The sequence below is a fragment of the Arachis hypogaea genome, chromosome 14 (assembly GCF_003086295.3).
Source record: "Arachis hypogaea cultivar Tifrunner chromosome 14, arahy.Tifrunner.gnm2.J5K5, whole genome shotgun sequence".
Lineage (NCBI taxonomy): Eukaryota > Viridiplantae > Streptophyta > Magnoliopsida > Fabales > Fabaceae > Arachis > Arachis hypogaea.
The window spans coordinates 7,474,419-7,546,507 of NC_092049.1; the positions used below are offsets into that span (position 1 = coordinate 7,474,419).

General features: G+C 34.0%; 2 protein-coding genes and 1 long non-coding RNA gene across 23 annotated transcripts; all 3 read right to left on the minus strand.

Annotated features, from left to right (window-relative positions):
• Window positions 1-15,167: 15,167 nt before the first annotated feature.
• LOC112741300 (ribonuclease 3-like protein 1) lies at window positions 15,168-16,458 on the minus strand. The gene is made up of 3 exons (XM_025790215.2): window positions 16,305-16,458; window positions 16,037-16,148; window positions 15,168-15,637 (listed from the first exon to the last, which is right to left on the minus strand). The coding sequence occupies exons 1-3, from the start codon at window positions 16,402-16,404 to the stop codon at window positions 15,478-15,480; spliced, it is 372 nt and encodes a 123-aa protein (XP_025646000.1). The 5' UTR covers window positions 16,405-16,458; the 3' UTR covers window positions 15,168-15,477.
• A 24,802-nt stretch (window positions 16,459-41,260) lies between these two features.
• LOC112741301 (replication protein A 70 kDa DNA-binding subunit B) lies at window positions 41,261-53,143 on the minus strand. 21 transcript variants are annotated; one of them, XM_072215448.1, is made up of 14 exons: window positions 53,125-53,143; window positions 52,016-52,084; window positions 51,638-51,785; window positions 50,706-50,847; window positions 50,456-50,591; window positions 49,354-49,437; window positions 47,830-48,011; window positions 44,021-44,140; window positions 43,145-43,266; window positions 42,953-43,037; window positions 42,643-42,775; window positions 42,373-42,525; window positions 42,074-42,203; window positions 41,261-41,600 (listed from the first exon to the last, which is right to left on the minus strand). In XM_072215448.1, the coding sequence occupies exons 10-14, from the start codon at window positions 43,017-43,019 to the stop codon at window positions 41,484-41,486; spliced, it is 600 nt and encodes a 199-aa protein (XP_072071549.1). In that variant the 5' UTR covers window positions 43,020-43,037; window positions 43,145-43,266; window positions 44,021-44,140; window positions 47,830-48,011; window positions 49,354-49,437; window positions 50,456-50,591; window positions 50,706-50,847; window positions 51,638-51,785; window positions 52,016-52,084; window positions 53,125-53,143; the 3' UTR covers window positions 41,261-41,483. The 21 variants fall into 21 exon arrangements, 17 of the variants coding, with proteins under 17 accessions (XP_072071549.1, XP_072071550.1, XP_072071543.1 ...); XM_072215449.1 differs by lacking the exon at window positions 53,125-53,143 and having other exon boundaries at window positions 47,947-48,011; window positions 52,016-52,975; XM_072215442.1 differs by lacking the exon at window positions 53,125-53,143 and having other exon boundaries at window positions 52,016-52,975.
• A 2,208-nt stretch (window positions 53,144-55,351) lies between these two features.
• LOC112741302 (uncharacterized) lies at window positions 55,352-57,863 on the minus strand. The gene is made up of 4 exons (XR_003171439.3): window positions 57,700-57,863; window positions 57,547-57,600; window positions 57,321-57,458; window positions 55,352-55,630 (listed from the first exon to the last, which is right to left on the minus strand). It is a non-coding gene; the product is annotated as an uncharacterized lncRNA (long non-coding RNA).
• Window positions 57,864-72,089: the final 14,226 nt, after the last annotated feature.

Consider the following 72,089-nt stretch of genomic DNA (forward strand, 5'->3'; position numbering starts at 1 on the left):
ATACTTGATTAATTTTACTACATTAATTGTAATTCTTTATATTAGTCAATTGGTTTATTCATTTATAAAGTTTGAAATAAAATAAATAATTTATTATTTATTCTAATTGAATTTATTAAATTTAATTATATTATATATAAATTAAAGATAATTTATAAATCACATTATTTCCTTAGCCTTTTATATTCCGTGAATTGTTAAGTTTTAAGTTTTATATTTCGTTAAGCAAAAGTAATATATGGTAAAACTTTTTTCATTCTAAACGAAATTATTCTATGTATTATTAACTAATATCATTAGATTTGATTTATTAAAAATATGAATTAATTTTATATAACAAAGTCTATTCTATTATATAAAAATCAAATTTCTGCACTTAATGATGGAACTGACGTGGCATGCTCCAAAGAGCGTTTCCCGATTTAATTATTTTAACTCATTCAATAATATAATTTATTGTAATGACTTAATTATTTCAACTAATTGATTTGATTAAATATTTAAATATCAATATAATTTATATTACTTAATTAATTATACTACATTAATTGTAATTCGTTATATTAGGGAATTGATTTTTTATTTATGAAGTCTAAAATAAAATAAATAATTTATTATTTATTCTAATTAAATTCATTAAATTTAATCATATATTATATATGAATTAAAGTTAATTTATAAATTATTTTATATTATAATATTCAATCAAATAAATTGTAAATTACTTTAAATTATATACGCACGGAAAAATGGATTTAAATGTGGTTTATATAGTATAGAAAGTATTTAATTAAGAATGGTGCATTTTTAAGTGTTTTGATATGATTTAATTATATCAGCTAATTGATTTGATTAGATATTTAAATATCAATGTAATTTACTACATTAATTGTAATTCCTTATATTAGTTAATTGGTTTATTCATTTATAACGTCTGGAACAAAATAAATAATTTATTGTTTATTCTAATTGAATTTATTAAATTTAATTATATTATATATAAATTAAAGATAATTTATAAATCACCTTATTTTCTTAGCCTTTTATATTCTGTGGATTGTTAAATTTTAAGTTTTATATTTCGTTAACCAAAAGTAATATATGGCAAAACTTTCTTCATTCTAAACGGAATTATTCTATGTATTATTAACTAATATCATTAGATTTGATTTATTAAAAATATGAATTAATTTTATATAACAAATTATTAATTAAACTCATTCTAAAATATAAGCAAAATAAATTAATTTCTTAGGCGGCCCAATGTAGATTTAAGATTTATACAACAATCAAACAAAGCATAGAACTTGTGAATTATGATCAAAAGGGAATAAAAAAGTAGGGCCCACATCATGTTCGCTTGCTTGTCTCCATTGCATCTTAACAAAATATGGGCCTACGGAGACTAATCCTAATTCCAAGTTGGGCAGATAGAAACCCTATCCGGATCTCATACAATTAATTTCAACCCGCACTTAAAGTCCTCTTTTAGTCTTTTTGGGTCTTCTCTCTCTTAGCAAGCAAATATATACGCCAGCAATGGAGAACAGCGTCTTGGCACTGGCAACTTCAGAATGGCAAAAATGAGAAGACTGGTTGCTCATACGACAACGGGATGATGATGGGGTTGTGCCGGCGAGGAAGTCGACGACGATCGGAGATGTTCATGTGACCAGAGAAGTTAGATAGCGGATCGACAAGAGGAGACTTTTACTGATGTTGTTGTTGTCCAGATCGCCGTCGCACTGAGACGCTCCCTATTTGTAACTGATGGAGATGAGTTGCTGTAAGGAAGGCATGGATTCGGATCTTATTTTTATACCCCTTTTTTTACTCAGTACATTTTGATTTTTCAGTATTTATGATGTAGAATAAGTATTTTATTTTCAATTCAAATCTTTTTTTTTGTTTTTAAAATCATCAAGACAAATTTTTTCTTTTTTGGATTATGGAGGATATGTGATTTTGGATGCACTCCAATTTTAAAATGATTTACTCGAAAATATACCTCTTCTTAGTTGCTATAAAAGTCTAAGAGGTGTGGTCCTACAATCTTACCATACGTACTTGCTAGAATTTACGTTTGCTCTTATTTTTTTTCACTAGAGAAAAAATGGTTAGGCGATATGATTTGTTGGAGATGATTGCATCGCCAAAAGAATGTTGGAAGATTCATGTCAGAGTAATCAGACTTTGGTCTTTACCGAGATTCAAAGACCCCAAATCCATTAGCTCCATTCAAATGGTATTGATGGATGAGCAGGTACTTCTAATTTTATTCATACACACAATTGTTTCTCTGTTTTCATACACTTAGTCCCATATTTGTATGATCCTCACCTCATAATTGTCATAATTTCAACCTCAGCATTTTCTGCTTTTGTTGGGACTATTCATTCAAAAATAGAACAAGAACAAAATCCAATTTTGTGTTTTCCTGCAAGAAAACATAAGCTTTTCATAAAAAAAAAAAGATTCTATAGTCAAAAACAGATTTAATATATAGCTCATGTTGTATTCGGCCAATAAAAAAAGGGATTGGGGGACTTTTAGCAAGATTTTCATAGACAGTTATATAAAATTATAAATTTTAGCTTGCAAAGACATGCACCAATGCCAAGATACATAATTACTAAATAATGCAGATTGGATATAAGAGTTTATGCCGACCAAAAATAATAAAATTTGAGTCACTCTTGCTTTTATATCCTAAAAAAGCATCATGTATATCTTTGATAAGAAATAATAAGCACATCACAACAAAATTGAGAGTTAGATTATTCCTTACTTCTTTATTTATTATTCTCATCTTAAAGACTTAAATTTCCTCTTCCCGTATGGGTGACAGCTAACAAAAGAGATTTATATTAGAAAAGTTTGTGCCAAGCATCTTCAGGTAGTGTTGACTGTTGGGAAGCAAGAAGTATAACCTCCACTGATTTAACATTCAAAATTTTAAACTAAATCAATCACATTAAACAAAGATGTATATGGAGGGGAAAAAAGAGAGAAAAATAATAAGAGCATGACTAACGCATATGATTGTTGTTAATCTTAACCCTCTTCTACATAACACTTAATTCTCATGCATGATTGTCATCACAAATTTTTTCTTTTTAATATCTATGGTTAAAAAAAATAAATCAAAAGTTTTCTCAACCTGTTTTTCATGAGTTGTGTAAAAAAAAGTCAAATACAAAAATTTTATACTCAAGTGAAAGTTACAAAACAATAAAATTAGTCGTTTTAAATTAAATATTTTTATTATTGTGTTAATATATAATTAATTTTTTGTGTAAAATATAATGATAGTATACATTAAAGTATTAAATATTTGAATCCATTATATGTATATTCTTCCTTTTGGGTGAATATAAATCTGTTAGTTAATACTTAATATTTAATACTTAATATTTGGAATTAAATCATATTTTAATTTATTCAATTATTTTTGTTGAAAAAAATATTTTATATAAATTTTGTTTGTTTATTTAGTTGGACCTTATTGGTACTGTGTGTAGAAAGTGAATAATAAAATATTTTACTTTGTGAGAAAATAGGGAACAACTATGTATACTTCTGTAGGTAAGGATCTGATATCTGTGTTCGAATCATTGATATCGGAAGGAGCTGTGTATGTTTTTACATACTTTGGAGTTAGCAACAACTGTGGGTTGTACCACACAACATCGCATCATTTTCGATTATTTTTTCAAAAAAGAACTACTATCTTATCCTCTTTTTGTGATCCAATACCGTTATATGGTATTAAGTTGGTCCCCTTTAGAAAAATTATGGGATACTCTCCTCAACATCCTTTTTTGGTTGGTAAGTGTATGATTTATGCTAAGTACATAAGTTAATTTTTCTTTTGTTTTTATGACAAAATATCACTAAGACGGGTGATTTGTGCACAATCTTCTGTTTGATATTTATTTTAGACGTTGCTGGAGTTATGACCGGTGTAAAAGATGAGAGGAAATATGTGAAGGATGGTAAACTTATTGACATGTTAGTCATTCATATTGAGAATGACGGGTGCATTTTTCGATGCCCTTACTCAGCACTTAATATGTTTATATAAACAATTTTTTTATTTCTAAATAATTTACATTTTCTCTGCAGTTTAAAGCTTAATATTACTGTTCTTGGAGAGATGGTGGACCGGATCAAAGGTCTTGTGGCAGCGGGTGAATAACAGCTACCGGTAGTTATTTTTCAATTTGCAAGAGTAAAGAATTTTTTAGGTATGTGAGGATTTGACCACTATCGAATGATTATATTTTATTGTAGCTATTTCTACTAATTATTGGGATGCGATTCAATAGGTATTTTTAGTTTTAAAATTTTATGGTGTGATGTTATATATAATAGTAATTTTTTTTGTTTTTAAATTTTAGAGTGTGATACTACATATCGTAGAAGCAAAATTATAAGTATTGTATTTTGTGTTTTAATACTTTTGATCAGGTGGAATTACAAGTGAAATTATAGAAAACAATAATAACAATTCCGGTAAATGGCTGCCATTCTAGAAATTAAAATTTGAAGTGATAAAAAATATTATTATATACACGTGGATAAATTGTATCACCAGTTTTTTATTTTTTTTATTGTAAATTCTATGTTGAATTACTCAACAATTAATTAATCAATATATAATTTCAAGCTATATTTTTGTTATTATATAATACTTTTTATTATTTTATATTTGCAATAAATATTTTTTGTATAGCTCATTGCTAAAATAAAAAATTTTACTAATTAATTAGGTTCACAGTAGATTATAGTTATTTTTTAAATCTAAGGACACTTTTGGTTACTTTTCATTCAATAACTTTTCTGTCATGTATAATTGTACAACTCATTTAAGCAATGATTATTGTATATAGGTACCAATATTTTACAGAACATTATGTATAGTACCAGGCTCTTGATAAATCCAGATGTTCCTGAGGCTGTGATGCTTCGAAAAAGGTATTGTACCAATATTGTGAATTATTTATAGTTGTGCATATTGACTGTATTTTTATGGCGTTGTGATTGATAAGTAGCGCGTACTATAGAGAGATCTCGCAGTACCTGTCTGTACTTTCTGGCAAACTGGTGTATGTTAATGAAGATGAAGTTTTATATTCCACTGAGAGGAAGACAATAAAGGAGTTACAGGCGACTGCGGATGTGAGTGTCTTATAGAAAACTACTTTTTTATGTTTGGTCCATTGTTTATTTTTTTTTACTTTCAAACTGTTCTTATGTAGGTTGGATTCTATGTTGTTCTGGCCACTGTTCTTAATGTTGAACCCGTTCTAAGTTGGTGGTATAAATCGTGTGTTTGCAGCGTGAAGGCAGAAGCTAATACGGATACATACTTCTGCTATGACTGTAATAAGGACGTGTATAATGTGGTTGATAGGTACGACTCTAATTGGACTTATTTGTGCAATCTTTTCATAAAAAAGCAATATAGTTATGTAATTGATTATGTCTTTTTTTAATTTATTTAGCAATATCTAGCTTAATACTAACAATTAGTAGACAATAAGAGAATAATTTATTAAAAACAAAAACTGCTTTGATTGATGGAAATATCGTCTATCCACAAAAAAAAAATTGGCAAAATGAGATAGAGTGCATAGAAAAAATTCATATACCTACAACAATTTTATACTAAAGTCTCTTTTACTAGACTAAAATCTAGAAAACTGATAAACCTAAAAAAATTGTGTTTGAGCATTTAAATTGCGTTGAATATAATTTTTATGATTTTATTGTAACTAAAGGGTGACAGACCAAGTGTTAATTGATGTTTTTGAATAAAAAAAGCAAGTATAAGTTGAATTTGTTAGTTTTTTATGGTACTGCTACAACAACTTTTGTTGTGTTCGATAAGGAGACCACATCTCTATTCGGACGGACCTGTACTGAGATGGTAAAAGAGTTTAATGTATGTGGTTTCTGCTGTTGAAACCATTTGAATGGTTATGATGATTCAATGTTGGATGTGAATATAGACGATAATTTTATACCATTCTCAGAAACTTTAGACGGTATATAAAAATTTTATCTGTATGTTTATTTGCATTTTTGTGCACATTATGGACTAAATTGCATCGGTATGACAACTGAGTATCTAAAGAGAGTTCATTCAACAGATGTGTGGGATATAGAAAATCCTATTTATCAATGTCAACACTGTAAAGCATGGATGTGGTTTGAAGAAAGGCTTGCTAAATTCAAATAGTCGCCCCAACCAAAGTTTTCATTATGTTGTATGGAAGGAAAGATCGATCTTTCTCTACACACATGTCTCCTGATGAGCTCATTCAGCTTCATACTGGAGAAGATCAAAGAAGTATTCATTTCCTAAAAAATATAAGGGCATTTAATTCAATATTTTGTTTTACATCAATGGTCGGAAAAATTAACCGTGGGTGAACAATGGGATTGCTCCTCCAATTTTTAAGCATGGGGCTTAAAACTACCATAGCATTGGTAGCTTACTTCCTCCGGATAGTCTGCGACCAACATTTGCCCAGTTATATATCTATGACACAGAAAATGAGATTGATAATCGGATACGGACACTTTGATAATTTTCATGCAACCAATCAAATATTTTAGTTATTTTTTATTTGTGAGAGAAAATAACATAAAATTTATTCTGTTTTTTTTTTGTGCAGTTCCAATGAAACTATAAATGAGCGGGATAAGAAAATTGTGACAATATTAAGAAATATGCTAGACAAATATAATAGTTTGGCAAAGAATTTTTGCTATGCAAGAGATAGGTATCAACAGGGAAAATGCACAAACATAAAGTTTAAGTTGATTAGTAAAAGGACTATAGATGATAGGACATACAACTTGCCATTTGCATCTGAAGTCGCTGCATTGATTGTTGGCGATGTCGAACAACTAAGCAAAGATAGAGATATTATTATAGAGAATCAAATGTTGGCTGCATTACCTGTGTATTATGATGAAGGGGTTTTTTCTTTGTGTATGGTCATGGGGTACTGGAAAAATATTTCTTTGGAACCTTATGTCTGCTGAGATTCGCTCAAGGGTGATATTGTGTTAAACATTGCTTCAAGTGGTATTGCATATTTACTTCTTCCCAATGGAAGAACGACACACTCAAGGTTCAAAATACCGATAAATATAATTGAGGATTCTGTATGTAACATCAAACCTGGTTCCCCTCAAGCAATGCTGCTGTTGAAAGCCAAACTTATAATTTGAGATAAGGCTCTAATGGTTAGTAGGTACTACTATGAAGTCCTTGATAAATGCTTAGGTGATATCATGAGGTTTTTTCCAACATATAATAAAGATTTCTCCTTTGGAGGAAAAGTGGTTGTACTAGATGGAGACTTTAGACAAATTCTTTCTGTCATTTTAGGAGGATCGAGACAAGATATCGTTCATTCAACCGTAAATTCGTCTTACCTTTGGAAGTTTTGTCAGGTGCTCAAACTAACAAAAAATATGAGACTCTCTTAGGGACGACTGCTTCAGATCAAGATGAGACAAAGCAATTTGGTGAGTGGTTATTGAAAGTTTGTGACGGTCTAATATGTGACAATATGGATGGTGAATCTGAGATATGTCTTCCAGGAGATATTGTTATTCCTTCTTCAGACCAGGCATTTGATGAGTTGGTTCATTTTTCTTATCCAAATATTTTGGATAACATGTCCTCAAAGGATTTTTCAAAGCAAGAACTATACTGGCTTCCACGCTGGACATCGTTGAAGAGGTCAACAACCATCTGATGGCTATCATTCCTGGAGGGAAAAAATTATATCTTAGTTCGGATTCGATTTGTATGGATGAAGGGAATATAAATATGGTCAACTAGATCTCTATGGTCCTGAATTACTGAATAGCATAAATTGCTCTGGTTTGCCTCCACATAAATTAATACTCAAGGTTGGTGTTTCAGTGATGTTACTGAGGAATACTGACCAATCCAATGGTCTTTGTAATGGTACAAGGCTACAAGTTAGGAAGCTTAGAAATCATGTCAAAGAATGTGAAGTCTTAACAGGTAACAATGTTGATCATATTACTTTAATTCCAAGAATGAATATGGTACCAACAAATGAAACCATCCTAGTTAGATTCCAACGAAGACAATTTCCCATAGTAGTATCGTTTGCCATGACAATTAATAAGTCTCAGGGACAAACTTTATCTCATGTTGGATTGTACTTGCCCAAACCAATTTTTACACATGGCCAACTATATGTGGCACTTTCAAGAATTAAGAGTAAGAGAGGTTTAAAAGTTTTATTTATGAATCACGTAGGAATGTCTGCAAATTCAACTATCAATGTTGTTTACAAAAAAGTCTTTGAAAAAATAGGATTCTAATATAAATATTTTAATTTTATTTTAAATTCTGTATCGATGTATAATTATTTCACTTAAAAAAGTGTAAAATAATTATTACTCACTATTTTTAAGTTCAATTTTAATTTTAATAATAATTTTATAAATTTCTTAACATAATAATTATTTTTTGTTTTTTTTTAAATATCCAAACATATAAATCTTTTTTTTTTACTTTTATAAATTTTTTCGTGCTGAGCACGGGTTCATACACTAGTATCAATATAATTAGGTCTACATGTCTCATTTTTTTTTTCATATCAAAATATTTTTTAATTCTCTTTTAAATTAGAGTAGTAATTTAAATATATAATATATATTAATCATAATAATCATCAGTATTATATTTTAGAAAAACTTTTTACAACCAAACAAAATAACTAGCTAAAAGTCCAATCAAAATGAAAAAACACATTTCTTCAATGTGGAAAGGCACTCTCCTTCGTGAAACCTCCAGGAGAAGGTGGAAAGACACTCTCCTTTGTTAAAGTTTCTCCTGGAGATGCGCAACCTAGAGACAAATGTCTGGGTTAACTACCAGATATGTCAGGTTCTGACAAAGTAACTGACACGTGATCTCACGGCCACTATGATAGACATGCATAATGTGCATTTGTATATTTTGTTTGAGTGTGCATTATCTTGGCTTGCTTAATTATTTATTCATATTAATTGTTAATTGTCTACTTGTTATATATACTTTTTATATGTGCTTGACTTGTTTGTTTTGTTTATCTTTGTGGATCTACTGATGTTTTAGAGGATGATGGAGGAAGAAAAATAGTTAAAGATTTTGATCAAGTTTAGAACCTTAGAGAACTACCCCTATTTATGGTTTCTGTTTTAGTTTCTTAAGTTTTATAAGTTGAGTATCGGCGTTCTAGGATTGTCTCTGGCTTTTCCGAGACCTTATTTATTATATATGTGGGCACCTTGACCATACTGAGAACCCCTCGATTCTCATTCCATACGATATATTGTTGTTTTTCAGATGCAGGTCGAGAGACACCTCGCTAAGCGTCTGGACTTACTCTGCAACGAAGATGGGACTTTGGGTTTTTGTGCTTTGTTATGTATATGTATATATATGCTTAGATCTCTCCTTTTATATGCTTCAAGCTTGTGCCTCATAGAGGCTTGACGGAGAACTAAGGTTGTTTTGAGTAATTTAGATCTTGGGACTTGTATATACTTATGTAAATATTCTGTGGCCAACCTTAGCTTCGCAGATTGAACCTAGAGTTTGAATATTTTGTATCTTTTGACACTTTCTTAACCAAATTTTTTCAAGGTAGAGACTTGATGCAACAATTTCTTAAGAATAATTTATTTGCCTTTTTCTTATAATTATTTTTTTTTCTTGTTGTTCTTACTTTTTTATATATTTTTTTATTTGTTTTCTCTTCTTGTTCTTTTTTTTTTTTGGATGCATGAGAGAGAGAAAGAAATAAAAAACAACCAGAAGAAAGATGATAATGATGATAATGACAATGACGATGACAATTGTAAGACTCAAAATTTTTGAAAAGTTCTATTTTAAACTAATTTTAAATTATATTATTATTTATATTTTTAATTTTAGAAATTATTTTATTAAAAATAATTAAAGACAATTTTGATTAATTAAATTTAAAATAAATTATGATTTTTATCCAAACTCTATAATTATGGATTATTTTCTTATTTACAATTTAAGGTTTTAGAAATCCAAAAATAATGAGGTTTGGCTATTTAAATTAGAATTTTATCTAATTTTATAATTTTTGAGTTATTTTCTATATTTAAATTATAAAGTTAGGAGTTGTCAAATGATAAGAATTTTATATGGTTTAATTTAAATAATTGATATTTTCATAATTTAATACCTTAAGTTTTAGGAATAAAGAAAATTAGTCTTATTATCTTATAATTTTAATTAGAGTATTTGATTTCAAATTATTCAGTATCTTGGTACAACAAATAATATTTTAAAGCAATTTCAAGAATTTAATTAGATTTCTAGTTACCCTAAAATCCCCAATTCCATATACAAATCCTAATTCTATTAGGTAGCGTTTGTTTTGAGGTACTGAGACAGAGACTGAGAAACTGAGACTCAGTATCATGTTTGTTGGTTCAGAGATTGGTACTAAAATTTCTGTCTCTGTCTTCAAAATTTTAGTATTTCAGTACCTCCAAAAAATAGGGACACAGGGGACTAAAATTTATAGAGATAGAGACTGAAACTTTAATAACATTTTATACCTAAAATACTTTCATTTCAATTAATTAATTCTAATTTTATCCTTTGTACAAATTAAATTAGAATTTTATTCTTGTTTTCATTTTTGTCTTCCACTTTGCACCAAACAGAATACTGAAATTTATTTCAATCTCTGTCTCTTAGTCTCTGTTTCTCAGTCTTAGTCTTTCTGTCTCTGTCTCTCCACCAAACGCTACCTTAACGCACACTTTTTCCCCTCACGTAAATGCGAACAAAAAACAACACACACACCAACATACGCAGCTTCGGCTGAAACAGAAAGGGAAGAGAGGAAAGGGATCTGCGGGAAGTAGGGAAGGGGAGAGTGAGGGCGGCACCGGCGGGCGTCACTGCTGCCGCGCCGTCATGTCGCACAGAGAAGAAAGAGGGAGAGACGAGGAAGTAGAAGAGAGAGAAGACCGCGCTGCTGCCGCCGTCCCTGCGCCGTCACCATTGTGCCGTCGTGTCGCCACCAGGAGGAGGAGAAGAGGACGCTGTTGTCGTCAAGCTCGCTGTCGTCCATAGCCGCCGTCGTTCGTGCTCCAGCTCGTCGCCACCATCGTTGACCGCCGTTGCGACCGCGCCACTCCTCGCCGTCGCGAGGAAGACCAGGACCGAGAGAGAGAGACGCGTTGCGCGGAAGTTGCCGCTGTGGAGTGTGTCGCCGTTGAGAAGCCGTCGCCGCCAGATCCACTGCTGCCGAAGCTTCTGGCCAAGCCTTTGCTGCCGGGAACGCCTCTGTTGCCGCTGAGATCCACTAACGGTAAGGGTTTTAAGTTGGTTTTCCTTTCCGTTGAGTTTTTGGGAACTTCATTGCCACTGCATGTTGTTCAGGTTGTCACTGCCGCTTGGGGTGACTGTCGGGGCTGCCGCGAGATCAGTTTAGAGATCATTACTGCTTCGTTTTTCTTATTTTGGTAAGTGTTCATGTTTCGGAAACCCCTGCATTAGTATTCTGTTATGTTCGGTTATAGACTCGAGGTTCTGGTAACGTAGGGTCGTGTTCTGAGCGTTGCATGTCGCTTTTAAGTTGCTAGTAGTGCTGCAAAAGTGGTCAGGGACTGAGTTTGCGGTTACTGTTGGTTTCAGGTTGAGAGAAAAGATTTCGTTGACGCGTTTTGGGTTATGGTTTCGACTTGTCGAGGTAGGGGCTTTTTATACAAACTAATTTCTTTTAAATTAAAATTGTTTTAAATAGATATGATGTGCGAAATGCATTTCTAGTAATTATGTGAGTCTTATGAATTGTCTAATTTGTATTGGATGAATAGGGTTGCCTGTTTGATTGAAATAATGTCTGATTTTGTCCAAAATAGAGGTTTCTGATTGTTTTGAATTGAAAGGATTTTAGTATTTAAAGTCTGAATTTTTCTTACTGGAAACTTATTTAGTCTTGAATCCATTGGAAAAAGAGTTGAGGATTGGTTTGGTTGGGACCCGAAAAGGGTGACAAAGTCCAAGTTTTAGGGAAGATGCTGCCGAAATTTTTATAAAATCCGAGATTTTGATTGAAACGTTATTTTGAAAATAATGAATTATGCTTTGAATTAAATGTTTGATAAATAAATTATGTTTGAACTTACCTTATTAAGAAAATTATTATATTTTGGATGTAATTTATTTAAGAAAGGAACTATGTTTTAAAGTCGATTTAAATATGAAAATTCTTATGTTTTGGAATGTGATTTAAGTAAACAGATTTGGAGTAGTTTTAGTGGATTTAAAAGAAACTGAATTTCGATTGTCTGATTTCACTTTACGACGTTTTAGGAAAAGTCTAAAGTACTCTTTGAAATCTTGATTTAGAAAAACTAAAACAATTTCCAAACTCTTTGGAAACACTTCAGATTTTGGAATGAAACTGAAATTGGTTTTTGGATTCAAATGACTTGGTTTTGGGTGTAACTTCTACTTTATTTATTCAAATTAAGAAGCTAAAGTTTTAGAGGTTTTTGATGAACTTAAGAAAATGAGTTAGGTTATTCTTTCCTAAAGTCTTGAGATTTTGTTGAGAAATTTTATCACCAAATTCTTATTTAAAATGAATGATTTTAGGTCTTTCAATAGAGATTTTGAATTGGGCATGGTTTTGAAATTGTTTGGAAGTTTTGGAAAGATGTGGAAAGTAGCTCTGTTTTGAAAAGTGATTCTTGGTAAGATGTGAATTGAATACGTTTGTTATTTAAAAGTAAATAAGCCAAGAATGATTTTGAAATAAGATATTGAGCCTGATTGATTGTAGATATTATCGAGATTGATGAGATATTGTTGGTAGGCGTAAGGGTCGGGTACGTCTTGCTTATGCAGAGACATGTGAGGTCGGAGACAGAGTATCCTGCTCACATCCTTTCGGATCATAGGAGTGTGCAGGCACTGACATCCTGGACCATGTGGTGGGCACGTTATCTGAGAGGGTTCCCATTTATACGTGAGTGAAAGGCAACATTTCCATGGGAATGTGTCGGGTTGGCAATTGAACCGACAATGTGATATCACAGCTAGTAGGACAGACATTCATCATTTGCATCTATGTGACATTGTTTGGGTGTGCATATTGTAATTGGTTTGCCTATGTGAATACTTATGTTAACTGTTAACTGCTATATTTGTTGTAATTGCTATTGATTGTGCTTGAACTACATCAATTGTGATTGTGTTTGATTGGTTGGTTTGTGAATTGTGATGAATTGGTTGATGATTGAGTTGTTTGGGCCGGGGGCCGTGTTGGATTGGATGGGCCTGAGGCCGTGGTTGGTATGTTTGAGTTCTAGTTCTGTATAAAGTATCTGACCGGTTCAGCATAGACTTAATGAACCTATGCTTAGAACAGGATGATCATTTATACCGTGTAGGTAATTGCTTTCATAATTGTGGTCTAGAAAAGTATGAAAAATTAAACTCTTACAGCATAGACTTAATTGAACCTATACTTGGGACATGTTGGTCATTCATACTGTCTAAGAAAAACTTTTAAGATTTTACAAGAAAGAAAAAAGGTTTTGTTTTAAAATATTTGAGAAATTTACCAAGTCTTTAAAAAGGATTTCTGGATTTCGAATGTGAACCCATGGTTTTTGGAAAGACTCATAAGACGAGCAATGATCACTGTACTCTGTATATATATAAGTATAAAGTGTTGTATCTGGTCTGTATGTATATGCATGTTTTTGCTCTCAACGAAAAAGTGCTTTTGGAAGGTTATGCGGTTTTAAGTTTAAACAGACTCCTATTTTAGTAATTAAATATGTTAGAGTCATATTAATATCTAATCTATCAGAGTGGCACAGTCAAAAACGTGACATTCTGATAGTGAGGGTATTACAACAATGCTAAAGAAGAGTTAGAAAGAAGAGAAAAATAAGTAAAAGAAAGAGATAAAAGAAGAAAAAAAATAACACAAAATATGTACATAAAATTTAATTATTTACGTTTTTGTTTTGACTGAAATAAAAGTGGTGTATAAATCTGAGATGTATTATTTCAATTTAGTTAAACTTGGTTAAATAAAAAATTTAGATGCATAATTTTTCTATAATTAAAATATAATATATTTACGATATTAATTTACCATACATTTGTAAAAAAAAAATCATAAAAAAAGTGTAAAATGAGAACAAAAATCATGTAACCTTTTCTTTTTCTATTCTTCCAGAAATGACATTATTTTCAACCAGGAAGGTTTTTTCGGTGGAGAAAGAATAATCTAGACCTTGAAGGACCAGGTTATAATTCAAATAATAAAAAATGCATGGATTGGTTCACAAATAAAGCAGAATAGCAATTGAGAGGAATTTGAAAAAAGTTTAGAATTTTTTATTACAAGAAAGCACCAATGGCGCGTCATGGTGGAGGAGATCCGCTCGGTGTCATCGCTGCGTTGTCTTCTCCGGCAAGTTGGGCGTGGACTCAGTGCCGCTGACTGAGGAGATCTGAAAGAAGAGCGAAACAGAGAAAGAGAGAGTTCTCAACAGAGAGAGAGAGAGAGGGGATGTAATCGAGCTTGTTTTGCGTCTCGTCGAGGAGGTCGTAATGGAACATCCTCAGAGGCTTGGGCATTGCAACCAGATCTGGAGAGGCGATAAACTGCGGTGGTGACGGCAACGACGACGGTGAGGCGAGCTCTCTCTCTTTCTCTGAGGATGTTCCATTACGACCTCCTCGACGAGACGCAAAACAAGCTCTCTCTCTCTCTCTCTCTCTCTCTCTCTCTCTCTCTCTCTCTCTCTCTCCTCTCTCTCTCTCTCTCTCTCTCTCTCTCCTCTCTCTCTCTCTCTCTCTCTCTCTCTCTCTCTCTCTCTCCTCTCTCTCTCTCTCTCTCTCTCTAGCGATGCCTCCATATTCTCGTCTTTAAGTCCGGCATGGCCAAGTTCATCCATCAGTGCATATTAAGAGTATGCATTTGTATTGCATTATTTTAAGTCCATGTTACAAAAAAATTTAGTTGTTAAAAAAAATCAATTTTTTCAATGTTAAAAAAAATCAATTTTTTCAGAAAAACCGATTCTTTAAATAGCTGGTCCAACCAAAATCATACTAAATCGGTCTACAAATTCATTAAACTTTAGGTCAAACATAGAATTTCTAACACTTTGTACTGATACAATCTTAGCCATTGAACTAACATCTTTCCACTTGGTCTATCAAAGTCTGAAAAATACTTTCTCCACCAAAGACAAAGGCCTTCAATCAGATATACTAGCAGAAGGATGCAAGATTCGACAGGAAATGACTGTAGGGGTTCTCCTAAGAAAGCATGGTCTTATGAGATTTGGCAACCGAGTCTAGAGAGCATCACCGAAGAAGCCATAAGTGATGATGATATCCAATAATATATTGTTTTATTGATTCTTCATCCCATAGCCTATATTCTTTAGGTACCACAAAGCTCCCTCAGCTGCATGGTCTGCGGCTGTTTTCTTTTTTCGTTGAGGGGCACCATAGCACTCTATAATGTTCTCCGATGCATCTTCTATCTCAATAGTAACCTTGAAGGTAAACCTGTAAAAGATATCATAGTCAATGAAAATAACAAAAATATTGTTATGATGCACTTTCTTCTGTTTCCTTGCATTTGTCTCTGACAAACAGAGGCAATAAAATAGAATAAGTTGAATATTAGAATATCATGATAAAGCCACAAGGCACGAGTTATTAAAATCTTGGATGATGCATGATCAAGCAATCATCAAACAACTTGCCCAACAAAGACTAATGAAGGCAAATTTTGTTACAACTGCTTGGAAGTTGAATGTACATATCAGCTGGATAACTACATGAAAGAGAATAAATCTTGTAAACAAAAATGAAAAGTAATAAATCTAGCGAGTATCGTTAAACACTAAAATACATAATTATTGTGTGAGAGTACGTGTACTATATCATAGCTGGAAGAATTACATTTTCTGATGGCATGGACCATCCTGTTTGTAACATTCAAATACAGGGGGCTTCCAATGGTTTGCAGCACAGATCTCGTACAAATCTGATCTGGCAGGTCTTTTCTTCGTACCTTGAACCACAGCAGTTCCATTTTTGATTCAATAAATAATGAACTGAGTTAGTAATTCAAAGGTTAGCAATTTGGAGTAACCCAAAAGAAGTCCACATAAGCACAAAGATGGAGAGAACCTACTTCAAATTCAAAGTTCTAAAAGAGAATGTGTACCTTGTTCATGTGGAGACTGTGAGGACGCGTTGTTCTCACAGTCACAGGCGTCGCCCTTTTGCAAGGGAGTGTGTTCCAAGATGCCCTTGTCAGAATCCATCTTTACCACTTTAGCAGCAGTCTAAAACCAGAATCCTTCAAATTACCCTGCAAGCTAAGAAGTTGAGAATTTGTATTATATCATCGCAAATCGGTTGAGCTGAGTAAGCAGCTTCAGCGTTCTGCTGCAGACACGTGTATGACCGCGTGGCAAGTAATAAGCATGTGTAGTATGTATTTCTAAATTTTTTTAAACTTAATTTCTCATTGGTAGCTGGTTGGCTAAAAAAATTTAGTTATGAAAATAAGATGAGTAATATATCTTAACATTATTATTTTTAGTGTTTTTTAAAATGGTAGGAGGTATAAATTAGAGGATCTGATTTGTATTTAAAAAATTAAAAAAATTTAGAGTACACAAATTAAAGGATTCGATTTATATGTACTCCAAAATTTTTTAATTTTTTAAACACAAATCAAAAGTTTTGATTTTTGCTCTAACACCAGCTTAAAGTATCTATACACTCCATAACAGCACCTTACATCATTCTTTATTTCATATTTAAATTAAAAAATACTGGTAGGTCATCTACTCATCCCACCATCTATTTATAACATAACAAAAAGAGACCAAGATAAATTGATAATTATTTTTGAACATTTAAAACTTTTTTATTATACTACTCCATATATTTTTTAAAGATGGCATAATTTAGTTTTATTCTTTATATCATAACTTATGATTTTCTCATGATTGATTTTTTTTTTTTGTTTCTATAATACTTATCTTTTAGATATTTTATATTTTTTATATTTATATTTTTTATTTTTATATATATTATTTTATATTTCTAATGTTAATATTATTTTTTTAATAAATATAAGTTAAATAATAAAATTTAATTTAGTATCTCCTTTTGTATTAGTTCTTATATTTATTATATAAATTAATATTTATTTATACTTTTTTATTATTTTTATTTTATATAATCTTGTGCTTCTTATTCTATTACTTAATTCTTGCGCATCTTTTCAACAAGTATTTTAAGATTTTAGTCAATGACTATAGTTCTTTTAAGTTTACTAAACATGTATATTATTAGGTGGTCTCTAAACACTGGAATACATGATATCGGTCATATTTTTTCCCCTTTCATTCTTACTAGCGTGAAAGTCACGAGATTTTATTTTGGTCAACATATTAAAAAAATCAAATGATTCAATATTTTAAAGTTATTTAAAAAAAATTTATATCTGACATTAATATTATAGTTAAAAATAAAATATCATAGTAATTTAATTTTTAATATAAAAGAAGAAAAAAGATAACTTAATAGTTCACATTTATTATCATAAAGCAAAAAATAACATAGACTAACTAACAAGTTTATATACTATATATATTATGTGTTTTAGAGGATAGAAAACCAAGATTCCAAAATATAATACATATCCCAAAAGTAACACTAGAAAGTTTAGAACTACCTAAATAATTATTTTTTAATTACAGAAATTTGAATTAGATGATTGATAAATCTATATTTTATGATATATATTGTACTCAATTTAAGTGATTTATTCAACCCTTCACCCACTTATTCATGTAAATTGCATGGTTTTACTTTCCCTTCCTTATTATGTGATATATGTGAAAAACATGTTTCCTATGCTTTAAAAATAATTATTTTAATTACCCTTTATTACCATTCGATGCCGTGATTTGTGTGTTGAGTAGTTTCAGATCTTTTAAGGCAGCAATGACTTAAAGGATGGAAAGGAAACATACAAAAATGGAAGAAAAGCACAAAATGGAGTTTTTGAAGAAACTGGCAGCGACGCGAACGCATGGATGACGCGGTCGCATGCCCAACGCGAAAAGGCAGCGACGCGAACGCGTGACTGACGCGAACGCGCGCCATGAGCAGAACACAGATGACGCGACCGCGTGACCCACACGGACGCGTGACAGATGCCACGCACCAGAAATTGCAGAAAACGCTCCCAGCGATTCCTGAAGCCCTTTTTGGCCCAGATCCAAGTCCAGAAAACACAGATTAGAGGTTATAAAGTGGGGGAATGCATCCATTCATTATCATGTCTTCGATTATTTACTTTTCATAGTTTAGATGTAGTTTTTAGAGAGAGAGGTTCTCTCCTCTCTCTTAGGTTTTAAGATTAGGATTTCTTATTATTTCAATTTAGTATTCCGACTCTTTATCAGGTTCAATATTCCTTTTACTTTGTATTTCTCTTTTACTTTCATATACTTTAATGCTTTCTTTTAATTACTTTTGTTGCCAAATTGGCTTATGAACCATTCATGTTTAGATTTGAATTTCTATTTAATATAATTTGAGGTATTTCAGAATTATGATTGCTTTCCTTTATTTATATGAATAATTTAGATTTTTTCCTTTTGGCTTTGATTGATTAATTGGTAACTCTTGAGTTGTCAAACTCATTGTGATTGATAATTGTTATCCTTGTTGATTGATTTAAATTCCTATAACTCTAGTCTTTCCTCAGGAATTGACTAGGACTTTAGGTGTTAAATTGATTTACCCACTCGACTTACCTTCATAGTTAGAGGTTGACTTAGTGGAGAGCAAAATATAATTCTCATCACCATTGATAAGGATAACTAGGATAGGACTTCCGAATTTTCATACCTTGCCAAGAGTTTATTTTACAGATATTTATTTATTTTATTTGTCATTTAAATTACTTGTTCCTTACTTTCAAAACCCCCAATTTACAAAACTCATAACCAATAATAAGAACATACCTCCCTGCAGTTCCTTGAGAAGACGACCTGAGGTTTAAATACTTCGGTTATCAATTTTAAAAGGGGTTTGTTACTTGTGACAACCAAAACGTTTGTAAGAAAGGTTGATTGCTTGGTTTAGAAACTATACTTGCAACGGAAATTTATTCTGAATTCTAAACCGTCAATCTTCAGTTCTTCAAAATGGCGCCGTTGCCGGGGAGTTGCAATAGAGTGCTAAGTTATTGATTGGAATTTATTTATTTGTATTTTATTTTATTTTTACTATGAGCTGCATGTTTCTTTCGTTAAATGACGCGTTCACTTCCTGATCCAAGCTTGCCAGTATTTGATCCTGAGATTGAAAGAACTATTTCACGTATAAGGCAAGCTCGGCGTCGGTTAGTCTTCTCCGAGGGCGGATCTGAAACGTCACTTGAGGAAGAAACAAGCCCCCGTTCTACTGATTCGGTTGATTTACGTCCAGGTGACATGGCAGCACCTAGAAGAATTACTATCCAGGAGGCTGGAGCCCCTGATTTCACAATGCAACCGTTTCAAGCGCATCACCCAGCAGTGGCTACAGACTTTGAAATAAAGACTGCACTACTCAACTTGATGCCTAAGTTTCATGGCTTACCTGCTCAAGAGCCTATCAAGCACCTGAGGGTTTTCCAAGCAGCCTGTTCTACTGTCAGGCGTGATGGTGCAGATGAAACTTCTATTCTGTTAAAAGCTTTCCCATTCTCTCTTGAGGGAAAGGCGAGAGAGTGGTACTACACTCAACCCGCAGCAACTGTTTCTGACTGGGATACGCTTGGAAGAGAATTTTTGGAAAAATTCTTCCCAGCTGAAGTTACTGATAAACTGAGGAAGGACATTTCCATGATTGTTTAGGACGAATCCGAGACTCTCTATGAATACTGGGAGCGCTTCAACAACCTTCTGAAAGCATGTCCCCACCATATGATTGACAAGATAGTGTTGCTCGGCTACGTCACACAGGACATGAGGCCCCAAGATAAGACCACATTGGAAAGTGCTAGCAATGGGTCTATGAAAAAGTACAAGACCACTGATGAGGCATGGCAATTGATCAGCGACTTAGCTGAATCTACTCGATATCATAGGTAGAAACAAGGCCGTTCAAAAGCTATTGCAGAGGTATCTTCTAGCAAAGAGACTACTGCTCTGACTCAGAGTATATGTGAAATGATCAACTTACTGAAGCAGATGTAGTTGAGTCAACAACAAGCACAGCAAGGCGAACAGTTAGTCCCACAGAGAGTGTGTGAGATCTGTGCTGATTACAGCCATTATACTGATGAATGTCCGCAGCTCCAGCAGGAAGACAACACTGTGGCAGCCACTCATAACTTCTATGACCGCCCCAACCAAGGGTACAATCAAGGTGGCAGTTACAACCATGGATGGCAGGACAGTTCTAACCAAGGTTGGAGAGATAATTCTAACCAGAATTGGAGGGACAACAATAACAGAGGAGGCAGAGACAATCAAGGATATCAAAAGTGGAATAATAACAACAACAGGCAGCAGAACCAGAACCAGCCTTACAGAGCACCTCACCTGAGGCAGTCCCAAGGACCACAGCACAACCAATAACAAGTTCCGCAGATCACTTAATCTAATTCCTCTCCGAGTGACGAGGCTCTTCAATCCATTGCACAAGGATAAAGGAACATGGAAAGTTCACTTAATGGCCTAGCATCCGCTATACAAGCTCTCATCTCTCAGCTGGCATCACCCAACACTTCAAACACTCAACATGCAAGCTCCAGTGGAATTCCTTCTCAACCATTGGCCAATCCAAAGGGTGGCATCAATGCCATCACCCTAAGGTCCGGAACCACACTGCAAGAGAGGAATCAGGAGGAGCCAATCCCATCAGAACACGCCTCAGCTGAAGAGGTGGTAGAAGTAGAGGATGCTGAAGAGGAAGAGGACATACAAGACATGGTTGAAGAAGAAGAAGTTCAACCACAAAAGAAGCACCAAAGGATGCAGGCGCTGCAGAAAACGTCCTTCCTATTCCATTTCCACAAATTGCAAGGAAGCTCAGGAAGCAGATGGAACTTGATCCCAAAATAGTAGAGATATTAAAAAAGGTTGAGGTAATTGTTCCCCTTTTTGATGTTATTCAGCAGGTACCTAAATACGCAAAGTTTCTAAAAGATTTATGTATACATAAAGACAAAATTAATGAATTAGAAACTATTCCTTTAGGTAGTTCTATATCTGCTTTAATGGGAGGTATATCTGAAAAATGTAGTGATCCAGGTCCATGTATGGTTAATTGTACTATTGGTGGTGTGATATTTTTTGACTGCATGTGTGATCTAGGAGCATGTGTTAGTATAATGCATTTGTCTATATATGATACTTTGAGGCTCCCTCCCTTAAAAAGGTCGGCAGCTCGTTTTGTGTTAGCAGATAAAAGCATAATTACAGTGGTTGGAATTACTGAAGATGTATTAATGAGCATTAAGGGGCTCACATTTTCCATTGACTTCTACATTCTGGAAATGCCCCCTAATGACTCAGGAAGGCCATCATCAATCCTGCTTGGAAGACCATTCTTGAAGACTTCAAAATTCAAGCTGGACGCATTTTCTGGAACTTATTCTTTTGAAATAGATGGCAGAATAGTGAAATTCAGTTTAAATGGAGCTATGAAGCACCCTCCGGATGACCTTTCTATCTCCCAGTGTGACATCATAGATGAAACCATGGCTGAAGTTCACCAGGAAGAGTTAGAAGAGAAGTACACAGGACAAGGTCCAAGTGTGGGGACACTTTTGGAGGACAATGAGGGAACTTTGCCATTATCACCAGCCCCAGATAATCCAGAGCCTGATCATGAGCAAAAATTAGAATTAAAGCCCCTCCCTCCACACGTCAAGTATGCTTACCTTGAGGACAAGCATAAGTTTTCAGTTATTATTGCAAGGGAACTCACTTCCCAACAAGAAGAACAACTACTCAGTGTGCTGAGGAAACACAAAAGAGCAATTGGATGGAGCTTGGCAGACATAGAAGGCATCAACTCTCAAGTTTGTGAGCACAGAATATTTTTAGAAGAGGGAGCTAGGCCTGTTCATCAACCCCAGAGAAGACTGAATCCCACTATCTTGGAGGTTGTCAAAAAGGAAGTGACCAGACTACTTGAGGCAGATATCATCTACCCCATCTCAGACAGTGAATGGGTAAGCCCAATACAAGTGGTGCCCAAGAAGTCTGGAGTCACTACAGTGAAGAATGAGCATGGAGAGCTCATAGCAACCAGAGTACAGAACGCCTGGAGAGTCTGCATTGATTACAGGCGTCTCAACCAAGCCACTCGTAAGGATCACTACCCCCTTCCATTCATTGATCAAATGCTGGATCGCTGACAAATGGATTTTTGACGGTTTAGAAATTCACTAATAAAATCTCGTTGTAAAGTATAGCTTCTAAACCAATCACTAATCCTTTCATACAAAAATTTGTTTGTCACAAGTAACAAACCCCTAAATTCTATAAACCGAAGTATTTAAACCTCGGGTCGTTCTCCCTAGGAATTACAATGAAGTGTCTTGTTATTGGTTATGGATTGTATTTTGGGGTTTTGGGATAAGAGACATGAAATGTAAATGACAATGAAAATAAACTAACAACTAAAAAGCACTTGGCAAGGTTGTGAGAATTAGAAGTCCTATCCTAGTTATTCTCCTCGATTGTGACCACAATTGTCCATTGCTACCACTTAGTTAACCTCTAATAATGGAGGAAAGTCAAGTGGATGAATCAACTTGATTCCACAAGTCCTAGCCAACTCCCAAGGGAAAGACTAGCTTTAGTGGTATCTAAATCAATTAGCAACTTCTAATTATCAATCAACAAAGACATTAGATAACTCAAGCGTCACTAATTACTCTACCATAGCCAAGAGGAACAAAATCTACACTAAAATCCAACCAAGCATTTCATCAAACACTTGGAAGGCATAAAAGAAAAGCAAAGTAAATTGATAACAAAAATAGAATCTAACAACAATTATGGCAATGAATTAACAACAACAATCAAAAGGAACACAATTATTATGAATTACCTCTAATTGGATTGAAAGAAAATAGAAGGAGCAAAAGTAGATCTACAACAAAACATAAGAACAACATAAAGGAAATTGCAATGTAACAACAAGGAATTGAAAGGTAGAAGTAGAAGAAAGCAAAGATTAAAACCTAGATCTAAGATTATTGAACTAAACCTAATCCTAATTCTAGAGAGAAGTGAGAGCTTCTCTCTCTAGAAACTAACTCTCACTACTAAACTAAGCTAAAACTAAAACTAATGATAACTAACATCTAAAGTATGAAAGTCTCTTCATTCCCCCTTCAATCCTTGACTTAAATAGCATCAGAAATGAGTTGGATTGGGCCCACAAGGCTTTAGAATTCGTTGGCCACGTTTTGCTTTAAGTGAACTAGGTGGCAGCAACGGCGCGTGCGCGTACTTTGCGCGTGCGCGCCACCATACGTGTAGCAACTATAGCAAATCTTATATCGTTTCGAAGCCCCGGATGTTAGCTTTCCAACCCAACTGGAACCGCATCATTTGGACCTCTGTAGCTCAAGTTATGGCCGATTAAGTGCGAAGAGGTCGGCTTGACAGCTTTCCGGTTCTTCCATTTCTTCATGAGTTCTCCAACTTTTCATGCTTTCTTTCTTCATTCCCTTGATCCAATCTTTGCCTCCTAAACCTTAAATCACTTAACAAACATATCAAGGCATCTAATAGAATCAAGGTGAATTAAATTTAGCTATTTTGAGTCCTAAAAAGCATGTTTTCACATTCAAGCACAATTAAAGGAGAATATACAAAACCATGCTATTTCTTGAATAAATATGGGTAAAAGGTGATAAAATCCCCAAAAATCAATACAAAACAAACCGTCAAATTGGGGTTTGTCAACCTCCCCACACTTAAACCAAGCATGTCCTCATGCTTAAACCAAGAATGAAGTAAGGGTATGGCATTTATTCAATGGAAACTAACTAAATGCAATCTACCTATATGCAACTATCTAAATGAATGCAAGTGCTTGGTCAAAATAAATCAATTCCCAAGAAACATATATGCACAAGGGCTAAGGACTAGCAAGTCTAATCCACAATTGAATTGAGTTATTAAATATTTTTACAAACTTGCATGAATAATGATGATCATAGGTGAAAACATGTAATTGAGCATCGAACCCTCACCAGATGTGTTTGCACTCTATTCGCTCAAGTGTTTAGGGTTGATTCACTCAATTCTCCTCTATTTCATGCTTTCCAAGATTTGTTTTTCTTCTAACAATCAACATTTATTTCATGCATGGATACAAGTATCATGAGGTCTTTTCATTGGTTGTAATGGGGCTAGGGTCAAGGTAAGATGCATATTTGGTCAAGTGAGCTTGAAATTTGAATCTTTGATAAGCTTAAACTTCCCACCTAACCTATGACATCCTATACAATTAAGCTCTAACCTAACTACCCATTTTTTCCTCACTTTTTCACATACTCATGCATTTTCTTTTCATTTCACAACACTTGTGCATTGATCTTTATTGGACTTTACTTTGGGGCATTTTGTCCCCTTTTTATTTCTTTCTTTTTTTTCTTCTTTTTCTTTCTTTTTCTATTTTTTTTCTTTTCCATATTGCTTTTTCTTTTTCTTTTGTTCTTTTGTTTTTCTTATTTTTTTTTCTTTCTATATACAAGAGCATCAATGCATAAGGTTTTACATTTGATCAATACATGAGTATGTACCCAATTCTCAATATTTTCAATAACAATACAAAAATACCCTTTTATTCACCCAATGTCCCAAGGTTCCCACACTTGAATGATACTCACACACACTAGCCTAAGCTAATCAAAGATCCAAATAAGGACAATTATTGTTTTTTCTCTTTAGGCTTGTAATGTGCTAAAATAAGAACAAGTGGGTTAAGCGTAGGCTCAAATTTGCTAACAATGGAAGATAAAAGGTAAGGCTATTTGGGTAAGTGAGCTAAATGAAATGATGGCCTCAATCATATAAATGCATGAATACACAAAATAATGAAAATAAAGAATCAAACAAATTAAAGATTACAATCATAGAAAGAGACTAATGCACACAAGAAGGAAAATAAGTGGTTATAAGATGTAACCACACCATTAGGCTCAAATCTCACAAACTTGTGTTCTTAGCTCATAAATCATGTTCCATAAAATATATAATTCAAGCAAGTTCTATGAAAATTTTTCACTCAAATCAATTGAGATGCCCTATAGATAGAAATCTTGGAAAATTTTATTATTTTGACTAAGCTTATTGTGTATATATATGCAAAAATAAGAAAATGCAACAAAAATCCAAAAAACCTAAAATGAAATGCAAAAGTGTTGGGATTAGAAATTTGTCACCTAAAATCGCCGACCGGTCGGACGACCTCCCCACACTTAAAAGTTGCACCGTCCTCGGTGCACTCAAAGATGAGCAAGGGGGTACGGCGAGTCTCTGGATTGCTGCATGGTCTTAGTGTTGCTTCCATATTTGCTTGTGGTGCATTTATCATGAAAAACAAAAATACAACACCATAAGATGAGAAATATAAAAGCAAGGAAGCATACATTGTTGGAATGAGGTAAATCACTAGAATTGAGTGAGTGAATTAGTGTGACATTAAGAAATATTAGGTGTGTGAATTCTAAATTGCGCGGTTTAGAATACACATTAGCATAAAAGCTATGTCACAAAAGAAGCATGCACTCCACTTATCCTAGTGTGCTTGAGATGCTTTAAGTAAGCTTGTAAGGTAAGACAAGAATTAGAGAAGAATGAAAGCATTCAAGTCAAACATATGGATGGATATAATCATGAAATACAATGCATTAAGGTAAATGCTCAACATCATCCATCAAGAGATTGCCTAATCAAAGAATACGGTTCAAATCACATGATGGCTAGCTACAACATGCAATTCAAAAGAGTTATAAGCTCGAAGACAATTCTCATCACTTGGTATTTTTCAAAAGGTAAGCATGAAGAACTCAAAACCAAGTAACAAAATATAACCTCAATCATAGAATCCAACAAAGATTATCTAAAAACATTCATGCTAAAATAGCATTTAGGCAATAAGGGATATATCAATTTATTAGTAAACAAAGTCAATACGCCAACACTTATGATGAAAATAGAGAAAATAAAATGAAAACTAAACTAAAACTAACTAATCAACTAACTAACTAACTAATTTGTTAACTAAAATAAATGGTTGTCAATGGTGTTTGGAAGTGTTGGATGAGGGGTAGGAGAAAGGAGAAGGAAAGAAATAGAAAGAGGAGAAGAAAAGAAATGTGGTGAAGGAAGGAAATCCGCGCGTACGCGTCATGTGCGCGAGCGCGCAAATAGGTTCGTGCCAAAGGCACAACGTTGGCGCGGCGCAGGCACAACTCTCTGGAAAAATGCATGGAGGGTGGAACTTCTCAATCCACGCGTACGCATGCATGGCGCGCTCGCGTGGATGGTCAAAAACGCTTGATGCACGCGTACGCACGCAGTGCGCGTACGCGTGGCAAAAACTTTTGCTATGTTTTTTTTTTTTTGTACCAATCCAAGCATTCTAAACCTCCAAACAGCCACCAAAATACCATAAAACCTTGTTTAACATACTAAACTACTAATTAGACTCATTAAAACAATCAAAACAAGAGTTTAAACTAATTCTATCAATATGTACAAAAAGATAAATGAAAAGAAGTTACCATGGTGGGGTGTCTCCCACCTAGCACTTTTGTTTATTGTCCTTAAGTTGGACTTATGGGGAGCTTCTCTCAAGGTGGCTTGTGCTTGTACTCATCTTGGAACTTCCACCAATGCTTGGACTTCCAATAAGCTCCATCATTCAAGATTAATATCTCCAAGCTTTGATGGAGTTCTTCACAAACCATGGGCTCCCAATGTTGATCCTCATGTGTTCCCGGATCCCATATTTTGTCTTCACACCCATCTCCAAGTTGATTATCATTAATCCATGTGGGTGGTGAGCAAGGTGAATTCTCAACAAAGTGACTAAACATCCTTCTAGACCCATGTACTCTAGTTATACACCAACCTTTGCTATCAAGCTTTGGACATGTGACCATAATGAACCTAGAATGATGCTTCCAACCACTAACCATCTCCTTTTTACTCTTAAAGCCACAAATATGTCTTAGTTGACCATCCGTCTTAAGCAAACCATATTCAAGGGGAATAATAAAGCTTGAGCATAAGGAATTTACCCACTTGAATGAGAGAATGGATGGTGGTGGCTTGGGGAGAGGTATCTCCAATGTGCTAGCGAGCTTCACTCCCTTGTGTTCTTCCTTGTCAATCTCCACCTCTTCATAAACATTCTCAATCCTTTGTTCATCAACTTCATCTAACTCATCTCCATCACTCAAGTCATAAATGGGAGGTTGAGAGAAATCTACCTCCACATCACTTTTAAATTCATTGGGAGAGGATTCTTCAAATTCAAAGGATTCTTCAAATTCAAAGGATTCTTCACCAAGAAGATTGGATGTATGATCTTCATCACCAAGGAAACTCAATTCTTGCTTCATTCTCTCCAAGTCTTCATATAGAATATGCCTTGGAGGTTGTGCACATTCCTCCTCAACATCAAATTTACTCTTCTTGGAGGGATTTTCTTTGATTTTAGCTTCCCATGGAAGTTCCGCATCTCCTAAGTCTTCAACCACTTCTTCCTCTTCTTCAATGGTCATAGGTTCCTCCAATTGTTCTAACACAAAGTAGCCTTCCTCCTTTTCCACCGGAGTTTCCAATCTCTCCTTCATGCTATGCTCTTCTTGAGCCATGGGAGTTCCTTGAGTGTCCAAAAGTTGGGATGCTAACCGGTTTACCACCGCATCCAAGGCGGTCATGAATTGTTGCACATCCCTTGTCATCTCCTCATGTCCTTGAAGAAGAACACCAAGGGTTCCATCCATTAGAGGTTGGAGTGGATAAGAAGGTTCATTGTCTTGGAGAAAGAGTTCATTATAGGAAGGTGGTTCTTCTTGGTGAGGTGGTGGTGTGTATTGAAGTGGTTCTTGGGAGTAGTAATCTTGGAATTGTGGTTCCATGTATGGCTCATATGGTTCAAAAGGAGGTTGGTATGGTGGGTAAGGATCATGGTCATGTGGAGGTGTTTGTTGAAAGTAGACTTGTGAGTGTGGTTGAGGGTCATGTTGAGGATATGACTCATAGGCATATAGTGGTGGTTCTTGGAAATCACAAGGAGATCCACCATAGCCATTTGATTGATATGCATAAAAGAATGGCTCTTCCTCATAGTGCATTGGTGGGGGTTGTTGCCATGATGATTGATCATAAGCATATGGCTCTTCCCACCTTTGATTGTCCCATCCTTGATACACATCTCCATTATAGTCCTCATCACCTACAACATAGTTGTAATCACACTCATAGCCAAAATGAGAATTCATAATGGAAAGAGAAAACAAAAATCAAAAGATAATGGAAAATAAGAGAAATAAAATTCTACAACTAGCAAATAAAGCAAAAAGTAAGATATTCACACTATTCACATATGTACAATAACCAATAACATAACACCATTGCAATTCCCCGGCAACGGCACCATTTTGACAAATGGATTTTTGACGGTTTAGAAATTCACTAATAAAATCTCGTTGTAAAGTATAGCTTCTAAACCAATCACTAATCCTTTCATACAAAAATTTGTTTGTCACAAGTAACAAACCCCTAAATTCTATAAACCGAAGTATTTAAACCTCGGGTCGTTCTCCCTAGGAATTACAATGAAGTGTCTTGTTATTGGTTATGGATTGTATTTTGGGGTTTTGGGATAAGAGACATGAAATGTAAATGACAATGAAAATAAACTAACAACTAAAAAGCACTTGGCAAGGTTGTGAGAATTAGAAGTCCTATCCTAGTTATTCTCCTCGATTGTGACCACAATTGTCCATTGCTACCACTTAGTTAACCTCTAATAATGGAGGAAAGTCAAGTGGATGAATCAACTTGATTCCACAAGTCCTAGCCAACTCCCAAGGGAAAGACTAGCTTTAGTGGTATCTAAATCAATTAGCAACTTCTAATTATCAATCAACAAAGACATTAGATAACTCAAGCGTCACTAATTACTCTACCATAGCCAAGAGGAACAAAATCTACACTAAAATCCAACCAAGCATTTCATCAAACACTTGGAAGGCATAAAAGAAAAGCAAAGTAAATTGATAACAAAAATAGAATCTAACAACAATTATGGCAATGAATTAACAACAACAATCAAAAGGAACACAATTATTATGAATTACCTCTAATTGGATTGAAAGAAAATAGAAGGAGCAAAAGTAGATCTACAACAAAACATAAGAACAACATAAAGGAAATTGCAATGTAACAACAAGGAATTGAAAGGTAGAAGTAGAAGAAAGCAAAGATTAAAACCTAGATCTAAGATTATTGAACTAAACCTAATCCTAATTCTAGAGAGAAGTGAGAGCTTCTCTCTCTAGAAACTAACTCTCACTACTAAACTAAGCTAAAACTAAAACTAATGATAACTAACATCTAAAGTATGAAAGTCTCTTCATTCCCCCTTCAATCCTTGACTTAAATAGCATCAGAAATGAGTTGGATTGGGCCCACAAGGCTTTAGAATTCGTTGGCCACGTTTTGCTTTAAGTGAACTAGGTGGCAGCAACGGCGCGTGCGCGTACTTTGCGCGTGCGCGCCACCATACGTGTAGCAACTATAGCAAATCTTATATCGTTTCGAAGCCCCGGATGTTAGCTTTCCAACCCAACTGGAACCGCATCATTTGGACCTCTGTAGCTCAAGTTATGGTCGATTAAGTGCGAAGAGGTCGGCTTGACAGCTTTCCGGTTCTTCCATTTCTTCATGAGTTCTCCAACTTTTCATGCTTTCTTTCTTCATTCCCTTGATCCAATCTTTGCCTCCTAAACCTTAAATCACTTAACAAACATATCAAGGCATCTAATAGAATCAAGGTGAATTAAATTTAGCTATTTTGAGTCCTAAAAAGCATGTTTTCACATTCAAGCACAATTAAAGGAGAATATACAAAACCATGCTATTTCTTGAATAAATATGGGTAAAAGGTGATAAAATCCCCAAAAATCAATACAAAACAAACCGTCAAATTGGGGTTTGTCAATCGCCTGTCAGGTAAATCACATTATTGCTTTTTAGATGGTTACACAGGCTATTTTCAGATTCATATAGCTCCTGAAGATCAGAAAAAGACTACTTTTACATGTCCTTTTGGGACTTATGCTTATAAGAGAATGCCCTTTGGCTTGTGCAATGCACCAGCTACTTTTCAAAGGTGCATGATGAGTCTTTTCTCTGACCTTATTAAGGACTGTATGGAGGTTTTTATGGATGATTTTAGCGTTTATGGTGATTCCTTTAGCCTTTGCTTAGATAGTTTATCTAGAGTATTAGATAGATGTGTCAGTACGAATCTTGTATTGAATTTTAAAAAATGTCACCTTATGGTTAAACAAGGGATTGTACTAGGACATGTTGTGTCTAATACTGGCATTTCTGTAGATCCAGCAAAGGTGGATGTTATTTCTAGTTTACCTTACCCCTCCTCTGTGAGGGAAGTCCGTTCGTTCCTTGGCCATGCAGGTTTTTACCGGAGATTCATTAAGGACTTCAGTAAGGTAGCACTACCCTTATCCAGACTACTGTAGAAAGATATTGAGTTCGAGTTCAGTGAGGATTGCAAACAAGCGTTTGATAAGCTAAAGACCGCCCTGACTCAAGCTCCAATTGTGAGAGGACCAGACTGGAGCCAGCCATTTGAAATCATGTGTGATGCTTCCAACCATACAGTAGGAGTAGCGTTGGCTCAGCGTGAAGGTAAGGATCCTTTTGTCATTACTTATGCGTCTAAGACTTTAGACACTACTCAGTCTAACTACACTACTACTGAGAAAGAGTTTCTTGCTATTGTTTTTACTCTGGATAAATTCCGAGCCTATTTACTTGGTACTAAAGTAGTAGTATACTCATACCACACAGCTTTAAAGTATTTATTAGCTAAAAAGGAGTCCAAACCAAGGCTTATACGTTGGATACTGCTACTACAAGAATTTGATTTAGAAATTAAAGATAGGAGTGGTAACCAAAATCTAGTGGCAGACCACTTGAGTCGCCTTAAGCACATTAAGGATACTTCTACTCCTATAAATGATAATTTTCCATTTGATAACCTGCAAGCAGTATCTAAAATAGTCTCTTGGTATGCGCCTGTAGCTAATTATCTAGTTAGCCGCACTTTTCCTCCAAACTTTACTAAGCATCAAAGAGACAAGCTGAAAAGCGAGTCTAAATATTATATATGGGATGACCCATATTTATGGAGATGTGGCACTGACCAGATAATTAGAAGGTGTGTGCCTCAATCAGAATTCCAGTCCATTTTAGAGGCCTGCGACTTATCTGAAAGTGGAGGACATTTTGGCCCTCAAAGAACAGCTAGAAAAATCTTAGACTGTGGATTCTGGTGGCCTACTCTTTTTAAAGACGCTGCTGAATTTTGTAAATCTTGTTCCCCATGCCAAAAGTTTGGTAGTATATCCAAGAGGGATGAGAAACCTCAACAGACTATGCTTTTCTGTGAAATTTTTTATGTTTGGGGCATCGACTTCATGGGTCCATTTCCAAACTCTAATGGTTATTTTTATATATTGTTAGCTGTAGATTACATTTCTAAATTGGTGGAAGCAATTCTTACCCGCACTGATGATGCTAACACTGTTGTTTCCTTTGTTAGAAACCACATTATTTGTCGCTTTGGATCACCACGAGCAATCGTGAGCGATCAAGGCACCCATTTTTGTAACAGAAGACTAACAGGATTACTGAAGAAGCATGGGATAATTCATAAAGTAGCAACAGCCTACCACCCTCAGACTAATGGGCAAGCCGAGGTGTCAAACAGAGAGATAAAGCGTATATTGCAGAAGATAGTCAAACCTCATAGAAGAGACTGGAGCATCAGGCTACAAGATACACTCTGGGCATACAGAACTGCATACAAGACACACATTGGAATGAGCCCCTTCCGTTTAGTTTATGGAAAAGCCTGTCACCTCCCAGTTGAGGTAGAGCACAAAGCCTTTTGGGCAGTAAAGGAGTGCAACATAGGATTTGAGAAAGCCGGAGCTGAAAGGAAGTTGCAACTAAAAGAATTAGAAAGCCTTCGCCTGGAAGCTTATGAGAACTCAAGGTTGTACAACATGATAAGCACATCAAGAGGAGAGAGTTCCAACCTGGGGACCTAGTCCTCCTTTACAACTCTAGACTGAGGCTCATGCCAGGAAAGTTGAGATCAAAATGGGAAGGTCCATACAGAGTAGAGAAGGCTGAGCCATACGGAGTTTTCCACCTGAGTCATCCTTTAAGATCTGAATTCATCAAAGTTAATGGACATCGTTTGAAGCTATATCATGGTGAGAAGGTGAGGAAAAACAAGGAGTTAGAAATCTTCCTCTTGGAGGATCCACTCACAGCAGAAGACTGAGCTAGTGGAGCGTCCAACTTAAGGACGTTAAAGCAAAGTGCTAGGTGGGAGACAACCCACCATGGTATGATTGTTCCTTTCCTTCTTCTTAAGTTTTATTTTTCAATAACTCTTCTCATTATTAGCACATTTAGTTTGCATCTTCATCTGCATATTGCATAAAAAGAGAGAGAGAGAGAGAGAGAGAGAGAGAGAGAGAGAGAGGGAGAGCACGCGACGCGTCCGCGTCGCAGGTGGCTCAGAAAGAATAAGAAATCAAACAGAAAGTCACGCGGGAGCGTGGCTGGAGGCGTGCCTTTGGCACAAATCACCCCACGCGACCACGTCCGCGTCACTCACGCGGACGCGTGACCTGAAAATCGACGTAAGAAAGGGTGCACGACCGAAAGTTGTGCTAGAGTAGTGCTGGACTGGTGCTGAACGCACAAGCCTTACCACACAGACGCATGGCTCACGCGTCCGCGTCATATTCCAATAATGGCCACTCACGCGATCGCGTCAACCACGCAACCGCATCACCCTAGAATTTGGCAATAATCGTGCGGCTGGTGTGTGTTTAGCACAACACGGCTCACGCGTTCGCGTCCATCATGCGAACGCGTCACTTGCACAACACCCATCCCACGCGAAAGCGTGAGCGACGCGTCCGCGTCGCGTAGATAGCACAACACCCTAAATGGAGACAGAGAGTTGCGCTGAAACGACGCTGGAATTGTGCGTTTAGCACAATTTCCAGCGACGCGGTCGCGTGCCTCACACGACCGCGTCATTCATCCTTTTACCCATTCCATGCGTTCGCGTCACCCACGCGATCGCGTCAACCCCATTTAAACCCTAGCCACGCGACCGCGTTCACGCGGATTCAAATTCACTAACCCCCAGTGACGTGAACCTTACCCTCAGCGCGCCCCCATTCTTCCCTCCCCAACCCCCCCTTCTGCTCCCTCTCTGCCCCCTTCCAACACCACCACCCCAACCACCTCTGACCGCCACCACCCCACCAACCCAGACCCACCGCGACGCCCACCCCCTCATTCTTCCTTCTCCCCTCCCTTCTCTCCCTTCCACCATCGCGGCTAGCCACCACCACCGCACCTTCACCGCCGCGCCTCCCACCACCATCACCCTCACCCCCTTCCTTCCTCCCTCCTGAACCCTCTCTCCACCAGTACCCCCACCCGAAACCCCTGCCACCAAACAGCCACCGACCGTCGCGCCAACCACCCTGCTCCACCACAGCACCGCCGTGCCCCCCTCCCAGCACCGCCATCTCACCACCGCCATCTCTCTAAGCCTTACCTTAGTTCATCCGCATACCAGGTTCCGCCAAACGCCACTTTTCCCCCATTCGTAGTTAGTTGCATATTTTTCAGTTTCTGTTCAAACTAGGCTAGTTAGAGATGCATGTTTGTAGTGGATTCTAGGTGGTTAGGTAGCTAGGATGTGGTTAGTGGATTTAGGCCTGATAATTGCGCTGTTCATGCTTCTTGTTTTATCAATTTTGCAATTCTGATGTTGCTGTGATGATTAATACTGTTCATATGCTGTTTCATGCTGTTTTTTTACACTGCTTTTTCATGTTCATATTCCGTATATGTAATTGCAGCTTTATTTTAATTTATATGAACTATTCTTTTTGCTGTTTATTACCCGGGAACATCCAATTTTAGCCGAAATGCTGCCCAATTTTCTGTAAATTGTTTTGATTTTCACTCATGTTTTGGTTTTGGCAATTTGAATTTGGCATTCCTTAGCTTCTCCCAAACCACTTCATGAATGCACGGGCCAGCATTCTTATTCCTTTCGAATTCTTGGTTAATAGATTGCACTTTTGATGATTCAATTTTAATTTTTGCTATTTTTATATCATCATCAATAACCTGTTATTTTTGAATATGAGTTGACTAGTCTTTACATTTATGAATTTCTTGTTACTTAGGAAACAATTCTCAATGCCACTTACTTTAGCTTTCTTTCTCCTAACTCACTGCTTTCCACTTTTTCACTTTTAACCACTTTTAACTTTCTAACTTCTCCCTTTGCCCTTTTTACTAACTCCTTCAACTTTTTACTTCATGACATGATTATTGTTTTTCATAATTAACAGGTATTCTACTTATAAAATATTTTGGATTGTAATTTCTCATCTCAGCTTTTTAACTCCGAAACAATCCAAAATATACATTTACTTAACTCATTTCATTATTCTACTGCTCCTTTGCCACTGTGTGCTTATCTTTTTATTTGCCTACTTGTTTTCCTGTTTTTATTATATCCTAAATTTCTGTTTTTCAGGATGTCTGACCCTCAGCGTAAGGGAAAAGACAAAGCCACAACTGGCAAACGGAAAAGAGGTGAATCCTCTATGTCTATCCTGGACATTATGCATGATGACTCCTGGCAGGAAAAGCACTTTACCCCGCAGGAGAAGGCTGACCAGCTCCTCCCTGCCAATGATCCCATTAAGTTTGCAAACCGATACTGTGAGCTAAAGTATCCAGTGTTTGCCACCTCCAGGAACCTGTACCTGGAAAGGACTCTGAAAATTCCAGAAGAACTACAGCAGTACACCTCCGATCAGATCAAACAGAGATGCTGGTTCTTCTTGGAGAGAAATTTGACTGAGGTCAATGCTTCCTAGGTAAGAGAGTTTTACTGCAACTATTTCAAGACTTTCCTGGATGCAGTGCACCTCAGAGGGAAACAGATACTGGTCACTGAAGAGGCCATTGAGGATATTCTGCAGCTTCAGCCTAAGTCAGATCAGCCTGACGGTTACCAAAAGGCTGAAGAGGACATGCGCTTTCTGAGATTTGACTGGGATGCTGTCAAACAAAGCATAGCCCTTGACCCTACTGTCCCCTGGGTCATGGGAAAGAACACAACAATGCCTAAGGAAATCAAGCTGATGTATCTGAATGATAAGGCTCGGCTCTGGCACCAGATCCTGAGCAACTTTGTTATGCCGAGCACTCATGAGACGGAGATGCCTGCCACTATGATCACCCTTCTCTGGTGTGTGATGGAGGGTAAGGACCTGTACCTCCCACGATTCATCCGGCACTATATGGCTAGGGTCCATGTCAGAGGCACCCTTCCTTTCCCTTACCTGGTCACCCAACTAGGCCGTCGAGCTGACGTGCCTTGGGAGGATGCTGATGAGAAGCCACCTGCTGCGGACTGCAAGAGGATTATCCCTCACAACAGGAAGTTTCAGGCCTTGGGCTACAGACCTTCATTCCTCACCGCTTCTAATGAGACAGCCGCACCTTCCGCTTCCCCTTCTTCATCCACTACTGCACCAACCCCACCCACTGCACCTCCAGCTGCTCCTGAGCCTATTTACCATTTGGTGCATCGACTCTTCACCCGCTTGGATCGTATGGAGCGTCGCAACAAGCGACGCTATGAGCACGTCAAGTTGATGATCCGATCCGGCGGCGACATCCCCTCCGAGCCTGACACCCCTTCTGATACATCTGAGGTGGAGGAGGACGATCACGAGGAGGAGACACCTACCCAGGCTACACAGGCAGGAGCAGAGCAGGCTGCGCCACAGCAGGAGGTGCCACACCAGATACAGGCCGCAGATCCAGAGATTCCTATCCAGTCAGAGCCTCCACTGTAGCAGACAGATCCTCCTACCCTCATCCAGTCTGCAGACTCTCAGGCCACCACAGAGACTCCAGCAGCCCATCCTTCCGGTGATGACACTCCTTCACACCCAGCTTGAGTGAGCATCGAGGACGATGCTTTATTTTAAGTGTGGGGAGGTCGCCATCCCTGGCGTATTTCTTTTTTAGTGAACCACTACAGACTCTTTTCATCTCATTTTGTTTATTTTTCTGTATTTTTATCTTTGTTTTTATTTTTCAGTACTTGCACACTGTTCTTTTGCTGTATTTTTACTCCATTTTCGCATTTTGCACTTTAGTTTATACCTTAGCCATTTAGTTTAGTTTGCAATTCTAAACTTATTAGTTATAGAATATGTGGATTAATTAGTATAGTTTACCCTTTTAGCATATGATAGTTTGGTTTAAATTGAAAATAAAAAGGAAGTAAACTAGAGACTTTAACATAATCAAAAACAATCCACACACCTTGTATATATAGCATAACATGTTAGTTAGTTAACAACATTTCATCAAGGAGGAACACTAAAACTTTAAAGCCACCCAAAAAATTTTACATTGAGAATAATGGGAACTCTTAATTTCTACTTGCATGACATGTATAACTGATATATGATTTTTGAGCTAGAGAACACACAGCCTGTGAGTTTTGAGCTTAATTGTATGGTTACATTCAAACCATAATTTTTATTCCTGTGTGTTTTGCCCTTCTTTTTCATTCTGGTGTTCTTTACTTTGTTTTAATCTATATGTCCAATTATAGAGTATAGATACATACTAAGAGATGATTGAGGCCATCATTTGAATTTTTCCTCACTTATCCCAAATTAGCCTACCTTTTACATCACCCTTGTTAGCCCCCTTGAGCTTTTTTTTTAATCCCCTCTTGTTCTATAAACCACATTACTAGCCTTAAGCAGAAAAACAAAATAAAAATCCCAAGTTAAATCCTTGGTTAGCTTAAGATAGAAATTGTGTATTGTTTAAGTGTGGGGAACTTTATGGGAACATGGATGATAGAAACAAAGGTGGAAAGTTAAAAAGAATAAAGATGTTTCAAAATAAAAAAATTTGGGAAGCATGCTCATGTGAAATCAAAACAATTGAATTACCATGTGCATTAAAAAAAATTATTTTCGATATTTAATTAAGGGGATGCAAAAATTCCCCAATTGCAAAAATAAAAAGAATCAATGCACATGGGATAAAATTAAAGTTAATGCATGAGCTTGCAATACAAAGTAAGAAAAGTTGGGCAAATAGGTTAAGAAACTTTGAATTACAAAATATGTATGTTAGGTGAGATCTTAGACTAATCAAGGATTCACTTATTAGCTCACTTAGCCTTATACATATACCCTTACCTTTACCTTGGCCCCATTACAACCTTGAAAAAGACCTCATGATTTTTGTATGCCTATATTCTATAATTGTTGATTGGTTAGATGAAGAACAAAGTTATAGAAAGTAAGGATAAAAATAAGAATAGAGTGATTAACCCAATAAATACTGAGTGGCTAGAGAGTAAACACAAAATTCAGTGAGGGTTCAATAGCTCATCACCGTATATCTCTGCTTAAATCGTTAATTATCTTGCAAGTTTGGAAATATTTTTTACCCATCTCAATTGTAAAAGTGCTTTGACATTATCTAGGGTTTGGCTATGCATATAAGATTCCTTGAGGATGTGAATTAATTTAACTACATGTAAGCTTTATATACAAGTGAATAACAATTAGAATTGCATGATTCATTTAGGTAGTTGCATTTAGGATAGATTGCATTGCATGAGATTCCACCACTTTAACCTTACCTTACTCTTTATCTTGGACTTAGCATGAGGATATGCTATTGTTTAAGTGTGGGGAGGTTGATAAACCCATATTTTATTATATATATTGTGCTCAATTTAAGTGATTTATTCAACCCTTCACCCACTTATTCATGTAAATTGCATGGTTTTACTTTCCCTTCCTTATTATGTGATATATGTGAAAAACATGTTTTCTATGCTTTAAAAATAATTATTTTAATTACCCTTTATTACCATTCGATGCTGTGATTTGTGTGTTGAGTAGTTTCAGATCTTCTAAGACAGCAATGACTTAAAGGATGGAAAGAAAACATACAAAAATTGAAGGAAAGCACAAAATGGAGTTTTGAAGAAAGTGGCAGCGACGCGAACGCATGGACGACGTGGTCGTATGCCCAGCGCGAAAAGGCAGCGACGCGAACGCGTGACTGACGCGGACGCGCGCCATGAGTAGAACACAGATGATGCGTACGCGTGACTGAAGCGAACGCATGACAAGAAAAACTCCAGATGACGCGACCGCGTGACCCACGCGGACGCGTGACAGACGCCACGCACCAGAAATTTCAGAAAATGCTCCCAGCGATTTCTTAAGCCCTTTTTGGCCCAAATCCAAGTCCAGAAAACACAGATTAGAGTTTATAAAGTGGGGGAATGCATCCATTCATTATCATGTCTTCGATTATTTACTTTTCATAGTTTAGATGTAGTTTTTAGAGAGAGAGGTTCTCTCCTCTCTCTTAGGTTTTAAGATTAGGATTTCTTATTATTTTAATTTAGTATTCTGACTCTTTATCAGGTTCAATATTCCTTTTACTTTGTATTTCTCTTTTACTTTCAGATATTTTAATGCTTTCTTTTAATTAATTTGTTGCCAAATTGGCTTATGAACCATTCATGTTTAGATTTGAATTTCTATTTAATATAATTTGAGATATTTCAGAATTATGATTGCTTTCCTTTATTTATATGAATAATTTAGATTTTTCCCTTTTGACTTTGATTGATTAATTGGTAACTCTTGAGTTGTCAAACTCATCGTGATTAATAATTGTTATCCTTGCTGATTGATTTAAATTCCTATAACTCTAGTCTTTCCTCAGGAATTGACTAGGACTTTAGGTGTTAAATTGATTTACCCACTCGACTTACCTTCATAGTTAGAGGTTGACTTAGTGGAGAGCAAAATATAATTCTCATCACCATTGATAAGGATAACTAGGATAGGACTTCCGAATTTTCATACCTTGCCAAGAGTTTATTTTACATATATTTATTTATTTTATTTGTCATTTAAATTACTTGTTCCTTACTTTCAAAACCCCCAATTTACAAAACTCATAACCAATAATAAGAACATACCTCCCTGCAGTTCCTTGAGAAGACGACCCGAGGTTTAAATACTTCGGTTATCAATTTTAAAAGGGGTTTGTTACTTGTGACAACCAAAACGTTTGTAAGAAAGGTTGATTACTTGGTTTAGAAACTATACTGGCAACGGAAATTTATTCTGAATTCTAAACCGTCAATCTTCAGTTCTTCAATTATCTTCTTTTGAAACCATCTTAAAATCACATGAATATGCAACTTTAAGTTTATGTATTTTTACAAAATCTTTTCATTTGGGACCAATTTTGTATTCTCCTTTCCTGCCTTTACTTTTCAGCACATTCATTACAAAGCTTTTAGGAATCTCTGAGTCCTTGATAATAAACTTCCAATGTTTTGATCCTACAGTATTAAGTAGTAACCTAGCAAAGTGATAGGGGATATACTGTGTAAAAAAAGGTAACAATTAGTCCATAAAAAATAAAGTAACCAATTAGTATGAAACTATAATTATACAAACTTATAAATCGATCAGCTTTGACATCATAGTTAGTCAATGTCTTGTCGTGATGTAGAACAACATATCTGTTTATTTCAATGTTAATTTATAGTAAAAATATCATGAAACTAAAAACGACAACAATGAAAAATGTAAGATGATGTTATACAAAATATTCTAAAATGCAAATTAACTCTTCTACTCAATACAGTTTGAATGTAACAAGCTTAACTACTAATTAGTTTATATTGAGAGATACAAATTCAAAAACACATGTAAACTAATGTAATATTAAACCAGAAAAGAATTAACATACCCTTTTTTTTGTTGATCTATTCTTGATAGTAGTTTTATCTGGATTGTTCTTGACAATTCTTTGCACACCAGGACTACAAGTGCAATCAATCAAAAAGAAATGAAAAAACTAAAAAGTAATGAAAAAAGGATAGACAATAGAAGAAGCAAATAACATCCTATTATACAATGAATAATAGACATATTTGAAAATAAATATGTTAATAAATACATTAATTAAAATATAAAATGTAGAAAATTAACAATAATTAAAAAAAAGACTGTAAATTCTAACTTTTTCATATTCCCATGTATCTCATTATCTTCTATACCAAAAGCAACATCTTCCAATACATCAAAGTAGTTTAACCCTAACTGATCTTAGATAACTTTTAACAAAGATATCCCAATAATATCTTTAACCTAATGAGATTCATAAAAATCTACATAAATTGGAGCATTTCGCTTATTCACAGGAGCCAAAAAAAAATATTCCACTTGTGACATACATTAAATAGATCCTCACCATGCTTTTGAACTTATAGAAAGTAAATAAGTTTTCTACCTCATGTGAAGGTATCCAGATTTTTTTTGCTCGAATTTTTATTTTAAACTTGATACAATTGTCACAGTGATCAATTAGGACAATTTCATCTTTCAACTCGGTACCATATCTAGCAATTATTATATCTGAAACTAACACATCACCCTAAAAAAAAGAGTTATCACATACATTTAATTTATTATGATAGATTTTATTAATTTGGTTATATGTAATTTATCTGTTTTTCACATGGTTACTACAAAAAAAGGCACAAAGTATATATCAGTTTAAATGTGTACCCGTCCTTTGTATGCACCAAATATAATTCTTGATTTTTTATCATTTGGCCAATGTTATCTTGTGCTAAAGAAATACCTAAATTAAGTCCATTCAGTATGTTTAGAACATATATAACAAGAAATCATTAATAGAAGATAAAAATAATACAATGTCTACCTTTTGTGATCACTTTTACATACAACAACACTCATGGTAGGAAAATAGTGCTTAAAAAAACTTGTTTCAATTTTTTCTTTCTCTTTAATAATATCAACTTCACTGCTTATATCATCCAATCCAGGAACTTCAGCATCCTTTTCACCAAGAAAATCAATAAAAGGTTCGCAGTTTGTCTACACATAAGGACAAATCCCATCAGAAGAAATACGCTCGCCCAGCACCTCACACAGATCCTTTTTGCCAACAATATATTCATGGTCACTTGAAGAGATCTTTCCCAAAAAACCATCCTAAACAGGATTTATTAAAAACATAAAAGAAAATCAAACGACAAGAAACCAATAAAGAAGAAGCAAGGAATAAACTAAAACAACATTATGAAAGAGACACATATCAAATATAAGAGTTTGAAGAGGCAACATTGACTGGAGTACGCTCATCATGAGCATCATAGTTAGGCAACTCCAACATGGCAATAATAGCAACATCATTGGAAACTCTTCTCACACGGAAAGTTCTGAAATATATATCAGCACAAACACTCTTGGTATCTATCTTAAGAAGCAATTTTTCCCCAACAATTGTTAGAACATCACATGATAACTATCTCCACAAACAACCTATGAAATAATTTGAACACATAGTTCTTAGAAAAATCAAGGACCAATGACACACTGAAACACAGTAAAGATACAATTATACATGACACAAACAGACCTTATCCATTACTAAATTCAACAAGAAAAAACAGCATAAACCATACACTTGCATCCTTTTGAACCTCTCCAAATAGATTAGCACATGATTTTTTCAATAAATAAGCAGCCTCATGATTGAACAAGACAAATACACCATGTCCGTTATCATCCTCAACAGCTATTTTGATCCAATATCTGACCATAGAACAATTACCCAATAAGCAATTTACCAAAAAAAAACACAAGGAAACAACTATAATTAGAAAAAATGGAACAAGGAGAATGAAACAATAGAAGGAAAAAGAAAGAAAAGAAAACAGAAGTCAATATCACAAAAAAAAATAAATAAATAAACACAACAAACCTAGGAGTCACATTGGTAACATAGTGTTGACAAAAATCACAATAATATGCACCACCTTGAGGCTGAATTGACTTTCCACAAACACAAGCTGAATACCACCAAGGTCTTTCATCCATAATAGATCTCACAATACCAAAAACCACAAAAGACTTCCTATTATAACATAAAAATAAACCTTGAAATACAAATGGAAAACATAACTTTGCATAACTTTTTCATTAAAAGACAACTAAGTCAAAATTGACTAAAGACATCTAAACCTTAATAAACCTCGTTGTTATCATGAAGTTCTTCAATAGTGCATCTCCTAGTAAGTCGCATAAAATCATCTTCCAATGAAACACCTTTGCCCTCATTAGCAATAAACAATGATTGTGCTCCATTGATACCTTGATCAACCATACTAATCATCACAGAAGAATAAAAAAAAGAAAAAGATAAAAAAAAAATTAGAAATAAGATCAACTAAACTTAAAACACAAACAAAGAGAATAAAATAAAATCATATTAGCTAAGTTAAAACTATAAATAGAACACCAATGAATTAAACATATCATTTATTAAGATACTATCTAATAACCTGTTTTTGAAATCAACAACTTCAGCCAAATCAGGATTAAAGAACAGGCGAGTAGCATGCATAACATTTTAAAGACCAACTTGTCCTACAAAACAACCGTCTGAATAAATAAAAAAGGAGAAACAGGAAAATAAATATAAAATAGAGAATTCAGAAGAAATTGAGAAGCCTGAACATTATAATATTCACTACCCTTAAAGAATTTAACTTTGGTAAGTTGGATCACAACAATTGGTTGCTCCATATAACCAGAACCTAAGAAATGATGCACTTCATCCACATACTCCCCAAACAGAGCACAGGGTATTATCAACCTAAAAAAAATATTTTTAAAAACTTAGATCCATTAACAATCCAATATAAAATACCACTAAAAACTCATAGGACAGTTCATAACATAAATAATAGGCAACTAATATAAAACACAATCAATATGAAGATAAGATGCACAAAACAAACTCTTTTGAAGATAACTCAAGAACGATCATTTTCATCACTTTGCCGTCTTTTACATACTATTTTTCTTCACCAACAAAAGTTAGCAATCTAATCATATCTATCAGAAAACAAACATCAATAAAATTACAATACAAAAGTGCATATTTCCATAAAAAAAAAACCAACGAAAAAGAAACAGCAAACTGAAAGAAAAAAAGAAAATAAAGGGGATAAAGAAGCTACAAAGTCACCTACCAACTAAGTAAACATAATCATCAGTCATTTTCAAGAGCTCATCAAATGGACAAAAACTGAAATATGTCTTGGGGATAGCATCATCAGGGACAGGAACAACACTGGTACGGTTAAGGAAAACCAACTTAAACTCATATTTTGCTGCCCTATAATTGCTTTGATTTGGAACAACACTAAAATATGCCATTCGATATGTTTGACCCTCAATAATATTCTCTTTAAACCTATTTATCAGCTGCTTCTTAATAGTTGCCTAGATTTTGTTAGACTGCGAAAATACATTAAGCATAAAAAACAGCCACAACAACTAAAATTTAGGAACAAAGAAAGCCATAAATAAAATCAACCAAAAATGAACAATGAACAACCACTCACATCTGCATCAACATGAACAACTTCCATTGAATTTGCAACATCATGATTCCCAAATGAAGGAATAATCCAAGTCCTTAGTACCCTAACTTTAAGTCTCCATACCTCCATTGGATGGTGGATCTTAAAAATATAACCAAATGAAAGAGGCATTAGCTTAACACCAAACACAATAGAGAGAACTAACAATAAATAAAAACCAAGAACAAAGGATTTCAGAAAGGAGGAGAGATGCATTAGACTACACAACCAAGGAGTCCTTTTTATAGAGAAAATAAGACATCATCAAAAGATTTGAATTTGAATACCTCAAAGAAAATGTGGGAAAATATGTATCATATATCATATATCATTATCTATCACATACATATCCATACATATGTAACTACCATAATCAAGAACACCTATGCTATACTCGTTGGGCACTAATTGAATAAGAAAAAACAGATTCCAACAAATCTCATACCATTATAGAGTAATAAAATAGAATACCCTACAACCTACTAACATCTAATCTACTTGAACATGTACATATACATCTATTAGGAAATCTCATCTCATACTATTATACCATTATATAATAATGGAATTTTCCAAAATCTAGTAAAAAATATCACATCTCATACTATCATAGAGATATAGAATATACTATAACCCACTAATATCTAATTAAACCTACTAACTTAATGTAGACCATTAACATCTAATTCCAAAATTCCAATTGCAGGAAAAAAGGTAAAAAAAAAAAAAAAAGAAATATACAGATGATAAATATAATTATCAACCAACAAATCAGTTAGACTAATCAACCACAAACAAAACGGAAATATAAAGAGTAACAATATTAAAATAACATTAATTTTCTTAAGAAATCAATTGATCATTCAAGCTAGATATAACACTTAATAGAATCAATTAATCAATCAATTAATCACTAAATATAGCTATAGCTATATATTACATATTAACTAAATCATAGTTAATTGCCTAAGTGATTTGATAGATGCAATATATAAATAATGTAAAATAGTCCAAAGAAGGAAAAATTACAAACTGTCCCAATCTCCTACATCAAAAAAGTTGAGTTGACACATATAGGACTTAGTAAACCTATAAAAAGTAAAATTTACTTAAAAATACCAACTACTCCTCTCAATCACATCAATCATCATAACAAACAACAAACACCTATAAAAAGCGGTCAACACATCAATCAAGGTATAAAGTGAGGAAAAAATAAAATTGCTAAACTCTAAAACAGTCCAAAGAAGAGAAAATCACAAACTGTCCCAATCTTCTACATCAAAAAAGTTGAGTTGACACATATAAGACTTAGTAAACCTATAAAAAGTAAAATCTACTTGGAAATACCAACTACCCCTCTCAATCACATCAATCACCACAACAAACAACAAAGACCTATAAAATTCATCAACACATTATCCATCATGTAAGGTGCGAAAAAAAAACAAAATAAAATAAATAAATTACTCTATTTTTTAAATAATATTTTCTCTAAAAACAATAATACATTATACACAAAATTTCATAAAGTGCTTAATCCTAGTTATAAGAGCATATGAAAAAAATACAACAAAAAATCAACATGCAAAGAAAAAAGGTAAAAAACAATATGTAACATAAATAAAAAGGAATATAAAAATTAAATTAAATTCATATTCATTTGAAACAAAAAAGGAAAAACACACAGAAAAGATAACAATCTACCATAGAGTACTAATTCAATAGGAAAAGACATGATTCAACAAATCTAATACTATTATAGAGTCATAAATTATCCTACAACCCACCCACACCAAACTGAACCCTATCACCTTATCATAGACTTCTAACCCATATATTATTAACTTCTACCAAATCTATATAACAAAAGTACATCAGTCAACATAAATATCTCATATCATTGCATCATAAATAGTACACTAAATTGAATCTACAAAATAGATTCTATAATTATTAAAATTTTAATTTTACATATATAGGAGTTAGGAAACATATAAAAAATAAAATCTTATTGAGAATATCAAGTATCTCTCTGAATCACATCAATAATGATAACTAAGATGAGAGACCAATAAAAATTAACAAATAGTCGAAGATGCAATCTTTTTTGTTAACTTCAACATACAATGTATAGAAGTCAATAGCACTTGTGTCCATCCAAGTATTGAATCCACCTTTCTAATCATTTTTCAGTAGAGGTTGATAAATCATCAAATTGAGTATTTAATTTTTTGCTACAAATAGCATGATGTAGAAGATAAGCAGAAACATGCTCCAAAAAAAATTAATAAATGCAAAATGATATGTTAGATTAAAATTAAAAAACGAAAAAAAAACAAAATTACCAATATAGCAATAACAATTTTTATAAGTCAATTGCTTTATTACCAAAAAATACGAACTCTTTTCACACCAAAAAATAGTATTAGACCCACTAACCACAGCAGACAAAAAATCGCACTATAAATAATACCAGAAAATAACTCAAAGCATTGGAAAAAAAATTAAAATCAACACACAATTAATCATATTGACCGTGAAAAAAAAAGTAGTATGCACCTCATACATTAGATAAAACCAATAAAATAGCTTCCGGATGAAGAAAAAAAATCTCACTTCTTTCAGTTAATCACTTAAATCGAGAGCATAACTAAAATTAGTGATCAACCAACTGTTGTCGTAATTTAATTCAATTCAAGAGGAATATCAATCATCAACCAACACTGTAATAAAGCATATATATAAAATTCAAAGTACTAAATTCAAATTAAAATTCAAAAAAGCAAATTTAAAGTAAAATTCAAATAAATCGTTGTAAAAAAAAGGAAAAAATATTGGTTGATTCAAGTAATTACCTAATTCCAACTAATATACAAAATTAACAGAATTGCACAGTAGAAAATTTAAAGTAAAATTCAAACAAGTGGATGCAAAACAAATTTTTTCCAACAGCCCTAGATAATACACAAAAAATATACAGATACCCAAATAAAAATCAATGTCCAGGCAATAGTTAGCCACTAATAGCAATTTTAAAAACCTATTGGAACTAAAATTGCTTACTAAGCTGACTAATCAATACACAATTTTTTCACCCAAAAACTATAAATATCAGTAACCTACATAAACAATACATATTTTCTATCTTTATGGCAAACTATAGCTAGAATTAGAATTCAAAAATAACTATGTAGCATACAATAAATAAAAAATCATATTTTAAAAAAAATCTAATTATTTAGAATACATTTTTTAAGAAAGATTTCTTAATTATCAATCCTTATTTATCATGGATTGAAGTTGATGGCTTGGAGTTCTCTCAAGATCAGATATTTGTGCTTTAAATAACTGAAACAATAGAAGCAAATTACAATAAACTTATGCCAAAACAGCATTACCACATACAACCTCGAACAGTTTACTAATACCATTATTACTATTAGTAACACCAACCAGAATAAAATACGCACGGGTGTCTCAATTAAAAAATAAATACACGAAAACGTACAAAGAACTCTCACAAATTCATAAAGATTCATGGTAAAAAAACACTCCAATTTATTTTTTCACAACTAAAAGATTTCAAATTTTTTTCCTGACACATCACAATTTAAAAAAAAGATAAATTAATATTTATATGAAACAAAATCAAAGAACACATGGAAAACACACTAATGAATCATCATCTTCATATACTAACAAATAACAATAAAAAAAACAGTAAATTGTAGTCATTTGAAACAAACTCAACGAAACCCTAGGAAAATACGATGATAAGTCATCCAAACCTGTTCAGGTGAGTAAACATTTGTATCAGACTTCACTGTGACTAAACCCCTCACCATTGGAGACAACACGACCATGCTTATAATTTAGTGACACGGGTAGCAGAGCCTCCAACCTACCTAGGATTGCTGTTCTTGAAGGAAGAACCAACATTGCATGACCCTGTCTTCATGTATGTAATATACTGCATTTTTAAGCATAAGGAGATATAATCAACATGGAAAAGGAAATTCAACCTACAATTCTTTGTCAAAATAGTAATTCAAGATTATTCCAAACTACACACATATAATAGAATTATAAATTACCACAGAACACATCATTTCATACAAAACAAGGAATCACAGGATGAGGATTACCACAATCCAAAAACTAATCCGAATCAAGCATTGGACAACTGTCAACAGTAGTGAAGAATAACAGTATCATAATCACACACAACTTCAACACAAAAATTACGAAAATCTATTTACATCAAAATATAACAGCTTGCAACAAAAAATTAATCCCACAAAAGCTTGTAAATTTTGAAAGACATTCAAAGAAATCTTAGAATTAAACACAGTGAATTCGTAATTATGTGAAATACAATAATACCTAGAAAAGATGATGATGATAAACAAAATTAATTTCAGAAAAAAAAAACCCTCACCATGAATTCATAATTATTGAATACTGAACATTTTAATTACTTAATTTAAAATACTATTCAAAAATCGCACATACAGAAGGAAGCCTTTGTCTAGAGGCTCCGAAGTAATAATGATGTTAACGGATCCAATTTGTGTGTTCTCCTGTATATTATTTGATCACTCCCCAGTTGCAGAAGCAAACTCGACATATATAAATAAAAAACAAAACATAAAGGACTTATCAGAATGATACAAAGTATCATGTATGAAGATTACATAGCCCAGCTAAGCCAATTACAAAATAAATAGACGTTGATCAACTCTACAATTGTTAGAATTTTGTTGATAGCTCTACTCATTGCTTTAAAAATAACTTCATTGAAACACCTTTCCAATGAAGAAGCAAGCAATATAATCTGAGCAAAAACCTGTACAAAATGGTCCTCACAACATCAATAAATACATAACATGTCAAATTCATCCAGATATATTTTTCACAATTTAAGTTTCATTTTGTTTTGACATTTTTAGGTCCAAAACTACTTACAATATAATGTGTCCCCGAAACAGGTTCTGAAAATAAAAAGAATTATTTTCCAAACATGTACTTAGTTTAGATTCATAATTGAATTTTAAAAAAAAAACACTCAATGTTTGCACTGTAGCAGCTAAGCGTGATTCTTTTCTTCTTGTAAATTCTCCCATTCATTTCAAGGTAATTCTTATTTTATCCAAGAAATAAAAGAAAAGAGTATAATCACAACACCAAAAGTTCTAAAAGAACAGAGGCAATAGTAGTTTATATTGCAAGTTGTGCTAATGAAAGAGTAAATAGAAAGGACAAAGGTGAGGAGCTTGAAGCAAGGTCATGCCATAAGTAATGTGGTTGCTCACCTTTCCCTAACTTGTGATACCGATCTTGTTTTCATCCATTGGCATTTTTGCCATTGACTTCTGCATCTTTTGGTACCGATCTATCTATTGAATACCACAAACCAACACCAAAAATAATAATGAAAATGAAAATCACATACTTCAACCACAACCATCACACAAAAACAATCAACCTGTATTTGGAATAATAAGTTAATATAAATACTAAAACAAAAGTAATCATTAATAGCATTCTTAGGACAAGCCTAATCTTGGGATATAATATTGATTTTACACTTTCAAAATCTATCAAAAATAGCTTTTTATTATAAACTATGTCTAACCCAATATACACTTAAGGTCAATTAATATTAAGAGAGAAATGCTTCCATGTTGACTGGGGTGATCACCTTGTTGGAGATTGTATGTAAAGACAGCTAGAACATGGTGGTACAAATCTTGTGAACAAAATTCTATAGCATCAACATTGCCATCCAAATAGCAATGTGCTATATTCATAATAAAAAGGGTTTTGTCCAACCACATTAAACACTAACCATCCATTAAACAACAACCAAGTCATGTGATTGAATCAGTGTGTGTAAAATCATTCAAGAAAAACTTTCTTAATGGAAAAATTGAAAAAGACAATAATGAAAAATACTAATATATCTGATCACAACAAGTAAAATAGAAAACTGAAACCAATAATATAACCAAAATAATGAAAATCAAACAAAGCGATGAAAAAGACCAAAAAAAAAAATTAAAAACAACAGTTGAGTTTACGGGTGCAACAATGATTTATCTTCATCTTCAAAATCAACAACATCGCCAATGAGTGTATTAGTACAAATCAAACAAAGTAGAAGAAGAAATTAGAAAGACTTGACATACTATTACTAAACCCTACGCGTATGTTGCACTCCTCAAAGACATCTAAATGTCTGAAATTTGAATTTTTTTAATAATTAATAGTTTTTCAAGAAAAACAAGTTTCTTTTCCCCCATTTTAAAAAACAAATAATAAAAAAAAAATAAAAATTGTCACACCCTATCAATCCAACAACAAATGGTGCCTCAATGTAATACATATACACAAACATATTGTATGAATACAAACCCGGTGCTATAGAATGCATTGTGCACTTCAAAATGCAAAAATACATGTCAAACACGACAGAGAGTGTTTCAGATTGCATATGTCTCCTCTCCATAACATATAGGGCAAAAGATGCAGCATTGTAGTTAGCTTCAACCTACAAAAAATATCAATATAATCTTATCTCAAACAATAACCAGAACAATCATAATAAGTAATTTATATATAAAAATTACCGCCACCTTTGTCTTAAAGATCAATTCATGCTTACTTCTCTTTCTGCCATTATCTAGGAACTGATTTGATGTCTCCATATTTATTCTCTTATTATTTTTCTTGTTTTTAAATTTCTGAGCATCGCCTTTCTTCTCAAACATCCCAAGATCTTCATCAAATGAAAGAGACAAAAACACCTGAAGCATTATAAAACAACAAACATCACTTAACAACTTTGTGCTGAATGAAAAACCTTCCACAAAAAATTTAATGAGTTTTGCAAAGAGAATTTATGATTCTATCACTCTATCAGTTTATAAAGCACAACATCAACTTATTAGAGAAATAGAAAATTGACAAAGTACAGAATTCAAACACAAAATAGAACTAAATGAATTAGCAACTACCATCAGAAACAAAACCCATTCAATGGAATCAGGATGCAACTGACAATTATTAGTCTTAATATAAGTTAACTTTTATGAAATAAAACAGCTCAAACCTTGGACAAAGAAAATGCAAATAAAACCCCAAATCAAAAAGATAAAAAAAATTCAGAAGCAGGGATAGAGAAAATTCGTACATCAGGAGGACACCAGTTGAGATCCCGAACCAGAATTTGTCAACCAGGTTAGAAGTGTAAGTGATAACCACATCATTTTAAAGGAACAAATGGAATCGATATACTCTACCTGTTTAGGAATTTGAATCAAGTAAACCTAGTATTTCTATATACTATTTTCTATCAAATAAAAAGTCCTCACAAACTAATTAGAAAAAGGAATGCCCTAAAGCTTATAATCAAACAAATAAAGAAGTGCTTACATAATACATACCATATCCTGTTTCATGTATTTTATTTTGATTCTCATTTAACTTTTTCCAAACTGTATGATGCCATAAAACTATCACTAAAAGCAATTAAAATTAACCATGAAAGAGAAATAGGAACCAAAACAGAGTTTCCAAGCAACCAAAATGATTCACCGTAATTACAAGGAGATATAAGACTCATCTTCTCCATCTCCTCCATCTTTATAATTTAGTGTAGGGGTAGCAGAGCCTCCAGCCTGCCTAGGATGCCTGTACTTGAAGGAAGAATCAAATTTGCATGACCATGTCTTCATGTAATATACTGCATTTTTAAGCATCAGCAGATATAATCAACACACAAAAGGAAACTCAAACTACAAATATGAGTCAAAATAAAAAAGTTCAAGATTATTCCAAACTACACACTTACAATAGAATTATAGATTACCACAGAACACATCGTTTCATATATAAAACAAGAAATCACAGGAATCAATTGTCAAAGGAAATATCAACACATATCAAAAGTATAACCAGAACCATATTAAGCACCTGGCACAAAGGCTAGCCAATTGGCTCCAGATACTCCCATTCTCTAGCCCTAGCAACAGCACCAACAGCCTGAAACATTCACATATCACGGAATCATTAGACCACTGCGAATATATGAATCTCATATTTCAATTGATTAAAAAGAATAGTAATTCAAAGAAAAACCCATCAAACAAAAAGACATTTGATTCAATAAGCTCAACACTCGCTGGATTAGACCGAGAGCCCTCGCTGGATCAGCCGTACTGATCCATTGGGCAGATACAATGAAATCAGATCTGGTGGAACATAGAATGAAAAGGTTCTTCCAAAGAGATCAGGCGTGTTCCCCCGGTCCGCAGTGCAAATTCTAGAGAGAGAAGGAACTGACGATAGATCATCTGATCTTGCCCACCCAAATGCTAAGGGAGCTCCTGCTCCCTCCCAAAGAATCTATTGCTGGATCTCATAATGACAATCGATCGTTCCTTGTCAGCGTCACTCAGCAACTCCCCTAGAGAGCGTTTCATGGTTCACAACTACAGGAGATGACAGAGGTGGCAAGAATCATCCGAAAGCTGGCACCAGCAGAGAGCCAGATCTGGGTTCAATTTTGAGCGAGGAAAAGCATCGGGATTAAGTTGAGAATGAAGAGAGAGTGTACTCATTAAATTTTTTCTGTAAATGGAAAAAAGAGGATAGAATCGAGGAGATGAATAGGGTTTCGAAAAGAAAGAAAAAAAAGAGATGGAAGGGGCAGCGTAAATGAAGAAAAAGAAGGAAAGCAAAAAAACATGGGACCCTTGAAGTGACATTTTTTGAATTAAAAAAAATCTAAAAAACCATAAAATGCCACTTCGGATATGAATCCTCCTCTATACCATTGTTATATAGATATAGATATAGATATCTCCTAAAGACATTCGTTCGTTTGAAGCATAATAAACCATGTTGTAGAGAACCAATGTGAATTGGCTAAAACAGAATCTTGTGTTGAATCTTGAATTGCTGTTATTAGCCGTTAAGTTAGTTAACATACTTTAGTTATGTGCCAGCTCACTTAATATCTACTTCTGTACAGAGAGGTTAACACATTCAATAATAATAAATTAATAATAACACACACTTACAGTTTCAGTTTTCTTGCTATTCAAGCTATTATAGCACAATCTGTTTTCTTGCAACTATTTCTGCATTCTTGCAGTTCCAGCATCGATTTCTACACATATATTGGAATTTGGAAGGGGGAAAAAGGTTCACAGAGCACAAACAATAACTTGAGACACAAATAAAAAACAGAAAAGTTTTTAATTGTACCGATACAAGGTTAAAAATTACTGAAATAACAGTGTACCTATACATTTGAAAGTTATTATAGCTAGTCATAGGCTCATCATAGCACCAATTTATTCGCCAGCTTCAGGGTTACAAAAGAAATTAAATACATTAATTTAAGTCCTGGGGGACAGGTTCAAAGCGTGATACTGAAAGATCAGTGATTATTACTGAATTATCAGTGATTTTTCGGGGCTTGTGCCGCCTCTGATACAACTCAACCAAGTACTTGTTAGTCTCATGAGTATCTTCATTTTCTGCCAGCAGCACGAGGGTGAAGGTGCATGATCCTGATTTTGTGTGATCTAATTTTGTGCAACTAAGGACCTCTACTAGCTTCAGGTTCACCTTATGCGAATAGTTATAACCGATGATAGCACAAACTGCCATAGTCTTCACCGTAACGCTTCTAACGTTCAAATGGACAGGAACATTACCTTTTTTAATTAGTGAGGAGTAGAGAAGAGCAAAGCAAAAGAAAAAGACCATAATCATAACAAGGCGTTTGGTTCTCATTATCATGATGGCTTTATTTTTGTCGTCGTGGTGTTATTTTTGTTCTAACACTTCCTTAAGAGTCATAAATGGACTAGTTTAAATGATTAAAAAATTTAAACAGTGAAAGAAATAAATAGATAAAATTGAATGAAAAGCCACCGCACTACCATTCACAATCACAGTTTTGGAATCTTGTTCGGAGCTTCTCGACAAGGTTGAGAGTGTGTATGTGAAGGTGTTGGTCATTTTTAATCCTCTATTTTACCTTTATCAATAGCTCAATCGTTTATGTTTTCTTGGCACATATTCTTTGATCTACTAGGTAAATGACTAATTTATTAAATTTTATTTAAAAATTTACTATTGATCAACGAATTGTTATATATACAAAATAAATCTAAATTCATCAAATATTTATTTTAAAAGTTAAAAATCTAATATAACTATATTTTTATCAAGGTTCTAAAAATCAAATCGGTTATTAAACCACTTTAGTTACTAGTTTACTGATTTACAAATCTTTTTAGTATACAAGTTGGTACAAACTTAAAAAAAAACAACCATCAGTTTAGATTACGTGTAAATACGCTCTTCCCCAACTCTTGAATAGTGCAAACGGTTCTTCTCCCTCAATAAAAACCGCAACGCTCAAACTTCAAACAAGGATCAAAATCGTCGCAAAGAGTGAAAGAAGTTTCAAAGTTGAATTCAAAAAGAATTACGAGAAAATGAAATAAGAAGATGAAAAAGAAGAAGCAGCAGCAGAAGATGAGGAGGAAAAAAAGGAAAAGTTTTAAATTATGCAGAACTTATTAGTACAAATACACCGAAAATTCTTAAACAATACACATAAATATCTTAGTTTTATACCAAAATTTACTAAAACTACACAAAAATGTTTCCTTTAATGTTGTATTTTTTCTTCTTTCTTTTTTTTATTTCTTTCTTTTTTTTAGTTGAATAAATGTAAGTTCATCATCTTCATTCCGAATAATTTTGTAACATTATGCATTTTTTCTTCTTCTTTGTTTGATTTTTTTCATTTTTATTCTTGTTAAGAGAGTAAAACAAGAAGAAATTTAAGAAAGTAAAACAAGAAGGAAAAGACGAATGAAAAAAAAAAAGAAGATAGTGATGATAATGAAAAAAAGAAGCAGCAACAGAAAAAAAAATTTTTTTGAATTATGCAGATGTTAATCGAAAATATCATCATTATCAACCTTCTTCTTTCTTTTTTTATCTTTTTAATATATACATAACATACTTGTTATGTGTAACACCCTACTACACAGTGTTTTATGCTTAAGTCATAGAACAGAGGTAGTGTGGTATTACAGACCTTTAATAGTAAGGATATACATATAATACTGAAAGAAATAATATACTAGGAGCCTTGAAACAGAGCGGGTAAACAAAAATCGCAAAATAAAAAGCGCAACGCTCAAGGAATAGGATTACTTGCGTGCTAAGAAACCTAATAGGAACATGATAAAACAATAAACGAAGGGATAAAGAAAAGCCAAAGAACAGCATAACTAGCCTCTGACTCAGCCTGCGAAGCTAAGGCTGGCCGGAGGATACATATATACATATAAACATACATAAGTGTCCCCAAAATATACCAAAATACCAAAGTAAACTCCTATCTCTCCCTCAACCTCTAAGAGAAGCAGCATACATAAGTTACTTGGAGAGTAAGCTACACATATATATACATATATACAAATAAAAACCAAAATACACCCAAGGACTACTTCGCTTTCCAGAATCCAGACGCTTAGCGAGGAGCCTCTCGACCTGCATCTGAAAAACAACAATACAATATGGAATGAGAACCGGAGGTTCTCAGCATGGTAAAAGTGCCACGCGTATAAGAAAATACGGTCTTGAGAATGCCATAGGCAATCCTAGAACTCCGTTATTCAATTATCCAACTTAAGTACTAAACAGAAGCCATAAACAGGGGTAGGTATTCTAAATCTGCCTAACTTACTCAAGTTCAAGCTTAACCTAACACCAAACCATTTCCTCCGTTTCCTCCATCCTTTCATCATTCAGAATGCAACAGAAACAAGCAACCAAACAAGTTCACTCACAAGTAATGATCAAATAGTACAAATAGCAAGTATAACAAATAGCAGGTAATATATATCAATTAGGCATACCCAGGAAATGCATAGCAATTAATACAAACAAATGCATATGATGCATGTCTGTCCTATGGCTGATGGGGCCCATCTGTCGGTTACCCAGCCAACCCGACAAGTCCGAAAACCTTAGACTGTCCCCCGTCGCGCATCCCCAAGAGTCTATGCATAGAGTTCACATTCAATCATCATATAATCACTCAATGGGGGCTATCCATACCCGGGAATTTATACGTGCCCGGTCACCCTTACGACGTAGGGTCAACAGAGTATCGAGATTCAACCTGGAACACGTGGTGGCGAGCCACAGTTCTTACCCAGGGAAACTCGTATCTCAGATATCATTATTCATAAGCCATGGCAATTATCATCAATACATCATCAAGTATCAAACCTTAACATTAAACTTCATTAACATCCTTATTTTCTTCATAAAAGCCACTATTTACAACTTTCTTCACCTTCAAGTTATCTTATTTTCCTAGCTTCTTTTACCTACTGGACCTAGAACCATGCTTTAAGCCTTAAAAGGAAGAAAATGGAGGTTTAGAAGTGGAAAATTTGTTTAAAAACATTCAAAACCGGTTTGGTCACCATGAACTCAGATTTAAACACTAAACTTGCAACGTCCATAACTTTCTCCACAAAATTCCGTTTTCCACAAAGTTGATATCAATCAAAAGCTCTTGAAACTATCTTTTATTTGCAACAAACCACAACCCAATCCAAAATTTGAGGAGAATATTATGGATGTCTAAAGTTCATCAAAATTTGGTTTTAACCACTTTCAACAAAACCTCTTTTTCTCCAACTTAAGTTTCTTACCATTTAAAACTTGCATTGTAAAACCATATCAACTCAATTCATCAACAACCATTACCAATATAAGCTTTAATCAACTCAACCAACCTAGAACATCAAAATTATCCACTTTTACCTCATACATCAATAACTTTTCCTTTGTTCACATCAATTCTTCACCTATACCAATTCTCATCATATATTTATCAACCTTCCATCAACATATACTAATTAAATGCCATTAACATAAGTCAATTCTTCATACATGTTAATCCATCAACTTGACATAACAACCATTTATTAACAATCACCAACCATAATTCATCAATATCAACTTCAATATAACCCATTATAAGCAAGTCCAAAAGCATGAAATTAATAACATCAATACCTCAAAATTCCAATCTATGTTCATCAACAATTTACTCCAACAACATTACAAACTACTCATTAAATGCAATTAACAGTTCAACTTATCCTATGGTTCCTCTAACCTAAGTTTTCACAACACCGTAAATATTAAACGTGCGAAACTTAAACCATACCTTGGCCGATCACTTAGTTCACCCAAGGCAGCCTCACAACTCAAAATTACAGCCCCTCCAAACTCAAACAAACAGCCCCAAACCAAGCTTGATCACCAACAAGCCTCCAACAAGCATCAACATTCACATACACACTACCTAAACCACAATTAACACATCCAAACATAACAACTCAATACCCAAATTCCTAAATTCAGAAATTTTATTAGGGTTTGAGATCTCTTACCTTTACCCACTGATCCTTGGGCAATACCCACAAGAAATCAAGTCTAGTGGACCCCTAAAACATAAAAATCATAAAGGAATTGAGTTTCTCAAATCTTAAACTCGAAATTCATATACCAGCAGAAATGGGGCTAGGAAAAACCGATTCACTTACTGTTTTGTTTGGATAGAATTGAAGAGCTCGACGAGCCCGACGCGTGGCCGCAAACGGTGCGGCGATCGGAGCCCGGATGAGGAAGTTATGGTAGTTGGAAGGAATGGTGAGGGTTTGTGAATCTCCTCTCCCTCCCTTGCTGTAATGGCGTCGCAGCAGCTTATGAGGAAGAAAAGAGCTGCTGCCTCATTTAAGTGTTTGGGTCCGGTTGAACCCACGGGCCCGGTTTGGGCCCCGGTTCAACCGGTTTGGCCTTTCCGGTCTGTTTTTGGGCCAAATTTTTGAAATTGGTATCAAAATTTTTGTTTCGACGAGCTCTATCCTATTTTGATATTAGTTTTGTATTTTTAGCTTTCCTAATTAAAATTCAATTTATTAACTAATAATTTACCGATTTTTGCGGGGTTTACATTATGTAAATAAACTAAAATAATCACTAAATTTCTAAGAATAAAATAAACAGTTTTTATTTGTAATTTGGGCCAAGGAATTTTTGCCTATCTTGCGAATGCATATTGTTAGTGACATTATACTATGCTCTAATTATCATATAATTTAAATATTTATAAAATTATAAATTATTAGGAATTAAATTTTAAAAATGTCTTTAAGATTGTTCATAATGACCAGGGCTGGTCATAAGTAAGGTAGAGTCTGGATTCTACCTAATCCTACCCGTAAGTGAAATTTTTTTTTAAAACTCAACCATACTCTATTTGCAGTTGAGAATCTCTCAACTCTAATTCGTACTCTAAAATTTCCAACCCTACTTTACTTGATCCTACCTGCAGAAAATTAATTTTTTCAAGTAAATATAAAATTCAATCATTACATATATCATATATATTAATAAAATAGAAAATAAAATCTAAATTTAAATTAAAATTAAAATTAAAAATAATAAAATTTTAAAGAAATCCAACATAAAAAATACAAATAGCATGGTCATTAAGTTCTTAATAAAATCAAAATAACACAAACAAAAATAAATGTCTTGTCACTCTTTTTCTAACTCTAAATTCTTGCAACATTACTCTTTAAATAACAAATGTACTAAATTAATAATTTAAATAATTAGCTTATTGTTTACTTTGAGTTTTTACAAGAAGAAGGTTGTGGATTCAATACTGACTTCCTTCACTAAAATGTATCATTTTTAAGTATATATCATATAATATATTAGGAGTTCGGGTAGGGTAGAACAGAGTATACCCTGAACTCGCACCCAATCCTACCCCCGATTAGATTTGAACTCGCACCCGATCCTACCCCCAATTGGATTTGGTCAGATTGGCTAATGAATAAAACAATATTAATTTATAGAGGTAAATACTAAATTGGTACCCGAAAGATTTTGACGCTGACAAATTGGTACCAAACTTTTGTTATTGACAAAATGACCCCTAAAAGATTTTAAAATTTGAAAAGCGTATCTCCAAACTCGCCGAAATATATCTCCGGCAAGCACAATGCTCCCTCCCCAACGCACTCCCCTCCGTCTCCAACGCACACTGCCCCTCCCTCCCTCAACACCACCATAACTTCCACAAGTACCTAAAATCTAGTGCCCTAGCCCGAATTCATGATTCGTGCATCATCAGCACTAGATCTCATCGGATCAGCTCCATCTGCCAGATCCCTCTCTGTTGCACTTTTTCTCCTTCCTCCATGTTGCATACACTGCAGGACACTGCTGCCGCTCAGCCTCAGGCCAACGCTGCCGCTTCCACTGATGTTTCCCGTTCTTCATTGCTAGGATCTACGGACCTCGCTGTCTGTAGCGGAAGAAGCTTGTGTCTACCAAGTCCATTTTGTTTGTTCCCATTAGTACTGACGCGGACTCTCCGGATCTGATCATTGACCCCTTCAACAGTGACTTCATCGTGGCCAATTGAAATCATTGCTTCATTTCTGATTTCCTTGTTTCAGAGGCGGTTATATGTGTAGAGGAGCAGTGCAATTGAGGTGCTGAGGGGATGTGACTGTTCCAGGTCTTATTGTTGTGGCCCCGATGGTGGTGGCAGTGGTCCTTGATGATGCTCTTGCCGTTGAAGTTGCTGTTGTTATTGTTGCGAGTGGTGGAGGTTGTTGTTGTTGTTGATGTTGAGGTTATTGTTGCTGCGAGTGGTGGTGCTAAGAGAGGGAGGGAGAATGTGTGATGGGGAGGGGGAGTGCATTGGGCAGGAAGGGATTAGGGTTTTGGGGGGTTTGCCATGTCATCAAAATACTGTGGCCACGTCGGGGCCACACTTGTCAAATTTTAAAAGGACCATTTTGCTAATAAAAAAAAGTCAGGTATCATTTTGTCAACGTCAAAATCTTTCGGGTACCAATTCAGTATTTACCTCTCATTTATATTAATGTGATGAATCACTTTATGAAAAAATTAATAGACAAAGATCAAGGTTGTCAAACTCGCAAGTTTAAGTAAATTCGTGGAACTGACCTAAACTCGACTCGCAAGTTAACTCATAGACTCGTACGAGTTTGCCTGTTATAAATTTTTTTAATACACACACACTCAAATCTAGCCATTTAAAATTAATAATATGAACCTTAAAACACATAATAAAACAAATAACACACATTATAAATTATAACAAGTACTTCAGAACACATATAAATCCTTCACAATTATGCTTATGCAATTAGTTAAGGACTCACAATAACAACATGTACTTTGGTTTAACCCACACAATTAAAAGTTCTAATAAACTAAAACTAAAATCCTTTAATATCTTCATATTTTATGACATCAGTATCATCTTCACCATTTTCATTAGAAAATCATTTCCTTCACGTTTGACATTAACTAAATTACTAATAGTCTACATTTACAACCATTAACCAATAATCTAATATTCTGTAAATTATAAAATTAAAATAATAAATCCTAGTGAGCTAGTATGTAAAAGCTTAAAACAAAAAAAAATCTAAATGACTAAATTCTAATCTATAAAAGCTTAAAACAAAAAATCATGGCAGCAACAACAAAAAACAGCAATGACAACAGGGAGTCAAAGATGTTGTATGAAAGCCAGAAAATGAGAGACTTAACGACAGCAAAGGAAAAGTAGGTGAACTTGTGAACAGCAGCAGCAAGGTGGAGTTGCGAACAACAAAGACGCGAAGAAAGGCAGAATAGAGAGCAACAGAGTTAGAGAGACCCATGAAGATGATGGCACAAAGCAGAGTAGAGTAGCAGACGCAGGTGGATGGCAGCAACGCAATGACGAGCAGAAAATAAGAGAGTGAGACTTGAGATGAGAGAAATGGCGTAGACGAGTGAGTTTGAGTGGTGAATGAGTGCTTTAGGAGTGTTATTGTAGCCCTAATAAAAAAACATGTGTGGGTTTTTTTTTTTTCAGGTCAAACAATGCCATTTTTGGATAAAATTGGGTAAAAACACAAACTTGCTGACTTGGTCCTAGACTCGTGAGTTTGACCGAGTTTAATAGAGTCCAGCCAAGTTTACTTAGGATCGAGTTTATATCCGAGTCAACTCGATTCCACAACTAAATTTGTAACGAGTTTATGAGTTAACTTACGAGTTTGACAACGATGACTAAGATGGTATATTTTTATTAGAGAAATGCTAGGGGCAATCAGAATTTATTATTTTTGGCTATCACTTAGCCATAACTCAATTCCTTTAGTTTAATTCCTTTAGTCTAATAATCCAACAACATGCTTCATCTTATACTTTTAAATATTGATGGCTAAGTGATAGTAAAAAATAATAAATTTTAATGATCCTCTAAAATTCTTCTTATTACTATTCTCAAAAATGTATTGATTGATGTAATTAGAATTTTAGAGACTATTTTAATACATTCGAAAATATTTGGTAATAAAAAAATTAGTCAGAACTTGTCTTATTTAATATTTATTAGTTATTGCAATAATTTATAAAAATTAAATAAGATAAATATTTTTTTATTTCTCTTATATTATTACGATTAATTTAAGAGACCATTTTAAGCCGAATTAATAATAAATTAAAAAAAAAAGTCAAATCTTTGATCAAAATATCCTATATAATATATATAGGGGGCAATTTACATAAATAAATTATTTGCCCTTTAAATTTACGCAATTGCATTCTTTCAAACATGAAGACGCAAATATATTGTTTCATATATCTATAGAAATCGCTACTGACAGTAGCGGTTTACGGAAACACATAATCCGCTATAGTCAGCCGCGGATTACATGCAAATGGGGGAACACAGAACCGCTAGAGGCTGTCGCGGTTTCTGTTTATTGATGCTTGGCCATAAACTGCAGCGGTTTATGTGTGTGGAGAAGTGTGCATAAATCACTGGTCTGTATCATTTCGGTGTCAACTTATATGTTATGATTTTTTCATATCTTGTCTTCATATACATGGGCATGCAGAGTAGTCTTAGCAAGGTCGAATTTTGTTTGGTCAGGGAGAATGCATGGCTTTGATTTAGTGTAGTGTGTACCAGAATGTGATTTTAGAAAATCTCTTATATGTTTAGATGTTATTTTATTAGCTCAACTTATTTTGTTTTGTTGAGTTTTTTTAATTTTATTCTGTGTTTGTGATTGAATAACTTAACTAAAGATTAAAAAAAAAAAAGTTTATAGACATTTTTGTCAAAAATATTATCCACGGTTTCTTTTCACAAAATGTCCAATGAATTTGCTTCCAAAAATAGTTTACGTGAGTGAAAATTAAGAAATTTTTACTTTACTTACAATTTTTACTTCCTAAAGTCAGGAATAAAATTTTTATATCCTAAAGTTAAGAATAAAATAGAAACTGACGTGAACTGGCTACAGCAGATTATGTATTTTCGTAAACTGTTATTGCCAATAGCAATTTTTATAAATATATGAAATAATGTATTTACGTCTTTATATTTAAAAAACTGCAATTGCATAAATTTAAAGGTCAAACAATTTATTTATGTAAATTATCCTATATATATAATTATTAATTGCAAATTTCTATATGATTTTTCTAACGATTTCGGGAGGCTATTTATTTCTCGTATTATCTATTTATGCTAGCTATGTTGTCTTTCTTTCTTTCTTTCTAATAGCCTTCTTTGCATTCCTTAAATAAAGTTAAATTTAATGTGAATAACCAAATGTTAAATATTTAAATAATTTCATTAAGTAATCATTAAAAGTCTAACCAACAATAAATTAACAAGTATTTTTAAATTATACTATTTTATATTAATTAATTATTATTAATTAATAATTATTTAAATTTTATTTTTTAAAATAAAAGATTATTAATTATTAATTACAATTATTTAAAATTAATTAATTAAAAATGATTTACCTATACTTTTTCATATTTAAAATATAATTACGACACACAAATTTGATACGGCATACTATAGAAACTCCCATGTATATATATGGTCCAAATAAATAACTCGACATACAAATGAAAACATAATTAAGAATTATAATTATAGTAATTATCTTATCTTTAAATAACATTAATTAGGTAACTACTTCAGTATTTCTTATCATTGTTATCGTTATCATCATCTTTTACTAGCTGTTGTATTATATAAGTATGGTAGAATGTAATTTATAATATGGAAGGCTTATTAATTAGTTGGCTCCTCAATTTACCTAATGTATATTTTATTTTTATATTTGCCTTACTGTTTTTTTAAGAGACATGCATTCTTACGACACTATTTCACTTGATTTTTGATAATTTTATCAAAATATTGAATCAAATTTATATTAAAATTTCAGTTCGATAGATACAACTTTTTTAAAAAAGAATGAGTTTAACTCAAAAATTATTTAGTATTTGTATTAAAGTGAATTATGTTAAAACACTTGTGACAAATTGTATAAAAAAAATAAATGTAACTTAAAATAAATAAAAAAAGAAGTAAAATTTAGAAATAAAATGTTTGGAGAAAAATAAAATAACTTAAAAATACAAAGACAAAATAAATAAAAAATTGATAAATAAGTGAGAACTTTAAGTAAAACAGGAAATAAAAATACTTGAACAAAAAAAAAATGCAAGAAAAAATAAAAATACTTACATACATTTGCATTCTATTAGTTTTCATTGCATTAGTGTAATTGAGAATTTGTAGAATTTATGTGTAATGATGAAGTGTTTAAATTAGGGTTAAGTACTGAAATCGTCCCTAAGGTCTGGGGTGAAAATCAAAATCGTTCCCGACCTTTTTTTGTTATTAAAAGCATCCCCAACGTTACAAAACGTTATAAAATCGTCCTTTTTTACTTTAATTTCTTTTTATTGACCAAATTACCCTTAAAATTAATAAAAATAAAATTAAAAAAAAAACCCAACACCCCCCTCCCCCAACCCCCATTCTGTCTCCGTATCTCCCTCTCTTCCCTTTCATCTCCTTCTTCCTACCCCTCTTCGAACCCTCCCTTCCAACCACAACCCCAATTCTTCCTCTCTCTCTTTCCGCCACCGTATCATCTCCGCCCCCACCTCCTTCTCCACCTTCTTAGCTTCTCCCTTTCCATCACCAACCTCAACCCTTCCTCCATTAACGTTGGCCTCACCTTCCTCATCTCCTTCTCCACCTTCTTCTCCCTTTCCATCACCGACCTCAATCCTTACTCCTCGACGACAACCATGTTCTCTGACTCTTCTTCGGCGCCGACTCCTTCTCCGTCGCGCTCTTTCTCTCGCAGCGCCGGCATGCGTTCTTCCTCTCACAGCGCCACGCTTCCGTTCTGCCTCCTGCAGTGTTGCGCCTCCGTTCTGCCTTCTTGCCGTATTGCTCCTTCCAGATTCAGATCTATTCTTCTTCCTGTTATGCTTCTTTGATTCTCTGTTTTGCTTCCTGGAGCTCACCACTTTCCATGGGGATCGATGCGGGTAGGAGGAGTGAGGTCAGTTGTGAGAGGTTGGGAAGGTGGAGAGCAGAGGGTGGTGGGATCGATAGAAGCGTCTTCGAGTTTGTCGTCTTCAGCCTCGAATCCCTCTTCTTTTTGTTCTTCAGAAAAAAATTCTTTCTTTTTTTTTATTTTTTTAATTTCTGTTGCTATTGAATTTGGATCTGAAGTTGCAGATGATGATTGCTGAATTGTTGTTAAATTTAAAATTTTTGTTAATTTATTTTGTGGATGTTGTTGTTGATGTTGTTCATTTTGTGGTTGCTGTTGCTAAATGTGTGTTAATGTTGCTGAATTTGTTGGTTAATTTATTGTTGTTGTTGTTGAATTTAGTTTGTGGGTGTGTGATAGTGATTTAGAGAGAAGGAAAGTGTGATAGTTCTGGAATCAATGGTGATGGCCATGAAAAAAAGAAGAGGGAGAGGAAGAAAGTTGCCTAAATGCAGAAGTTATGAACAGAAGCTAATAAGGATGATGAAGATGATGCAGAACATGATGCGTAGGTGTGATAGTGAGGGAGTTACGGGAGGGGAAGGGGGGGAGGTTTGCTTTAATTTTTTAATATTATTTTTAATTATTTTTATTATTAATGAAGGGTAATATGGTAAAAAAAATAAAATTAAAGTGGAAAAGGACGATTTTATAACGTTTTGTAACGTTGAGGATGATTTTAATAACAAAAAAAGGTCGGGGACGATTTTGATTTTCACCCCAGACCTTAGGGACGATTTCAGTACTTAACCCTTTAAATTATTATATTCTTCTATTCTTTTTGAACTTCTCTTATTTATAGACTATAAAAATAGATTTTCATAATATTTTTTTTCTTTCCATAATTTATCTTCCTCTTTGCTTTTCAGACCACGACTTTGTCCTCACTATAAAAAATTCAAATTTACTATCCCACATATTCTCTTATCTTAATCTCCAAATTTTATGTTCTCTCTCAATTTGTTCCTCAAAATCCGAACTCATATTCTCAACTTAACTCGAAGATCAAACAAAAATCTTATTATTCAAGAAACAATAATTGCTTTTCGGCATGTTTTCACCAGTAGACACTTTTGCACAATTTATTATTTGTTTCAACAAATTCTCACGTTTTGTATCATGCTGTTAATTTGAAATCGTTTTAACTTCGATTTCGATTTTTTACACTTGACTCACTGCATAATTAGAATTCTATTTTTTATGTCGAGTCCTTATTCCGTCGACATTTTAACCATGCATGGTTAACCAATTTTGTCTTGAATCTTTTCGACTTAATGCGTATGAGTCGATAAACACCCTAGTTAAAGTTCTCAATTCGTACTAATTAACATTATGTAAATCAACTCGAATAACTAATCACTCCGTGCACAAAAATGTTATTCGACTTTCCTTTTGCTTTAGCGGTAGTAGTGTGGTAATTAATATTTTTTACTTTTATTTTTTGTTTAAACTAATACTAATAAATTTTTAATTTTAGTTTTTTTTTTTTTACTAAAATTATTGATCGCTACTAACATTGTTCTTCAATTTTTTGGAGCCACATCATATTGGTATTATAGAACTGCAAAATTGTTTATTACAAAATCAAAATATTAGGTAAATTTAACTATAATACACACACATACATACATACATACATACATACATACATACATACATATATATATATATATATATATATATATATATATATATATATATATATATATTTTCGTTTATATTTATCTTGTATATTTAAATTTTTAAATTATTATGCTATTTAATATCCGCTCTCATAAATAAAATAGAAATATATGAACGAAGGACATATATGTAATATAGGAGTTTAATTAAATGGTTAACTTTTTCGGTTAACAACAATCAGTTTTTTTATTTTTTTAAATTTTTAGATTCTAAATCTTAAATTCTATATATATCCATCCTAAAAGCCTAAATACTAATCCTATCTTCTAAATTCTCTAAAAATAAAGGTTAAAAAATAGTTTTTAAATGAAACAAAAAATTAATTAATAATATTATTAGTTACTTAAAAATTGGTTTTCTATATATTTTTAGTAACATAGACATATGGTTCTTGGCATTCAATATATTTATATACAGTGTTGGTGGTTTTAGTTACCTTGCTTGAGATATCTAATTGATAAGAAAGTAGTTTATAATTAATTGTTTCGGGGGATACTTGAAATGTTGATTTGGGCCTGAACGTGAGGACCAGATCTTTTTGTAGGACAGCGTCCAAGCTGTTGATGCTGAGAATTGAGATGTCGCATATCCGAGATTTTCGTGAAGAGGTGGCGGGTGGTACCTGCAAAAGACTCCGATACTTGAGTTAGTAAAGATTTTAGGTAGGTTTTTAATAGACTAAAACGTGAACATACCTGAGGGTGTCAGTGTATTTATAGTAGAATAGATAACTATCTTTGTTGTAGAAGTTCCATCTTTATTCATAGATGACCGTTCCCTTTATCCTGAGAATCTGTTAAGATCTCCCTTCTAAATGTAGTGGAGAGATTTGCAGAAACAGTTACTTGCTTGGACAAGTAGGGTTGGACTCCTTTGTCGGTGTCCGATCTCTTTGAAGAGGTCAAGTATGGGATAGAGGCCACCTTCTAAGGTTGGGCCCTTTATCCTTATTGGGCGTGGCTTTATGTTTTGGGTCAGGGTATGAACAGCGCCCCTGCTTAAGTCTGACCTTTTAAGAGGTCGGGCCCAAGCATTTTGGCCTTTATGTCGGACATTCGACGTGTTTTTAAAATTTTAAACGTTGCCTCCTTAAATGAGGAGCGAACGTTACGTGGCAGTTTCCCTTAGATTTCGCACATACTTTGACGAGGGTAGTAACGGCTGTCGTGCCCCTGTCCCCTTTTATAAGGTGCTCCCTCTTTCCCTTTTCCTTTTCCACATTTCCTTAAGCATTTTCCTTTACTTTCTTTGTGAAATAGTATTCATTTTCCTTTTCAGTTTCTTACTTCTCTAGTGCCTTCAATTCCGAGATTTTTCCTCTTATTCTTTCTGAAGATCTACCTTGGGAGAGGAACGTTCGTGTTTTTGCTAATTGACGTGCCCAGCTTCGTTTCGCATATCCATCAAAGTTGCTTCTTTGCCTGTTTTGAATACTTTTCTGTGTCTCTGAGTATTTTTGTCTATGCATGAACACCGTGAAAAGAGAACTGTTTCTTGCGAGGATGCGATTCCTCCTTTTCTTTTCTTCCTTTTGCTTGGATCTTTTCGAAAAAATGCTGAGGCTGAAACTATTATCTTTTTGTTGTTTTATGAAAAAGAAAGCGAAAAAAAATGTTTGCTTTGAATTGTATGTGTTGTTTTCGATTGTCGATGTGAGTGTTATTGCCCCCCAGATGGCGTCGTTGCTATGTGACAATGTTGCATGGGAGGGACAGCATTTGGTTGTTTTAAGAAAAAACTTGAAAAGAGTGGCTTTTTTATTTTTCCAATTTTGCCCGATTTACTTTGGACGAGGTCCGACTTCTGTTAGTAACAATCTTTTTATTTTTCATCTGTAGGTATAGTCTTTATATCACGCTCTGTTTTTTCGAATATGTCGACCAAAGTCCCTCTCACTCTTCGAGCCTAGGTAGATAACACTGTCCTTTCTTGTGTCCCTGTGACTGATAGAGAGTATTGTGAGGAGTTCCGTAGGCACCATAGTATATGTGAGAACAGGGAAGACGAGAAGAATTATGAGTTGGTGGCACCCGATCCGGAAGAGAAGGTGTGTTTCCCCCCTTAAAGGACTCTGAGCGACCTTTCTTTTATACCTACGACTATTTCTTTACTCGGCTAGGCATCCAATTTCCTTTTACCGCTTTCGAAATTAATGTGTTGTGGTCTTGCAACCTCGCCCCTTCTCAGTTGTACCCTAACTCTTGGTCCTTCCTGAAAATATACCAGCTCCTATGTCGGGAGTTGGATTTTCGACCTTCAATGAATGTATTCTTTTATCTTTTTGTTGTGACTAAACCCTATAGTACCACAAAGAATTCGGGTTGAATATCCTTCCAAATTGTTCAAGGTCGGAAGTTTTTTGCTATTTTTGATGATTCTTTTCACGACTTTAAGAACCACTTTTTCAAAGTCCGAGGTGTTGAGGGAGTCCGTCCTTTCTTATTAGGTGAAAACCACGAGCGTCATTTCCCCCTGTACTGGCAAGACACACTAGTTGCCCTTAAGGCTGATATAAGTGATTTAGATGAATTTGAGAAGAGTGTGGTGGACTTCTTTCTGGATGCTTGGGGTCGAGCTCCTTATTTGGATACGAAAAATTTTTTAGGAGATCCTAGCCTTCTGAAGTCCGAGCTGGGTAGCTCTCTTTCTCTTTGCTTTTCTGAATTCAGTTAACATTATTGCTGTCTTTATTTAACTCTTTTCTTTGTTTTTGTAGAGAGTATTGCTCTGAAATATGCTCATATGAGAACACTTAAGAACGTAAAAAAGAGTGTTGTAGCTCGGAACCTCCAGTTGCAAAAAGAACTTGGATCCTCCTCCGTCCGATCTTCTCTAAAAAAGTCAGAGTCGGGCCCTCCGATTCGAAGATAATCATTCCAACCCCTGCCTCCCGGCTTATATCCCTTGACCATTCTCCTCATTCTCCCTCCTCGGCATAACCCCCCTCCAAGAAATAGAAGGTAGCCGAGGAGGATAGTATATATACCAAAAATTTTGATACCTTAGCATGGGGTGAGAAGAACATCATTCCCCATCACCACTTGAGTATGGACGACATGGCCCTGCAAAACCATCTCTAGACCTTGGCTCGTGGCAGGCTTTGTACGGTCAGAGTGTGTGCTACTTTTGCTAGAGATGTGAGGAATCCTCCTATCCAAGCTACGGCCAGTGCTCTTGTGGCCGCTCGAGCTAATGTAGAGAGGTTAAGTGAAATTAAGAAGGAGCTGGAGAAAGAGAGGAAGACCTAATTGAGGGCCAACCTAGAGAGAGCTCAGGAGAGGTCGATGAAGTCGGAGGCCGCTGCTGCTTTGCCCGAAAAAAAGATGAAGAAAGCTAAGGAAAGCTATACCCGTGTCTACGGCGGAAAATTGGGACTTCAAGAGGAGTTGGAGAAGATGAAGGAAAGATGTGTTGAAATTGAGGAGTCGGCGGCGCAAGGGATGGATGAAATGTTTGAGAACTTGGAGGCTCAGATCAAGGTCCTTGCTCCCAACCTTGATCTTTCTCTTTTTAGCACTGATAATATTGCGGTAGATGGCAAGATCGTCCCAGCCCCTGATGAGGATGAGAAATCTTTACACGATAAACGTCATAATTCTTCATATATCTTATTTACAGTGTAAACAAAATAATATTACACGTATCTCATTTACACTGTAAACGAAATATGCATGTCTATTTTTCTGTTTACATTGTAAATGAGATACGTACAATCTTATTTTATTTACACTATAAACGAGATCGGAGATAAAATAAATTTTCGTAAAAATACTACAAAATGTATATTTTAGTTAATAAAATATTTTTTATTTTTTTAAAAAAATCCCTAACCTAAAAGTATCATCATTCGTAACAATTTAAATTTTAATTAAAAAATGAGTTACAAATTTTTTATAATGTCACTATCGAGAATGCCGATTTTACCCATGACGCCATTGATAAAATATTAGCAGTTAAATTTTTACAGTGGTGTCTGATCTTAAATTGTCAGACTAAAATAGTATTTAAAATTTTAATTATATTAATTACATTTCTAAATTTGATAAAAATATATCATATTAGTCTAAATTGCATAATAAATTACTTAATGAAAAAATAAAAAAATTAATATGGTGTATTTTTATCAATCTTAAAGATATTAATTAATGCAACTAGAATTTTAAAAATTATTTTAATATATATGAACAGTTAATTTGAAAGACTACTTTAACCCAACAAATCGAAAAACAATACAAGTAAGCGTACAAACATTTTTTAAACTAAGTCTCCAATTAAATGGTCGCGCACTTTTTACTCTTCGTACATACATGCATTCCTCTTTTTCCTCTTTCTCCTTTTTTATTATCTTTTTTTTTTTACACGCTCTTTCTTTAACATCATCGTCGTCGCTACTATTATCGTTGCTGCATGCCATGACTGCCTTGTCATCCTTCTTCTTCCTTCTTTTTTGTTATCTTTTTAATATATACATAACATACTTGTTATGTAAATAAACCAAAATAATCACTAAATTTCCAAGAATAATAATAAATAGTTTTTATTTATAATTTGGGCCAAGGAATTTTTGCCTATCTTGTGAGTGTATATTGTTAATGACACTATACTATGCTCTTATCATATAATTTAAATACAAAAATATTTATAAAATTATAAAATATTAGAAATTAAATTTTAAAAATATCTTTAAGATTGTTCATAACAATTAGGGCTGATAATAAATAGAGTAGGATAAGATAGAGTTTGGATTTTACTTTAACTCTACCTAGGGGTGTTCACGGATCGGATCTTATCCACATATCTGCGGTGTTTATCCGAATCCGATCCGAAAATTGTGAATATGGATCCAATCTGCAAACTATTGGATCCGATCTGATCCGCACACTAATAATAGTAGATTGCGAATTTTGTATAGGGATTCGCATATCCGATCCGAATATTCTTGTATCTACAAAAATAAAGAAATAAATAAGTAAATATTCTTTTTATGTTTTATTTCAACTAATAATTATCATATATATTATATTATTTTAATTTATTATTTAAGAAAAGTATGTTTAATATTATTTTAAGACTAACATATTTAAAAGAATAGAAAAATGAATTTTATTGATATTTTTTAATAAAAATAAATTTTTAAAAATATTTGTGTGTTTTGCGGATATACCCGATATCCGATCCGATCCGCAAATGTGCGGATCTGATCCAAGCTTAAAAACTGTGGATATTGGATCCAATCCGATGATTTTAGTGCGGATTGGATCGAAGTTTTAGCCATATCCGATCCGATCTGATCCGCATTCACCCCTAACTCTACCCGCAAGTTAAAAACTTTCTTAAAGCTCAATCCTACCCTATTCGTGGACTGAGAATCTCTCAACCCTAACCCGCATCTTAAAGTTCCCAATCCTACCCTATTCAACCCTACCTATAGAAAAATCAAAATTTTTCAAGTAAATATACAATTCAATAATTACAAATTTTATACATATTAATAAAATAGAAAATAAAAAATTAAATTAAAATTAAAATTTAAAATAATAAAATCTTAAAGAAATTTAACATGAAATTACAAATAGTATGATTATTAAATTCTCAATAAAATTAAAACAACACAAATAAAAATAAATATCTTGTCACTTTTTTTCTAACTCTAAATTTTTGCAAGATTACTCTTTAAATAATAAATGTACTAAATTAATAATTTAAATAATTAGCTCAGTGATTATTTTGAGCTTTTATAAGAAGAAAGTCATGGGTGTAATACTCACTTTCTTCACTAAACATATCATTTTTACATATATATCATATAATATATTAGGAATTCAAGT

What these genes read in the sequence shown, in the direction of transcription:
- LOC112741300 (XM_025790215.2), bottom strand. Translation starts at nt 16,404, where the DNA reads ATGGATTCTGACAAGGGCATCTTGGAACACACTCCCTTGCAAAAGGGC. An exon ending in ACAGTCTCCACATGAACAAG is followed by an intron (nt 16,149 to 16,304) that starts GTACACATTCTC and finishes CTGTGGTTCAAG; the next exon opens with GTACGAAGAAAAGACCTGCC. An exon ending in GGTCCATGCCATCAGAAAAT is followed by an intron (nt 15,638 to 16,036) that starts GTAATTCTTCCA and finishes TATCTTTTACAG; the next exon opens with GTTTACCTTCAAGGTTACTA.
- LOC112741301 (XM_072215448.1), bottom strand. Translation starts at nt 43,019, where the DNA reads ATGTTATGCATGCTACTCGCCTGTTCTTTAATCCTGATTTGGCTGAAG. An exon ending in GTTGTTGATTTCAAAAACAG is followed by an intron (nt 42,776 to 42,952) that starts GTTATTAGATAG and finishes TGTGATGATTAG; the next exon opens with TATGGTTGATCAAGGTATCA. An exon ending in GTTACCAATGTGACTCCTAG is followed by an intron (nt 42,204 to 42,372) that starts GTTTGTTGTGTT and finishes TTCTATGGTCAG; the next exon opens with ATATTGGATCAAAATAGCTG.